Raw genomic sequence first — 72089 nt, 5'->3', positions numbered from 1 at the left:
AATAACAAGTGTTGGGTGAACAAATTACAGTTGGGCAATCGATAGGATTGAAATAGCATTAAGACAGAATATCAAGTCTATTAAGCCTTAACAACTGAGTTGTCAATTCAGCTACACCTGGAAAAGCACTAGTAACAAGGGTGATGTGAAAGTAGCAGTAATATGAGAGCAGTAGTAACAGTAACACAGCAGCAGTAATAGCAATATGATAGCAATGGCACCAGAAAATAGTTGACATGTAGAACGAGTATATGATGATAAAAGATGGACCGGGGTTCCCAGCTATCTACACTAGTGGCAACTCTCCAATAACAAGTGACAAGTGTTGGGTGAACAAATTACAGTTGGGCAATTGATAGGATTGATAAGGCATTAAGAAAGAACATCAATTCATTAATCATGTAGACATGTTTTTCATATATAGTCATACGTGCTCGCAATGAGAAACTTGTACAACATCTTTTGTCCTACCATTCGGTGGCAGCCGGGCCTCTAGGGAATCTACTGGAAATTAAGGTACTCCTTTTAATAGAGCACCGGAGCAAAGCATTAACACTCCGTGAAAACATGTGATCCTCATATCTAAGCCTTTCCCTCCGAGTTGTCCCAATTTCTGTCACTTTGGGGCCTTTGGTTCCGGACATAGACATGTGCATACAACTTGTAGATACAATCTAAGCAATAAGTATAGAGCTTAAATCTAAGATCATGCCACTCGGGCCCTAGTGACAAGCATTAAACACAACAAGATTGCAACAACAATAACTTCACAAACTTTGTAGATAGACAATCATAACATAACAATCCATCGGATCCCAACAAACACAACACCGATTACATCAGATGAATCTCAATCATGTAAGGCAGCTCATGAGATCATTGTATTTAAGTACATGGGGGAGAGTATACCAACTAGCTACAGCTAGAACCCGTAGTCCATGGGGGAACTACTCACGGAGCATGATGGAGGCGGTGGCGTTGATGGAGATGGCTTCCGGGGCACTTCCCCGTCCCGACGGAGTGCCGGAACAGAGACTTCGCCCCCGAATTGGAGTTTCGCGATGGCGGCGGCGCCCCTGGAGTCTTTTTGGAGTTTCGTCAATTGGTACTGCGTTTTTAGGTCGAAAGGGCTTAAATAGGCGAAGAGGCGGCGCAGGAGGGGCGACAGGGTGGCCTCCCACTAGGCCGGCGCGGCCTGGCCTGGGGCCGCGCGGCCCACATGTGTGGTGGCCCCCTGGCTCTCCTCCAACTCCCCTTCGGTGTTCTGGAGCCTCCCGGGAAAAATAAGAACTTTGGCGTTGATTTCGTCCAATTCCGAGAATATTGCCCGAACAGCCTTTCGGAACCAAAAACGACGAGAAAACGAAGCGGCACTGTGGCATCTTGTTAATAGGTTAGTTCCGGAAAATGCATGAAATCATCATAAAGTGCAAGCAAAACATGTAAGTATTGTCATAAAACAAGCATGGAACATCAGAAATTATAGGTACGTTGGAGACGTATCACTTATGAAAATGCTAAACTTTTTAAGGAGAAAGTTAAGAAGTGTCATGATAGAAGAATTATTAAAAGAGAATTTAATGTTGGAGATAAAGTCCTATTGTATCGGTCTCGTCTCAGATTTTTTGCAGGGAAATTACTCTCAAAATGGGAAGGACCATATGTTATTGAGGAGGTATATCGTTCAGGGGCAATAAAAATTAGCTCTTTGGAAGGTAACGCCACACAAGTAGTGAATGGACAAAGACTCGAGCATTATATTTCTGGAGATTCTTATAATGAAGATATTGATATTATTCAAGTGATAACTCCGGAAGCTTTCATCAAAGATCAAATTGAAAGTTCTGCAGAGTCCGACTTTGAATATGTAACAGTTTAAGTAATAAAAAGTCCGCGTTTAGCTTTCCGAACAATATTTCTGCTGTTTATGGAAAATATGAAAAATTACGGGATCGAAACGGAGTGGAGGAGACGCGCGAGGGCCCGTCACCATAGGCCGGCGCGGGCCCCACCCTGGCCGCGCCGCCCTATGGTGACAGCCCCTCGGCGTCCCGTTTCCACTCGTTTTCGGCACTGGAACCTTCCTTTTGTCGTAAAAATATTTGCTATATAATCCCCGGACCCACGGAGGTCCGTATATCGTTTTCTCGTCGTGTTTTGTTTCGAGCTGTTTTCTGCCAGATCTGATTTTGATCTAGAAGCACCATGGTCTCCAACAACAAAGACAAGGAACCTTGGGAGGAAGAGATGGATGAAGGGGTCAATAAGGGAGTGAAGAAGATAGCATCAGCAAAAAGAGAGCGGGAAGCTATGGAGAGTAAGCCAATCGTGGAAGCAATACGGGTTACCGATGAATTTTGTGATCAATATCGTGCTCTAAGAAGGGAAGTGGAGATACTTCAGGAGGAGAACCAGCGACTTCGCAGAATGCTGGAATATTATTCGATTTCCATCACAAGGCCTCCACCGCCACATTCGGATAACAATGAATCTCTTCGAGTTTTAGTGTAGAACTGCCAAACTGAGAAGCTGAAGCTGAAGGAGATCTTTAAGAAGCGCGAGAAGAATCCACCACCATCACCGCCGAAGGAGTAATTCATCATCGGTATTGGCATTCCCTTGGTTTATTCCAAGCTTGGGGGAGTGCCGCGGTATCACATCATCGCTATCTTTATCTTTTACTATCAAGTAGAGTCATATCATGAGTAGGGAAGTTATCATATAGAATAGTTTGCAGTGTGGAAGTATCTCTCTCTTAGTTGGTTATCTATGTATCCGTTGGTGTGAGTTATCGTTATGGAATATTAATGAGAAGTCTTATCATTTACTTTTTGCACACCTTATTTTAGTTTGCAATCTCTATTATATGATCACTCTTGACATTAGTATTGATATCACTTTGGGAGCATTAAGTAAATCTATTTGGTTTTGGCAAACTTAGCATTGGTCAATAGCAACAACACCTTGATGTTTAAATAGAAAAGGGAAATACATGTAGATATATTGCTTTATTATCTTTCTGCTAATGAGTTCAGTATTCTGAAGTTAAAATTGCTTGTGTTTAAATCTAGGGGAAATAGATTTTGGTAACATGAAATAAGTTTTGGTGACATGACATGACATGACAATAAATGAAGAAAGAGAATGAGATGTTAACTAGCTATGTTACTATAACATCACACATCCAAGACAAGATGATCATATAACATAATAAATGATACAGTGCATGAAATCACATATAAGTTATTAGTTACTATGAAGATAGTATTTTGGACTAGTAACATGACATATGTTACTAATTTAAGTTACTCCCCGCTATGACCAGCCTTAGGAAGAAATTATTAAATCTAAGTCTATTAAACATGCATGGTACAACCTTGTCCATATATGAGGACAACAAGATGCAAGAGACAGCGAGCATTTACCAGTCGCTAGACTGGCTTAGAAACTTTACCACCAGAAGGCAATAGGTCCGCGTGTTATCACCGGATTTTGGCCAAATCAGGAGATGGGCCGTAAGTGAAGATGGGCTTGAAAGATATACACACGGAGCGTCTTTGAAGCGGCCTTGCACGAAGAGTTTGGGCTTAATTGCCCGTGTATCTGTAATATAGTAGATCGTATGGTAGTTTAGATTAAAAGATAGAGTTTATCTCGTGCACGGTTAGGTGCACGCCGAATTAGAAAGTCCCTTGGACTATAAATATGTATCTAGGGTTATCGAGAAAAGGAGGACAATCACGTTCACAACAAACACAAACCGGGCGCATCGCCACCCCTTCTTTCGAGGGTCTCTCCAGGGTAAGCACCATGCTGCCTAGATCGCATCTTGCGATCTAGGCAGCATAACGTTTATTCGTTTACCTTGTGTTGCTCGTACTGAAGCGTTGTTGATGGCGAGTAGCACTAATTATCGTAGATGTTTTGGGGCTTGCATAGATGCTTTTCTTTCGCATATCTGCTTAGCTATACCGTCCCTCGATATCTAGCTGCCCTTACACCTATCCAGGTGTAAGGGCAGCATCTTGCTTGTTCGTTACTTAGTAGATCCGATCTGTTATAGTTGCTCCTTGATTCTTCAAGGATTAGTTTGATATCCGTATGGTTAGGCCTTGCAAACGGGTTGAACGATCCGGTAGCGCGTTAGGTATGGTTTGTTAGTCCTAAGAGGGATGTTCCGGGAATTAACTTAACGTTGGTTTTTAGGCCTCTTTTAGGGTTAACTTTCTATTATGTTGCGTGTCTATTAGGCTCAACTACGCGTAGGATGTTCCGATCATACGGTGAAAACCCTAAACTGTCGTAGATTGGTTTAGCTTTGTTTTGATCAAGCAGGATCCCCATGTCATTGAAAATCCAACGTGAACCATGGGGCGATCGGCTCTTTGAGCCGATCCACGAGGCAACCCGAGAGCCGATAGGGCTCGTATTTAATGTTTACATGTCTACCATGCGAGGAGCCTAATCGAAGCAATTCAACACCTTCCCGATCAGGTATAGGTCGGGTGGCACGCCCTTGCAACCGCCGGGACGTGTGCGGAGCATTTGCGGGACGACGTCGAGGGACCAGGGCCCACTGCCGCCTTGGAAGCCTCCCGGCTCTTCGTGTTGCTTAACCACTGCTCACCGGTGTGCTTTGGCAGGCAACACATTCTGGCACGCCCGGTGGGACATCGGGACAATCTTTCGCAGCAACCATGTCGTCATCTGCATCTCAGCCGGTGGAACCAGTCAAGTATGAAGATCTGCCTCCTGAGCACAAGAAGAGATATGATGAGCTCAAGGCCATCTTGGAAGCCGATCTCATCGGCGCTTTTGAGAAAACCCGTTCGCACGGGATCAAGTTCAAGGGGTTCCAACCCGAAGGCGCGCTAGATGGACTAGATCTATCTCTCCCTTCGGACGAACGTACCAGAGCCCTGCGACAGGAAGTCAACTATGCCGTTGCTCACTCTCTTCATCGGCATGCTGAGAGCTTGGTGAATACTCTGGAGCGTGTCGCGCTCAATGTGGTGCAAGAAGTCACGAAGCACAAGTACTCTCCGTCAGGTCCTACTCTAGGAACTCACCAAGGGGAGGTACCGCTCTATACAAGGCCACCACTGCAACACACGTTTGCAGCTCCACAGCAACAAGGTTCACCAGCATACGTCGTCTACAAGGTTGGAGGTGATCCAGGCGACTACCAATTCCTGTATGATCCACCCAGGAAATTCCACATGGATACGTGTGCACATACGTGTCGGACTGCAACAACTGGATGACCCAGGTTACAGCAGGAAGGACTGCCACGGCAGGAGGAGTTGCTGGAGCAGGAAGTAGTTCTGGAGCGAGATGTTGAGAAACGAGGCGTGGCTAACTAAATATGCCACCAATACAAGTCATGAACGATCAACTTCGCAGCTCCTACGGTGGATGAGATCACCGCAATCATGAGAGACCGGTTCGGCATCCTGCCGAAGAAGAGAATGATCGGCTATTCCAAGCCGTATCCCAACGACTACGACCTAATCCCGCTGCCACCTAAGTATCGGCTCCCTGACTTCACAAAATTTAGTGGATCAGAAGGAACCAGCTCAATCGAGCACGTGAGCCGATACTTGGCACAGTTGGGCATGGTCTCAGCTTCAGACGAGCTGCGTGTGAGGTTCTTCTCACAATCTCTCACGGGTCCGGCCTTTGGGTGGTACACCTCGTTGCTACCAGACTCGGTTCGGACGTGGAAGCAGTTGGAGGAGCAATTCCACGAACAATACCATACAGAAGCTACTGAAGCTGGCCTTGCCGATCTGACACAAGTTCGGCAGAGACGAGGAGAGACGGTATCTGAGTACATCCAGAGGTTCAGGACCGTCAGGAACCGATGTTATTCGGTTCGCCTATCTGAGAAGGAAGCATGCGAGCTGGCGATAGCAGGATTATCAGCGCCGCTCAGAGATGTGACCTTCCAAGCCGAGTACAATTCACTGGCGCACATGGTTCAGAAGTTGACAGCATACGAACAGTGCCATCCAGAATTGTACCAGGACAAGTACAAGCGCGTCGCCCTGATCGAGACAGACGAAGATGAAGATTCTGCAGGAGATCAGGAGGTCGCTGTAGCTGAGTGGACTCGGGGGCAAAACCCGTGTCCTGTAAGTGGGTGAAGCAACCAGGGCCTGTGAAGGGGTTTGACTTCGATTTGAGCAAAACGGAGCAAATTTTTGATTTGCTTCTTGAAGGAGAAACAGCTGAAGTTACCCGAAGGCCACAAAATCCCCACGCCACAAGAAGTGAACGGCAGGCCATACTGCAAATGGCATCACACGTTCACCCATGCCACCAACGACTGCAAAGTCTTGCGCGGACAGATTCAGATGGCAATAGAACAAGGCCGATTACTCTTCGGTCAGTTTGCCATGAGAGTTGACACGCAGCCGTTTCCAGAGGTCAACATGGTGGATCTCAGCCATTGCATAAGACGCGAGCCCGGTTTCTCGTTTGATATCAATATGGCTGGGTTTGCAGATCGCCATGGCGAGGATAAGCCGGAGAGCAGTCGCTCTCGCGGCAAAGATAAGAAGGAGGCCGATCCACGCGACCGGCCCCAGCATGATGACAGACGGTATTTAACTGAGAAGGAAGTGATAAGCGTGCGGTATCAACGACCACTCTCCGCACACCTCCTTAACAAATATGAACAGCAGTACGACCGACGTCGACGCTACAACGAAGATGATGATAGATATCGTCGGTCTGATGCAGACAACAGGAAGTACCGTCGATACGAAGGGTATGAGCATCACGCCAGAGGGAGGTCAAGAGAGCAAGAGGACATGGACAGGCATTGGAATTGTCCTTTCTTCAAACACTGCTGGGACTCAGGAATGAGCCGATTGCCTACAATCGAGAACGCGCCCGAATGTAATCAGAAGAGGAAGGGAACAAATGAAGTTTCAGTGTTCGATCGTCTAGGACCTCTCCCACCTCAAAACAAACGAGCTGAGTCATCCCAAGATGAAGACTTCGAGGAGTCAGAGGAGGAAGATAGATATCACCGACTGTCGTTGCCTAATCGATGATACCTCGGAGGAGGGATCCTCACGAGGGGGAGAAGAAGTAGGGGCCATAGGGCGGAGTGCACACGGGATGGTGGTACGCGAGTTACCCAGCTTCGGAACACCTGCTCGATGACAGGGGCCTACTGCTGCTTGTCTGGAATTATCTGGGCGCTTGCGCGTTGTTACAATGGTTGTGGTTGTGCCTCTAGGGCTCCCGGGATCCGGCTTATAAAGGCGCACGGATCTAGGGTTTACACGGAGAGTCCTAGCCGGAATACAAGTTGCCTAACTACGGTACAATATCTTGCCGTGTACGTCAAGGATCCGCCTTCCTTATGGCCGTATCGGATCCGGATACTTTATGGGCCTCCACGGATCCGGCCTCCTTCGTAGGTCGGTTAGGATCCGGCTCCAGGTTCCTGGGCTGGACTTCATCCTCTTGATCAACAGCAACTGGGCCGCCCGATGGGCCCCATGCCACCATCACCGTCTGTGGGCCACCCGGGCTTGCCGGATCTAGGCCACGTCGTTGATATACCCATAAAGTATACCCACAACACCGACCAAGGTGGTGTCCTGATGGACTCAGCCACTCCCAAAAGGTAGAGTGCAACGGCTAAGAAGCCTAGAAGAAGCCGAGGCACAGTACCTGTACACGTTGAGGAAAGCACGGCCCGATCTGGCCGTGAAAATTCAGCAAACACTGGAAACAGAAGCTCGCCCACCGAAGAGAGTGTGGCGGCCCAAGCAGACGTAAGCCGATGCAGGGACATCGGCTGATACAAACATGGTGTTCATCCTCCCGTCAGAGTTTTGTGCTCCAAAAGACGAGGAAGTATCAGTGGCACAGTTTGATTGCGGGCCACGGCCAGTTATCTTTGAGAAGCCACGAGAAAAGAGCTATAGGCATCTGAAGGCCCTATACCTGAAGGGTTATATCAATGGGCAGCCTATCAGCAAGATGCTGGTTGACACGGGAGCAGCAGTCAACATAATGCTGTACTCCATGTTACGACGTTTGGGACGTTCTACTGAAGATCTGATCAAGACCAACGTCACGCTAAGCGATTTCAATGGCCAACCGTCAGAAGCCAAGGGTGTTCTGAACGTGGACTTAACTGTCAGCCGAAAGACCATCCCTACGTCCTTCTTCATCGTCGAAAGCAAGAGCACTTACGTTGTTCTGCTAGGAAGGGATTGGATCCATGCTAACTGCTGCATTCCATCCACAATGCATCAGTGCATCATTCAATGGGATGGGGATGAAGTGGAGGTTGTTCATGCAGATGATTCGATTGATATCTCTTTGGCTGCCATGAACATCTGGGAAGCAAATGACCAAGAGCCGCTCTCTGGAATCAATCTAGACGGCCGTGAACGCATCGAAGCTACAAAAAATGGGGTGAGGCTGGTCTTATCCACTCGGCCTCACGAGTAGCAAGATCCGAGTCTATGGACGGACGTGGCAAGGCCGATCCCTGTGATCGGCCCCAAAAAATAAGAAACAAGGATCTCACTTCAAGCATGCCACGTCGTCGTAGCAGAGAACCAAGAAGTTGTAAACTCTCGTTACACATTGCAATGGAAAAAGAGGCCGATTCTAGCTATCGGCCACATAGAGTCTCAACATACCTTCTGCTGGTGTTCATCATTGATTTAGCAGGCGATGGGAAGATGGGGTTTACGACAGGTCGATGGACTAGAAGAGATCGAAATTGGTTCTGGGGATAAGCCATGGCCAATATTTATCAGCAAATAGTTGGATCGACAACTACAAGGGAAGCCGATTCCAGCAATCGGCTAAAATTATTCGCACCATACATATTCACGGTGCTATTTAGCATGATGAGTTGCGAAACAAGCTTGAATTGGCTGAAAAGCCGATATCTTCAATCACTTGAAGGATTCGGCTCGGGGGGCATACACACAGAGAAGGTACAAGGCCACGAAGTATGTACCCAGGGGAACCGATTCATGAGATCGATCGGCTAAAAAATCGAAAATACAAAAAAAAAATCAGCACAGCCGATGCTTGGACATCGAGAGTTACAAAGGTTAAGCTGCCACTTGATCGGGCCTCATTTGAAGAAAAATCTCTAAGGCACAGAGTACATCAGGTCAGACGCGATCCACTTCTATATCCTTGACCCGAAGGTAGGCTGTGGCGTCGTTGGGATGAGGAGCTGGATTTCTTCAAGGATGTTCTTTACCTCTTCAGAGTTCTTTTCGACCAATGCCTCAATGGGGGAAGAAAGCAGAGCTTTGAAGCATTGGAAGTTATCCCAGCCCTGACAAACAACAATGGCCGGTGACGATGTGATCGGCTGTGGCGCTTCTGCCTCGAGTTTGGCCAAGGTGTCGGCTTGGTCGGTGTCACCAGTAGAGTTGGTTGCGATCAGCGCGGTGGAAGACATCAGAACTTCATCACCATTCTCACTCTGCAAGGAAGACGGTGAGCCGATTGGGACAGTAAATCACAAGAATTGAGCCAGGAGAAGATTGGAAAGTCATTAACCGGTGGAGTCTTGGTTCAAGAAAAAGGGTTTACTGATCTTCCCGAGCCTTCTTGGTGCATCGGCTCCTTGCGCGCAAAGCCTCCCTGCCTTGTTCTGATGGGGGTTAGAAGGGCAGCAGGTTTAAGGGCCGACCTTTTCTTGGAAGCTGATGGTGGCACATTTGGCTGGTTTTACCTGGTGATGTTTCTAGAGGTGCCCAAGCTCGAACCTCGTCGGCTGGACTGCGTCTCCTCTCTGGTATTATCTTCGGTAAAGATCTACAAGAGCAGGATTAATGAGCTAACAGGCTACTGAAGCCTAGAAGGATGTTGCCCTTCAAATTTCCTGGTGGCTGCCTGTCTCCCTGCTGTTCTCGCCTTGACTGAGGCTCGGGGGGCAGGGGCCTTGGAGATCCGTGATCAGGTTTCATGATCCTGTTGGGGTAATCATGCCAACTGGGAGGAAGCTGAGACGGCTCATGGGTAAAACTGCCGAGTGCTGTCGTCATCGGCAAGGTTGTCAAACCTGAAGGGGACCAGATTTTCAAAATTTTAGGCTCCTGATAAGGGAAGTTCTGGACCATCCTGATGCCTCTTTAGAAAGACTGATGCGTTGCCATCGTCTCATTAAGGCGTCGACCACTTTTGACGGTCAGAAAGTGGCAAGGGGTGAAATCGGATGATTGGAGATTGAATTGAAAGAACATCTTCATCTTCATTGATTTGAAAGGTGATTTCTTACAAAGAGGAGCCGATTGCTCAACAAAAAGGGAACAAATTACTACTGCTAATTTTATGCTAGCAATTCCCTACTCTAAGGACTATCGCCGTCTTCGCCGTCGCTGGGGTAGCTACCATCATCGCTGCTGTCGACGACCCCATCGCTGCTACTGTAACCTTCGGTGGGGGATTCGTCCTCTTCGTCGCCGTTGTCATCATCTGACCAAGCCCAGCCACGGATGCGCTTTGGCGGCGGTTCGTCGGAGGAGGTGTTGTCCTCCTGTTCTTGCTCCGTGTCGGAGGAGACGTCTTCGTCTTCATCGTCTTCATCTACTTCTTTGGTGGAGGAGGTGAATTTGCCCCGGAAGGGGGGTCGTCGCTGTCGCTCTCCGCCTCCAGTTCTCCGTCGATCAAGAACTGAAGGTCATCTTCCCCATCGGTTAGGGGCATGTCGCCATCCGACCAGACGAGGTCTTCGGGTCGGCCCTCGGGCACGAAGTCGAAATCAAATTCTTGCTCGTCCCAATGCTCGGGAGCGCGGCGGTTGTACGCTTCCGTCTGGTTGACCTCCGGCTCTCCTTCACTCGAGGAGGAGGATTGGGAGGAGGAGGAGGAAGACATGGCTACAGAGGAAGAGGGTTTTTGGACGGACGGCTGGTGGGAGCAGGGGGATGAAGAAGGGAACTGTTCGATGTGGCTAAATAAAGAAAATATAGTGGAGATTTAATGCTCGGATAGTTTCCAAGGATGTGGTGCCAAAGTTGTCAAATCGTGCAGAGAAGTTGAGAAGGCAAGACGTCATGATGAAGAATACTGCGACGGTTCTGCTCTGCCAAGACATGACCCCTCGAAGGAAAAAAACAGAGTGGTTTTGAAATTATCATTACCAAAACCAGGGGGGCATGTGTTATCACCGGATTTTGGCCAAATCAGGAGATGGGCCGTAAGTGAAGATGGGCTTGAAAGATATACACACGGAGCGTCTTTGAAGCGGCCTTGCACGAAGAGTTTGGGCTTAATTGCCCGTGTATCTGTAATATAGTAGATCGTATGGTAGTTTAGATTAAAAGATAGAGTTTATCTCGTGCACGGTTAGGTGCACGCCCGAATTAGAAAGTCCCTTGGACTATAAATATGTATCTAGGGTTATCGAGAAAAGGAGGACAATCACGTTCACAACAAACACAAACCAGGCGCATCGCCACCCCTTCTTTCGAGGGTCTCTCCCGGGTAAGCACCATGCTGCCTAGATCGCATCTTGCGATCTAGGCAGCATAACGTTTATTCGTTTACCTTGTGTTGCTCGTACTGAAGCGTTGTTGATGGCGAGTAGCACTAATTATCGTAGATGTTTGGGGCTTGCATAGATGCTTTTCTTTCGCATATCTGCTTAGCTATGTCGTCCCTCGATATCTAGCTGCCCTACACCTATCCAGGTGTAAGGGCAGCATCTTGCTTGTTCGTTACTTAGTAGATCCGATCTGTTATAGTTGCTCCTTGATTCTTCAAGGATTAGTTTGATATCCGTATGGTTAGGCCTTGCAAACGGGTTGAACAATCCGGTAGCGCGTTAGGTATGGTTTGTTAGTCCTAAGAGGGATGTTCCAGGAATTAACTTAACGTTGGTTTTTAGGCCTCTTTTAGGGTTAACTTTCTATTATCTTGTGTGTCTATTAGGCTCAACTACGCGTAGGATGTTCCGATCATACGGTGAAAACCCTAAACTATCGTAGATTGGTTTAGCTTTGTTTTGATCAAGCAGGATCCCCATGTCATTAAAAATCCAACGTGAACCATGGGGCGATCGGCTCTTTGAGCCGATCCACGAGGCAACTTCGAGAGCCGATAGGGCTCGTATTTAATGTTTACATGTCTACCATGCAGGAGCCTAATCGAAGCAATTCAACACCTTCCTGATCAGGTATAGGTCAGGTGGCACGCCCTTGCAACCGCCAGGACGTGTGCCGGAGCATTTGCGGGACGATGTCGAGGGACCAGGGCCCACTGCCGCCTTGGAAGCCTCCCGGCTCTTCGTGTTGCTTAACCACTGCTCGCCGGTGTGCTTTGGCAGGCAACACCGCGTAGCAATCTTGGTAAATGAACGAGCCGTTCACATGGCAATGTTCCACAGGGTAGTCCATAAATTCGATCTCCAAACCTAAAACCTGCATCTTCAAGGTGTCGAGATGATACACTACCACCATCCCACAAAGTAAGAGGACGAGTGCATTCTTGTGCGGGTGGAATCCTATAATCCTACAGTAAGTAGGATATGTTGACTGCACGAGGTTGGTGCTACCTTTGACCACATCAACAAAGTTCTCTTTGTCAGAGTTCCACGAATAGTCGGAGTCGTATGATCCGGCTCCATCGTCATCCTTCACATTACCACAGCCATAGCCACCATCATCGTCCAATTCTATTGGTCCACCGCGGCTTCTGATAATCCCCCATGTCACATTTGCTGATTCTAGTACAGGAGACAACCAAACCATGTCGGCATGCGGCCTGAGGTTGGCGTTGTTGTGCGCAAGCGTCCATCCTAGTTGGCCATCTGTCGGTTCTGTGAGCATCCATACTTGGAGGTGTAAGCCATTGATTGTCACGTAGTGAACCCCTGTGTCATTGCTTGCCAAAATAGAATGTTCTGGATACCTGCTCTCTGCGTAGTCAATGCATGGTTTGCCAGGGAGTTGGACCATCTCGTAAGTCCTGTTGGAGGGGCGTAGAATGACTAGAACGTTTGCAACGGAATGGATGTAGAGCGACCCACACCAATAATGGGATGACCTAAACGCTCTCTCATCGGTATTAAGTGTCCAAATTATTCTCACTGGTCGGTAGCAATGGGACGATGTAACCACCATGTTGTAGAGGTGGTCTGGGGCACAAGGTCCTGGCGTGAACTCTCGGACACCCCACTGCCTAATGCGCGAGGAGTACACTTCCAAAGGAACCACCTTCTTCGGTGATGGAACACCGCCCCAGTACTCCTTGACCAGCTTATCTTCATGAAGGAGGTACACGTCGTAGTGCAGTGACACAGCCGGGTCGAAGGCAAGGGTCATAGCGCCGATGCACCGTTTCGTCGACGGGCACGGCAGGCGAGCATACCGCGCCCTCGCCGGGTTGAACACGTAGTAGTTTCCCTGGTCCTCGAGGAATAGAAGGCCGTTGCAGTGGTTGCCTATGGTGGCCATGTGCGGGTACACAGGTCGCCGGGAGCTAGGTTTGCAGTACCGCTCTTTCTGAGAGGACAGAGGGCCGAAGAATGAGCAGACGGGACGGCAGCCGGACTTGGTGACGAAGATGCCCGGGAAGTCCCGCCGGGGAAAGTAGTACGGGAGGAGGAGGTCATGGGTGTCGACGATGGCCCGCCAGTCGCGGCACACGCGCCGGCAGCTCGCGATGGGCGGCGCTGGGAGACGAGCCAAGATGTCGAGCAGAAGGTCGTACGGGAAAAAGATCGCCTTGTCGTTGCCGTCGCTCGCGTCCATCGCGATGGGTTCGGAACTATCGTTCAGCTCATGTTTGATTCAGCTAATCCGGCTCGATTTAGGTTTTCTTTCTTTTTCTCCACGGCCGGAATCCTTTTCACGTACGATTAGGCCCCGGCTGTTATGGTTTCCATGACAACAGGCATCAAGAGTTTTCGGGTTACACGAACTGAAAGACAACAACAATTATGTTTCCTACCTGGGCTGCCCTTGGAAGCCTTGCAAGAAACTGAAATAAGGATAAAATTTGAGAAACTGAAAATAAGAAGGAATTTTGGGAAAATTAATGGGACCAGTTGGAGAATGTACTCTTCATAGTTACGCTTTCATAACCGAGCATCAGGCTTCAAGATCTCTTCTTAAGCCGAGGCTGTGACGCTGAGGAATCACTAGGATTTTTACTATTTTTGCAGTGATCAACGATAAAAGACTAATGTATTTGCATTACGAAAAGTATGAAGATTTCCTAGTGTTTGGGCCTAAATGATTATGGAATTCTCACTAGTACACGATAGCCCTTCTGGGGTAATCCTGGCTGGGGCATTATGAAAAGTGCGGGCAAAAGATTCAACTAAGGGCACTTAAATTAAAATCTACCTAATACATGTAATTTGTGAATGTACCTCTAATTAATTGGTTTTAGAGGCACATCTCAGAAGTTCCATAAAAGCTAGTTATACATCAGGCTTACCAACACACAGGCACGCCATGGACATGGAGAAATGACACACGCACGTTCAGGGGAGATGTATCAAATTCATGTCGTACTCCTCTGTTTCGTAATGTTTGTCGTGGTTCAGGGGAGATGTATCAAATTCATGTCGTGCTCTCTTTAACCAAGCAATGCTCGCAAAGCAGGGTTGGCGTCTCCTTACGGATCCTACGTCCCTCTGTGCACGAGTTCTCAAGGGAAGATACTACCCTGACTCAGATTTTTGGCATGCTACAAGGCCTAGAACATCGTCGTACACTTGGCGAAGTATTTTACATGGGAGGGATCTCCTAGTCCAGGGTGTGCGCTGGGATATCGGAGATGGGAAGACGGTGAAAATCCTCGGTGATAATTGGGTGCCCGGTGTGGGTCCTGGATTGCTAAAACCGATGTCACCAATACCATCCTCGGCAACGACGACAGAAATGAATGGTGCTCAGAAACGATTACTGCCTTCTTTGATGAAGCAACAGCAGAGCGAATCCTTCAGATCCCTGTCTCGCGGCGGGGAGGGGATGATTTTGTATGTTGGCCCTTCACCAAGCATGGCATCTACACAGTTCGTTCCGCTTACTGTTTCACTCGATCGAACAAGTTTTACAATGCCCAGTGTCGGGCGGGAAAAGGAAATGCATTGGATGCAAAAACAACAGAGAAGCACTGGAAATCTGTTTGGAGCATCAAGGCACCGGGGAAGATGATCATTCACCTATGGCGCTTTGCCCATGACTGCCTGCCGAGTGGCTCTCAGCTGATGAAACGATGAGTCCCGGATACGGGGTCGTGCGTGTTCTGTGATCGGACTGAAGACATTGTGCACCCCATGCCAACTTGCCAGTTTGCACGTGTGGTTTGGAGAGAAGTAAAACAGTCCGTTAATCTTTGCTTGAACATGAAGAATTTTAGTTCCCATAGACAATGGCTCTTTGATTTCCTGGAGGGTGCATCTGAGTTGCAAGCAACTACCCTGGCAGTGGGGTTTTGGCATATATGGGAAGCCCGGAATGCTACTCGCAATACTGCTGACAAGCCGAATCCCACTCGGACTGTGGGGAAGATTTTGGCCTATGTTGATCTGATTCGATCGCATCTATACAAACAGAAAACGGATAAAAGGTGTGTGTCTGTACCTGTCCGCCTGAAGTGGACACCACCGCCGCCGGGCTCTATTTTGGTAAATTCAGACGCAGCGATCTTCAAGGAATCAGCAGGTATGGCTGCTGGTGTTGTTATCCGTGATCATCTAGGGACATGCATTGCCGCTTACCGCCAGTATATCACCAATCTCCCATTCCCGAAATATGGTGAAGCAATTTCTCTTCGCCGAGCTGTTTTGCTGGCTCGTGATAGAGACCTGGACAAAGCCATCTTCGCGTCGGACTGCCTATCACTAGTGCAACGTCTGGATTCTACAACTCGGGATCGTTCTTCTGTGGGGATCCTTGTTGATGACATCAAGCACCTGGTGAAGGATTTCAACACAGTTTCTTTCATTCACGTGAGAAGGGAACTGAATGAAGCAGTGCATGTGTTAGCTAAATCTTGTTTCAATTCTACTCTTAGTGAAGTTTTCCTTTCTGTTCCGGATTGCATCCGGCAAAAAATTTATATTGATGTTATTTGATCAATAAAGCGTTTTTTCTATCCAAAAAAAAAAACTGAAAGACAACAACCATTATGTTTCCTACCTGGGCTGCCTTTGGAAGCCTTGCAAGAAACTGAAATAAGGATAAAATTTGAGAAACTAAAAACAAGAAGGAACTTTGGGAAAATTAATGGGACCAGTTGGAGAATGTACTCTTCATAGTTACGCTTTCATAACCGATCATCAGGCTTCAAGATCTCTTCTGAAGCCGAGGCTGTGACGCTGAGGAATCACTAGGATTTTTACTATTTTTGCAGTGATCAACGATAAAAGACTAAATGTATTTGCATTACGAAAAGTATGAAGATTTCCTAGTATTTGGGCCTAAATGATTATGGAATTCTCACTAGTACACGATTAGCCCTTCTGGGGTAATCCTGGCTGGGGCATTATGAAAAGTGCGGGCAAAAGATTCAACTAAGGGCACTTAAATTAAAATCTACCTAATACATGTCATTTGTGAATGTACCTCTAATTAATTGGTTTTAGAGGCACATCTCAGAAGTTCCATAAAAGCTAGTTATACATCAGGCTTACCAACACACAGATCAGGCACGCCATGGACATGGAGAAAGGAAAGGACACACGCATGTTCAGGGGAGATGTATCAAATTCATGTCGTACTCCCTCTGTTTCGTAATGTTTGTCATGGTTCTAGTCAAAGTTGAACCAAAAGCATATAAGAATTATGGAACGGAGAAAGTATTAAACATGGTATAACCTTGCCTATACATGCGGACAATGTGCTCACTTCTCGCATATATAACCAACAAGCATTTATCATTGGCCATACATCATGGCTTAGAAACTTTTCCTTTAGCACCCAACATATCCGCGTAGCAACCCCGGTAAATGAATGAGCCGTTGACACAAGAATTTCCTAAAGGGCCATCCATGAACTCGCTCTCGTTTCCTAAAAACTGTGTCCCAAACGTTTCGAGATGATACACTACCACTGCCCAATGTAGCAGGAGGATGAGCGCGTTCTTGTGCGGGTGAAATCCAATAACCCTGCAGTCAACACACCTTGCCAACGTGCTACCATCGACCACATCAACAAAGTTATCCTCATCTGAATTCCACGAATAATCAGAGTCATATGATCCGGCTCCGCTATGCTCCACGCTACCATAGCCACCATCCTCAATAAGGCTGAACGGTCCACCACGGCTACCGATAAATCCCCATGCCACGTTTGGAGGTTTTAGAAACCGGATGGGCTTGAGGTTGGCGTTGTGTGCAAGTGTCCAACCTAGTTGACCATCAATCGATTCGGTTAGCATCCATACTTGGAGGTGTAACTCATTGATTGTCACGTAGTGAACCCCTCTGTCATAGCTTGCCAAGATGGAATGTTCTGGCAGTGGATACCTGCTCTCTGCGTTGCCAATGCATGGTTCCCCAGGGAGTTGGACGATGTCGTAAGTCCTATTTAAAGAGCGTAGGATCATGAGGACGTTTCGACAAGAATGCATGTAGAGCGACTCATGCCAATAATGTGATGACCAAAACGCTCTCTTGTAGGTACCCGTTAACCAAAATTTGGTCTCGACACGGTAGCAATGGGACGATCTAGCCACCATGTCGTAGAGGTGTCCTGGGGCACAACGTCCGGGCGTGAACTCTCGGATCTCCCACTCCCCGGTGCGCGACGAGTAGACTTCCAAAGGAACCACCCTCTCACTGCCTTTGTTCCTATGCATCACTAACAACCACTCATGGACCAGCACATCTTCATGAAGGAGGGACACCTCGTAGTGCAGTGACACGGCTGGGTCGAAGGCGAGGGACATGGCGCCAATGCAACACTTGGTCGACAACGGGCACGGCAGGCGATCAAACCGCGCGGTCGCTGGGTTGAAGACGTAGTAGTTTTTGCGGTCCTCGAGAAAGAGAAGGCCGTTGCAGGAGTTGCGGATGGTGGCCTCGTGCGGGTACACGGGTTGTCGGGAGCTAGGCTTGCAATAGCGCCGTCTGTGCGAAGAGCGCGGGCCGAAGAAGGAACAGACGGAACGGCATCCGGACTTGGTGACGAAGATGCCTGGAAAGTCTCGCTGGGGAAAGTAGAACCGGAGGAGGAGGGCGTGGGCGTCGGCGAGCGCCCGCCACGCGCGGCACACGCGCCGGCAGCCGGCGAGGGGACGCGCTGGGAGACGAGCAAGGATGTCGAGGAGAACGTCATCGGGGAAACAGATCGCGTTGACGTCGTTGCCATCTCTCACGTCCATCGCCATGGGTCGGCGGAGTCGCGGCACGATCGGCCCGTTTTATTTAGGCTAATCCTGCTCAATTTGGGTTTCCTTTCTTTTTCTCCACGGAATCTTTTCCACGTACCTGTTTTGCATATTTCAGCACCAAGCTTCCGATGGAGGGTTGCATATAACCAAATGATGAAATCAGACATTACCATTCTAAAACAAGCCCTAACCATGGAGACACGAGTGCTCCTCCCGAACCGAAGTGCAGGGTTATATTCAAGGTTTTTTTTACCTTAGGCCCGCCGAAACTCATATCCAACCTATACCGTCTGTATTCATACAGTATCTATACACCGCGTTAGAAAAAAAAAAGAAGTCATGTGATCATGTAACCATCCCAGTTGCCTAACTACCGTCACATGTTGTGTATGCGTGGTTTTGAAACATGCTAGTTGCGTACGCATCCGCTGGGATCCGACGACGGCGTCGCCGGACAACGAAATAGCTAGGCCGGCAGGGGTCCTGCTAATTAAGGGTGCTACGTGCGCTGGTCGTCTCCGCCATCGCCATGGATATCCAGTCCATCGATGGAGGGTACCCTCTGTTCCCAGCGAGGCTAGAGCTAGGATCTCAGCTCGATCCTATCGAGGTGTTGGAATGGTCAGGTTCTCCTGCTCGTGCAGGTACCCATGTCATTAGAGAGGATCAAGGGAAGAGGTGAGATGAGTGGAGATAGGCGTGTACGCGGGAAACCTCAGTGACAGAAAGGAAAAAGTACCGGTACATGTTTAGTGATTTATTCGGGATCATAGCATAATCATCTAGCTTAAGGCTTTGATCTGTATTAACTTAATAACTGTTGTTGCTTGCGGCTGTGAGGACAATGGTTGGATCATTAGGCTCTTGTCACCTCTGGCTTTAGAAGCAAGGGTATTTACGGATATGCTACCCACAAATCTTTTATCTATATTTTATTTATTACACATATGATCTTTATTTATATATGTATGCATAGCTGCAGGTGGAACCAGGGCCGGTCCTGAGATTTCAAGGGCCCGGGGCGGGCCTACAATTTCGGGCCCACAATACATTCACTAAAAATTGTCAATATTTATAGTTCCATGGTTAATTATAATGTAGTACCGTAGTTTTTAGATAGTGGCTTCAATAGTTCATAAACATCTATGTAACAGACGCAACTCGTATATATGGTTTTCGATCTAATGATAAATTTTACTCTCTTAGATCTTTTTTAATTGCCTCTAATTTAATATAACTGTGTACTAAATTGGAGTAAATTGAAAAGGAACAGAGGGAGTGGATGGCATGACTACTTGAGGCGCTCTAAAAGAAGTGCTACGGTAAACCAAGAAATTTGTGAAGGCACACCGATAGTGACAAATTGACGAGTTGTTATTTTCCCTTATTAGAAGCATTGCACGGAACCGCATCACAGCGGTATCTAGGTATATTGCAGTCTCATCTCGGCGACTAGGCACCTCGCCTCTCAGCGGCACAACGAGAGGGTCATCGATTTATCGTCTCACAATCTTTTTAGAAACAGTTGAGCATTCCAATAAACGGAGAATTAGTCTCATATCTGGTTATAGCCTTGCAATTCAACCTTTACTGGCTCCTAGCTATTAGAGAAATCAACGCTCCAGGGAAAAAAAGCGTCAATTTTTTTTAGCAGGAAAATGCGTGAGTGTTGCATTTCCTAGATGGTCTTCCGATCAAAAAAACAAAAAAAAAAGATGGTCTTCCGATCATGGTACCTATTGGCAAAAAGGCCCATGCTAACAAAAGTAAAGCCGGAGCTAACAAAAAGAGACAAGAAGCCCAATATCTAGTCCACCAGGAGAAGCTGAGATAACGTTTCGTGAGGACCTTCTTCAACCGCCGCAAAAGAGAAAAACTCCGCATCCTCTAATGGCTGCCTACGAGTTCCTCCGCCATTGCATGCATACCTGGGGGTTGGGGCCCCCTTGGTCCCGAGGGCCCAGGGCAGCCGCCCCTTCCGCCCCCCCCCCCCCCCAGGGTCGGCCCTGGGTGGAACCTTAACCCTGGTTTATTTCCATCACTAAACACAACCCCGTCAAAAGTAAACTAGATAGGTCCGGTAAACCGAAGATAAAATACACTAGTAAAGTCTTGTAGACGTTTCCTTCATACACCATTTAGCAGTGATTCCCAAGGTTCGATTAAACCTAGATCTTCTAGGAAAAAAAACTTACCATACTACAATCTGTAATCCAGATCAGGGGTATCAGCGCACGGCAAAGATTGCCCTCACGGCATACAAATGGACGCACGACAGAGAAATGGTCGCACGACAAAGGCTTTGCCGTGCAGTTTTGGCGAGGCGCACGGCAAAGACAGCGTTGCCGTCGTAGACATTGCCGTGCGGCCTCACACGGCAAAGGTTTTGTTGTGCGTATAGGCCCCTTTGCCGTGTAAGTTGTTGCACGGTAAAGCAAGGTTCTCCCGTAGTGCTTGTTTTTATCGCGACCAGAGTTTTGCCAAGGGGAGCACCGGAGCGGAAGTGTGGAGACATAATTCTAAGCCAGAAGTATATCATTTGATGTGTCATGTAGCTTGTTACCATTGGTAATATCTGCTTGTGAAAAAAGAAGATAACAATCACGAGCCTAAGACGCTAACTGCTAAGAACATGGAAACCGGCGGCTAAGACTTGAGACCAGGAACCAAACAAATATATAAGCCACGTACGTGAAGTCGTCCAAGAGAGACAAGCGATCAGGAGGAGATCAGGATGCCATCAAAAACCCATCCAGGGTCCCCCCCACCCCCGTCCCCTCACCGGTGATGCTGCCGGCCCGCGTTGTCTTCGGTGGCCCTGGGGCCCTAGAGGCGTGGTGGACCACGGCCCCTCGCCGGGGGAGGGTTCCCGTTTCTATGTTTATAGTGCTTTGCAGTATTCTTTTCGGGTTAGTAAGACGTCGGCTACATTCTGAAGTTAGAATAAAGTCCTCTTCTCCCTATCCTCGCTCCGACGGTTCGTCTAACACCGACGAATAGTGCGTGGAGTTGCATGTCCAGCGGATCTCTTGGGATCCGGTCAATTTTCGTGTTCGTTCATGTGCTTTCAGGTTAGTTTCTTCAGGTCTACGGTTATCATTATTGGCGATGGTTGCTGCTCCAGTGTGTTGATTCTTCGGGGCCTTAACCAATGACTTTCCGTCGGTCTACTACATTAAGCTCTACTAAAACAAGCTTTGTCCGGTTCCGGCGATGGAGGGGCGAGGACGGTGGCGCGCCTTCGATTTGCGCTAGTGTGTGTAGTCGTCTCTATATGGTCCAGTAAGATATTTTTAATTTTATTACTTTTGGGATTTTTTTAGTATTGTTGATGATTATTAATAGACCGGTGAAAATTTCGCAGAAAAAAAGATGAGACTGCATTTAATTTTGAAAGAAAACAACAGATTGTGGATTAAGTAACCTTGGAAAATGAGGAAAACAAGGTGAATTAATTGGTGCATTGGTGGACAAGATACATCCTGATTCATATCCATTAATAATGCAACTCAAAGCTTCAACTTTTGGTGGATTGCGAGTTTATATGAAAATAAAAATACTCTTGAAGATCGGGATTTTCTTGGGGTTGTTACTTTACAATAGCGCATTTATTAAAGATAATTTGATCAGAAGGGGTTGGACAAGAATGACCGGTTTTATACTCTATATATATACGATTTGCATTTTATACAGGATTGTTGTTTGATTGTTCTTAAGCAAAATTTGCGTGGAAAGTAGTACGGTGTGCTTTGGGTCTAGATAGACCTCCAGTAATGTGAATGGTATGATCGGAGCGATTGATTGCATTGTATCTGTAAAACCTAATTTTGGTAAGGTGTTGATCAGATAGAAGGGATACTTGGATGATCTACCAAGCCCTCGTGTTCTTGTTTATATAGAAGGATTGCACGTTGCGGTGCTAGCTGTACAGGAGTCCTAATACAATACGACTATCTAGTTTGTCTAACAGTCTCCAGTTAAACCCAAAAAGGTTGTGCTAAGTGGAGTTGTGGCAGTGTGCTGGACCATATGGAAAACAATAAATGAAACCTTCTTGAGGGAAAATTACCATTCTAACACTGATTTTGTGATTTGTAGACTGCTAGTCCCTTTAGTGGTTGAAACATATTAAAGATGGTGCGAGTTAAGAAGATCAAGATGTTGGCCACATATGCAGCATGAATTAGGATTATGGGGGAGCCAAGAGTAGAATCCCTTGCCAGGTCAGGTCCATGCTCCGATCTATGTCTGAAAATCTTCTTATTAGGGACAACTCTCGGCAAACATTCTATCCATGACATCCGTGAAAAAAGATGACGCTTATATAGGGCGTGTTTGGCAGAGTGAGAGTCTTTTTGCATGGGTTGAGACGTGAAACGGGTCGTTTGGTTGCCCATGGGCCGCCGCGTTGTTGCATCGCACGGTTTGTTAAACCAGTGTTTTGCCTGCATCTAGAGGAACGCCTGAATCGATAGTTTCTCCAAGCCAGGCCGTTCTTTTTCCTCCTGCGCTCGATCGATGCAACTTGTGCACGTACTCGGTTAAGCTCACTCTCCCTTACACTACTCCACATAATCTCTCTTCAAATCAACACAACCACACTCCAAATCGAAAGAAGTTGTACATGAAAAAAATGTGTGTCGATGATATGAATCAATTCCCACAATCGGTTTCGAGTTTCGCCAGTCGTAAATCGTCAATTTCTTGTATGAAGTTTTAAGCAAATTTTATCAAATTCGTCGCTCACGCTAAACCGTTTGAGATTTCCTTTCAGGAGTAGGTTCACATCACCATTCCACATGACTTTTATGTTGACATGTTTTGTTTCGTTGTACATACACTGATACATAAATGATTCACATGTATAATGTAATCTTTACGTATGTGTGAGTAAGGTTTGGAGTACTTTTGCTCAACTTCTCGCTTGTCGTTTTCATGGACGGCGACATGGTGATGATATGTGAGAAGTGAGAGGTGACAATCCATGGTGGTGGCGGCATGGTGATGTTCGTCTTCGTGGTCGACGACGTGGTGATGCTTATGACCGGCATGACCAACGTTGTTATCGTGGTATTCAACTTTGTGCTCAGCTACATGGTGATGCTTGTGACGGGCATGAACGACGGTGTCATGGTGGTGTTCGTCTTCGTGTTCGGTGATGTGGTGATGCATGTGACCGGCGGTGAAATGGTGGTGTTTGGCGACGTCGTCTGCGACATTGTAATTCTTCTGACGGGCGTGAATGGCAGTGTCATGATGTTGTTCGTCGACATGGTGATGCTTATGACGGGCGTGACCGGCGGTGTCATGGCGGTGATGGTTATGGTATGGATAGGCAGTAATCCATGGCGGTAACCGTGTAGGTATAGGCAGTGGCGGTGTCATGGTGGCGACGTTCTTGATGTGCTACACCAAAAGCTACGCCCTATCATATTCAGGCCAGTCTTGCGCACGCCGCCTTGGCCATCGTCGGCGAGAGTGGCATGGTGGTCTTCCTGCGCACCGGCATCGTGCCAAACTTCATGACATCGGCGTCAAGCTTTGTGATAGGTCAGGAGATGAGAGGTAAGGTCATCATGGGGATAAGTGGTGAGGCTTAAGCTGGACTCGTATGAAACCAAACAGACTGAGCCCTTCGTTTTTGTTGGGTCAAAAAATTCTGCATAGACTGCCAAACGAGTGGCGTTTTATGGCACATGGCCCGTTCTGAATGCGCAGGGGCTCCCATCTCGCTGGCGCAGTCATGCAAGAAATCAGCCCAGCCTACCAAACGGGCCCATAAATTTACTCAATATACAGTTGAAACACGTGACACAGTTGCAAATATGAAGTTGGAACACGTGAGATGCATTTTAAATGTGCAGTTGAAACATGTGATACGATTAACAAGTGTAGTTAAAACATAGAAGTATAGATGAAGAAGTGCAGTTGAGTAATAGATGGATCCTAGGTACATATGATCTCGACTTTCGATTTCAGGAATATCACATCATTTAAGTTTCAAAAAAATACAAACAAAATCATGCTTATATAGAATGGATAGAAGTATGTGCAAAAAACTTTGAAACGTAAACTTGACTATATCTATATGTTAGTTGTGTGAAAATCACAAAATGATCAAGGGTACAATTTAAGTTATGGAAATTGTCGCATTTCTGATTTTACCATTTTGTGTAGGTCACGTACAATCAGATTGCTTAATAAAATAAATGAACCAAAAAAATTAAACTGAATATGTGTGTGTGTGAGATTTGTTTTGCATTTTGAAAAACTTATAAAATATGCTTTTTGGTAAGCTTTAGAGACTGGGTTGCGATGTACTTTCATCCTAACATTTTACGCGAAAAAGTGATGCTCGATCGTATGACTATCAACCGCACCTTAAATTATCTCCTCGTTCATTGCCGCTACACCATCTGTCTTTGGGTTTTCGTTCAGGATTTTCTGGGGCTCCACGGGCTAAACTAACTGTTGGATTATTAGGCAATTTCCGTATGAGATTAATTACCGAAAGCAACATTACAGATGCACAAGCATACTTAACCACGCACATCAGACTAAGCACATGCATCAGATCTGAACATGGAACAAGTAGCAGTGCAAGGTAGGAGAGGAAAAGCACGTACATCGCGACCGGGAAGGTCGCACCAGCAGCAGCACCATCACCATGGGTATTGTTGATGTCGCCCATGGTGTAGTCGGATCTGTCGATGAAGCAGCCGATCCGTCGTAGAAGAGCACGAACAGTAGCGAGCAGTCGCGCCGAGACGCTCCCCAAAAACCTTATCGCCCGTCTCCCGGTGCAGGATCTCAACGGACGGAGTTTCGGAGGCCTGCTCTCCCGGACGGCTGTGCACGCAGTCGCCGGGATGGGGAAGACTAGAGAGTAGCGCAGCAAAAGGAACTTTGTGAGAGAGACGAACTGTAGCGTATGAGACTCCAGATCTGATCCGTCTCTTGGTATAGCCTGGGAGGAGAGCCGACCGCGTTGACACGCGTAGGAAGCCAGGGACACGCGGCGAGCATGCACATGCAGGTCGACACGTACCCAACTCAGTTGGTGCACCAAGCAAAAATTTAGGCTTCCTTGAGTGTGTCTCGAACTCGAACTCGAGTCACGAAACGCGACGTGCGTGCGTGACGAGACGAGACGAGACGAGGCGGGGCGGGCGGAGGAGGAGGAGTGCGCGAGGGCTCCTTCTATTCTCACTCACTTGGAATGACTAGAACAGCAGCCCTTATATACCACTCCAACTCACTCCCAACTAGCAATGTGGGACTAAACTTTGTCCCTCAAGGCTGTCCCAAGCTGCCAACGTGATGGGCCTTGAGATTTCAGGAATTGTAGACCATATGGGCTGCGTTACTGGGCTGCAGCCCATCTACATTCAACAATCCCCCACCAGATCTCATATGCACATCAGATGACACATTAGTTCCATTCACTGTTTAATATACCTGCACTTCGGTGGAGACTGTTAAGTTGAACTTCCACTTAGGCAAGGTGCTACGCTTGTCTACAACCGAACAATGGACTATGCCTTGAATTGTCAGTCTTTGTGCAGCAAGTTTCGCTCAATGCCGGCACGGTACTAGGCTACCATAGCCTTCCCCTCGGGTGGAGCTTATAAGTCATACTCCTCGGCCTTTCATGAGCTTACTAGAGATTCACCCAAATCTCCCACACTATGACCAGTAGTGTCACTCATATAGGTGTGTTCTTCAAAAGATCGCCCTGTAGGCCAGCGTCTTCGCTCATTAAGAGCCGCTCAGAACACATTAAGACATTGTCAACCTGCCTTACAGTAACTATGAGAGAATTGCATCTGCAACGGAGTGGGAGTATTAAATTTTCTCTCAACTCAGTTACTCCGGTTTGTTTTCCCAGGTCCTACTTCACGGAATTTCCGATCACATAGGCTGGGTTACCCCCTCGGCAACTCAAGTGGGTCTCAAACCCATCTCCATTGATGCAAGGTCTATCATATTTCTTGATAGTCCTTTTGTGAAAGGATCTGCCGGATTCTTAGCACTTTGGACATAATCCAATGCTATCACTCCGGAGTTCTTCGAGTTTTCTGACAGACTTCAATCTCCTCTTGATATGTTTGGAACTTTTCATGTTATCCTTAGAACTTTTCACTTTGACAATCACAGTTTGATTATCACAGTTCATGAGGATGGCCGGTATTGGTTTTTCAACCATAGGCAAGTCCATCAAGAGCTCACGAAGCCATTCCGCTTCGACGAGTAGGCTGTATCTAATGCCGTGAGTTCCGCTTCCATAGTTGACCTCGTTAAGATGGTCTGCTTGCAAGACTTCCAGGAAACAGCGCCACCACCAAGAGTGAAAACATATCCACTTGTGGCTTTCATTTTAGCATCAGAAATCCAATTGGAATCACTATACCCTTCCAATCCTCTTGGATACCCGGTATAATGAATTCCATAACTCATGGTTCCCTTTAGATAGCGCATCACTCTCTCAAGAGCATGCCAATGATCATCTCCCGGGTTGGCCACAAACCGGCTAAGTTTGCACACAGCAAACGAGATATCAAGCCTCGTAGCGCAAGCTAAATACATGAGTGAACCAATGATTTGAGAGTATCTCAATTGATTTTTAGTTGCCTTTTCATTCTTTCGAAGCAAGACACTAGGATCATAAGGTGTGAGAGAAGATTTGCAATCAGCATACCCAAATCTGCTCAACACCTTCTCAACATAATGAGATTGCACAAGTGTAATCCCATTATTCCCATCTCTCAATAACTTGATGTTCAATATAACATCAGCTTCTCCAAGATCTTTCATCTCGAAACATTGAGATAAGAAGGTTTTTACCTCCTCAATCACTTTGAGACTTGTCCCAAGAATTAGTATGTCATCCACATATAAGCATAGGACAACTCCCTCACCCCCACCATGGCGGTAGTACACACATTTGTCGGCTTCATTGACAACAAAGCCCACGAGATGTCAAAGTTCTTTCAAACTTCTCATGCCATTGTTTGGGTGCTTGTTTAAGGCCATACAAAGATTTCTTTAATTTACACACCTTTCTTTCTTGACCTTGTAGTACGAAACCATCGAGGCTGTTCCATGTAAATTTCCTCGTCCAACTCTCCATTTAGGAAAGCCGTCTTAACGTCCATTTGATGAACGAGAAGACCGTGTGAGGCAGCCAATGACAGTAGTACACGAATGGTGGTCAATCTCGCCACAGGTGAGTAGGTATCGAAGAAATCTTCACCTTCCTTTTGGGTATAGCCTTTGGCTACAAGCCGAGCTTTGTACTTCTCAATAGTACCATCAGCTCGAAGCTTCTTCTTAAATACCCATTTACATCCTACAGGTTTGCACCCATAAGGACGCTCAGTCAACTCCCACGTTCCATTAGCTAAGATGGAATCCATCTCGCTTTGAACCGCTTCCTTCCAGTAGTCTGCATCTGGAGATGCGAGAGCTTCTGAAATGGTAGTGGGAGTATCATCCACAAGATACACAATGAAGTCATTACCAAAAGACTTTGCAGTCCTTTGTCTCTTACTCCTTGTGGGAGCTTCATTGTCATCCTCATCGAATCTGAACTCTCATCATCGGATTCCTCATCAGACTCCATAGGAGTTTCATGTATTGGATCAGATTCCCAACTAGACATGCCATGCATATCTCTCATAGGAAATATATCCTCAAAGAATGTAGCATCTCTTGATTCAAAGATGGTGCCAACATTCATGTCGTCCACTCCAGATTTCACCACAAGAAATCTATAAGCAATGCTATGGGAAGCATAGCCAAGAAAGACACAGATCCACGGTTTTTGGTCCAAGCTTTCGCTTTTTGGTGATTGGCAAATTCACTTTAGCCAAACAACCCCAAGTTCGTAGGTAGGAGAGTGTTGGTCTTTTCTTTTCCCACTCCTCATAAGGGGTAATCTCTTTATTCTTGGTTGGAACACGGTTTAGGACATGACATGAAGTCAATATAGCCTCCCCCACCATTCCTTGGATAAACCCGAAACATCTAACATGGCGTTAACCAAATCTGTTAGAGTACGGTTTTTCCTTTCCGCAATCCCATTGGATTGTGGGGAATTGGGAGGTGTCCTCTCATGGATTATACCATGTTCCGCACAGAATAAATTGAACTCATTGGAAAAGTACTCTCCACCACGGTCGGACCGAACCCTTTTAATCTTTCTTTCAAGTTGGTTCTCAACTTCAGCCTTATAGATTTTAAAGAAATCAAGAGCCTCATCTTTAGTTTTCAGGAGATACACATAATAGTACCTAGTGGAATCATCAATCAAAGTCATGAAATATTTCTTTCCACCTCTTGTCAACTCACCATTCATCTCACATAGATCTGAATGTATGAGCTCTAGTGGTGCCAGGTTTCTTTCCTTCGCGAGGCTTGTGAGGCTTGCGAGGCTGCTTTGCTTGCACACAAGCATGGCACTTAGAGCCTTTGACAAAGGTGAATTTCGGAATTAAACTCATATCGGCAAGCCGCGTCATACAACCAAAATTAACATGACAAAGTCGTGAATGCCAAACATTAGTTTCATTAACACTAGTGCTTACATGGTTCACAACGTTATCACGAAGTCTTCTAGAGAGAAGCGCAACATTCCCTCACATTCATATCCCTTTCCAACAAAAGTTCCATACTTAGACAAGTACAACTTTATTGGACTCAAACACCAACTTAAACCCATCTTTCATAAGACGGGAGCCACTAACGAGATTCTTCTTGATAGAAGGGACATGCAAGCACGTTCTTCGGTTGCACGATCTTTCCCGAAGTAAACTTCGGATCTACCGTGCCAACACCACGAACGGTAGCATGTAACCCATTCCCCATCATTGCGAGGAACCTCGGGCCCGATAAGAGGTAAACATGGAGATGTCAGCACACACATGAACATTAGCACAAGTATCAAACCACCATTCGGTGGGCTGAAACACCGAAAGAACGATGAGGTAATATATTACCATACCACAGTAGTTCCTTCCTCTGTGTTGCCAATGACCATGCTGACGGAATTTGAGTTCGTCCGGCTTGACATTTCTTTCCTTTGCGTTGTGGACAACGATTAGCCCAATGGCCGGTCTCGCCACACACCCAGCAAGGATCTTTCTTCTCCGTTTTCCCCTTCTTCTTGAAGTTGGTAGTCCGGGAGACTCCCTTGTTCTTTCCCTTGGACTTGTGGGCATTTTTCGCACCATATTGGCGGCGAACGTCCCTCGGTTCCTCCAGGTGTGTTTGTCTTTTGCCCTCGCCTTCTCCTCAACATCCGGAGAGCCCATGATATTCTCAACGGAAAACTCATGCCTCCGATGTTTTAGAGAAGTGGCAAAGTTCCTCCATGAAGGGGAAGCTTAGCGACAATGCATCCCGCGACAAACTTGTCCGGTAGCACACACTTGAGGAGCTCAAGTTCCTTTGCCATGATCCGTATCTCATGAGCCTGTTCTACTACGGATCGGTTCTCAACCATTCCGTAGTCATTGAACTGCTCCATAGCATACGAGTTCACCTCCGGCATCGGCGGCACCAAACTTAGCGTCCGAGTGCATCCCATAGTTCCTTCCCATTTCGTAAGTGCGGATAAGCATCAACCAACTTGTCTCCAAGCACACTTAGGACGGCACCCACAAAGATTACGGTGGCATCCCCGAACGCTTTATCCTCTTCGGGAGTAAGCGGACCTGCGGGAATACCTTCCGCAACTCGGTGCACGCCCATAGCAGTGAGCCACAAGAGGGTCTTATTCTGCCATCTCTTGAAATGAGATCCCGTAAACGGGCTCGGTTTAAGCGCAACAGCAAAACCAGACGGTGAAAATTGCCTATACAAATAAGGTTTTTGGATTGTTGGATTATTAGGCAATTTCCGTATGAGATTAATTACCGAAAGCAACATTACAGATGCACAAGCATACTTAACCACGCACATCAGACTAAGCACATGCATCAGATCTGAACATGGAACAAGTAGCGAGTGCAAGGTAGGAGAGGAAAAGCACGTACATCGCGACCGGGAAGGTCGCACCGAGCGGCAGACACCATCACCATGGGTATTGTTGATGTCGCCCATGGTGTAGTCGGATCTGTCGATGAAGCAGCCGATCCGTCGTAGAAGAGCACGAACCGGTCGCGAGCGGTCGCGCCGAGACGCTCCCCAAAAACCTTATCGCCCGTCTCCCGGTGCGGGATCTCAACGGACGGAGTTTCGGAGGCTGCTCTCCCGGACGGGCTGTGCACACGATCGCCGGGATGGGGAAGACTAGAGAGTAGCGCAGCAAAAGGAACTTTGTGAGAGAGACGAACTGTAGCGTATGAGACTCCAGATCTGATCCGTCTCTTGGTATAGCCTGGGAGGAGAGCCGACCGCGTTGACACGCGTAGGAAGCCAGGGACACGCGGCGAGCATGCACATGCAGGTCGACACGTACCCAACTCAGTTGGTGCACCAAGCAAAAATTTAGGCTTCCTTGAGTGTGTCTCGAACTCGAACTCGAGTCACGAAACGCGACGTGCGTGACGAGGCGGGGCGGGCGGAGGAGGAGGAGTGCGCGAGGGCTCCTTCTATTCTCACTCACTTGGAATGACTAGAACAGCAGCCCTTATATACCACTCCAACTCACTCCCAACTAGCAATGTGGGACTAAACTTTGTCCCTCAAGGCTGTCCCAAGCTGCCAACGTGATGGGCCTTGAGATTTCAGGAATTGTAGACCATATGGGCTGTCGTTACTGGGCTGCAGCCCATCTACATTCAACACCAACAACAATATAATGGTCGGTGCTCTCTCTGAAGGAATGGTGGAAGGGGATGTTTGGTGGTCCAACCCCGAATTGCAAGGCGCTGGCGTCTATGGTCCTCCTCGTCTTGTGGGAAATTTGAAACGAGATAAACACGTGAGTCTTCCATCAGAAGCACACTCTGCCTTTCACCATTCTTGAGAAGGTCAAAAGAGAAGCAAAGCTATTGGTTACCACGGGTGCCAAGCGTTTGAGAAAAATTGTACCGGAAGAGTAGCCTCAAGTTGTGTTCTCTTCTTTTCGTAACTTGTTGTCGACGACTTTCTCTTAATTAATCTACTGGGCAAGGTTCTTTTTCGATAAAGACTGGGCAAGGTTCTTGCCCCCGTTTAAAAAAAACTGCACCATTTGCTAAATTTTCACGGATAAACATGCACTTGTTAGCATATTTCGTCTTAGTTTTATGGGATTCCATATTAGTATAGTACAAGTGTTTGGTTCCTGTCCTTGCCAAAATTTAATTTTCCCCTGCATGTGGCGCATCAATGCAACATGTAACCATGTCCTGATGCACAAACGTTATGCCTAACAAACGCTGTGGACCGGATGAGGACGACGTAGTGATCGAAGGAGGACATGGAAATTAATAGGAGCGGCGACAACTTATGCATCAGTGGTACAAAGGGGTTAAGGGAACATGGCTCCTTAGGGCATCTCCAACCGGCGCCCGCGCGTCCGGATGGGTCCAAACGGACAAAAACCCGGCCCAACGTGGGGACGCACCGCAAAAACGGACGGCCGCGGCGTCCGGAACGACGCAAATCCGGCTCAAATCTTGGCCGGGTTTGCGTGGCCGCGGATGGCACGCGGCGTCCTCGCGTGTCCGCCCAGTCCGCTCGGGCCGGCCCACCCGGCGGTGCCCCGGTCCCTATTAAATGTGGACGGGGAAGGAAGCCGTCTCCGGTCCCCACTTTCCACTCCGGCCGCACGCGCGAGCTCGAAGCTTCCGCGCCGCCATGGCCCCGAAGCGCGAGTTCGCGCCATCCGCGAACGACCACGAGGCCGGCAGCAGCCGGCAAGTCGCGCCGGCGCCGGCGCCGTTCGCCATGGGGCCGCCGGCGACGCCCAGACGCGAGCGGATCTACGTCACCGTAGCGGTGGCGCAGATGTTCTGGGACGCCGGCGTCCCAATGCCGTGGGGGGACGTGCACCTCCCCACGGCGGCACCTGAGCCCGGATCGGGTTCCGGTGCCGCCCATCCCGGGCTCCGGCCGCGCCCGCGTCGCGGAGATCCGGAGGCGCCGCGCGCAGCTGCCGGCGGACCTCCAGCAGGACCCCGCGTACGGCGACGCAAGTCCCAACTAGGACTTGTGGTTCGAGGTGGAGCACGAGTACTACTGGGGGTAGTACTGCCGGCGGCCACCATGCTGGCAAACCCTGACTAGGGTTTCTTTTTTTTTTTAGTTTAAAGCCCATATAGGGCTTTCTTTTGTGTAAAAATTGCCCAAAATAGGGCTAAGTTTAACTAACCAGTACTTTATATTTATTTTGTGCTGTTTTTATTTTTTATTTTTATTACATATGCGGTGCGTCCGCGCGTTGGGCGCCGCGTGCGACCCAAACGGACACGCGGACGCGGGGCGCTGTTCGGGTGTCCGTTCGGCCACCCAAACGGCCCAAAACGGACGGCCCAGCGTGTCCGTTTGGGTCGCCCGGTTGGAGATGCCCTTAGAGCATCCCCACTCGTTGGCGCTCCCCACGCCCAAATCCGGCAAAATTTTCGTCCGGATTGGAGGAAGATTTGGCGTGGGGAGGAGTAGTTTCCCAGTCGTGTGCTCCCCAAGCGGCGTTTCTCGGGGAAAAAGAGGATGGCTCGGGGAATCCGGACGAAAGAGGAGACACGTGGGCGTGGGCGGTTGGTTTAGCTTCATCCGGAGTCCCCGGGAGACCCCGGGAAACCGAGGATGGCATGGGGAGTCCGGACGAAAATAGGCTCAAATCCGGACCAAAACGAGGAACCGGGGACCTGACTGGGCCGTTTTTCGCCGTCCGGATGAAAAAAAGTGGCCGTGGGGGGCTCTGTGGGGAGACGAGTGGAGATGCTCTTAGTCCTTACATACAGTGTGGTCTCCAGACTAGTGAGTACTGGTAGCAGGCAGTGTCGCGAGAAGCTCTCCACGGAATCACCCTTTGATAACGCTGCGTTCCCATCCAATCTTAGTCCAAGTTCGTGCTGCTATCCAAATAACTAAGCTAGCTCCACGCAAAGCCTGATCATCGTTTAATAGGTCTTTGCAGCTGCATAGCAAACAAATATGTCACCGTCGATACGTTTTGTTCGGACGCACGAGACAGATAGATTTTATTTTTAGGGGTAGACAGATAGATAGACGATCAAAAAATCAGTAAGCAGCAAGCTGGGCCTTCGCTCTTGTTGTTGCATCCATCGGTTGGCTCTCTTCGACCTGTCATGTCCGAGATCGCCGACTCGGTCCTCCAGCGCGAGAGCGGCGGAGAGGCAGGCCACGACGGCGTGATCCGGCGGGGTAATCATCTACTAGTTAGCCGTGGACACGTGGTCCGATCGCTGGCTGGGACGCACGTGTAAATCGCGCTTAATTATACTGGCAAAGAGCACCGTGTTCGTGATACGTACTGACCTGTGCTACTAGTTGGCACAATCCACATCGTCGCATCGGGAACATTTGTTCAGTTGTTCTGTGTGGATTTGTCTTAGCTGGCCGCCAGGCGATCGACGCGCTGCCTGCGCAGCGGTGGAGTTGACTTCCCCTCTCCACAAGTCGTCGTCGAGGCAGCCGTCGGCGCGGACGGTTCCTACTACCTAAGCCAGCCACAGCGACTCACGCTCAAAGCTCATATAGAGGTCCTTGTTTTCTTCATGGTTTGCCCATTGTTGATACTAATTTTGCTTGTAGCATCTCCAGCTGTCCAACCCACTTCCAACTTCGAATTTATTTGTTTATATTTATTTGGATCGGGTCTTACATATCATAGTTGGCTGAATTGGTCTGCCTACCCGTTTGCATCGGGTAACCTAGCGATCCGACGCATTTTTTTTGCTACCTTCATCGACGTGGGATGGCGATTAACATCCCATCGACACTTCTATCAGCGATTACCATTTTCCGCGCGTGGCAGGAAATTACCGGGCGCGGCTGGCCCATTCCCACGCGCAGGAACGTGGGGCACGCTATGTTTCCCACCCTTGCTTATGCTATAAATGGATGGTGTCACCGGGTGGAAGGGAAAATAGTCTAGGCTGCATCTGGGAAGCTTTGCCGTTTAGTGACACGTATCTACCTCTTGTCGTGTGAGCGGTAAGAGTACTCGAGGCTAGTGCAGCGTGCGTGATGAGCGGCTGTGAAGGAGGGATTGGGCGGTTGGCGATGCGAGCGTGTGCGTCCATGCATGCATCAGCTTGTTTGGACCTGCTAGATGTGGAAGATGAATGGTACCACTGTGTGGGTGTTGCATCCTTCCACTCGGTGTGGCGAAGAGGAAGTAGAGGGTAGGCAGTGTGCCGGGCTAGCCGTGAAGATGGCAATTGGCAGCCATGGATTCGTGTGCTATGGAGAGCGTGGCAGCTGGCCGAATCATGGGTTTGGGTGCGTGAGAATACCGGTGAAAGCCGTACTCCGATTGTACTCCGAGTCGTCTGTGTCGGCGCTTATGAGCGTCGTTACTTTGTTGGAGGCGTCGACATGAAGCTCTCACGTCCCTCCCAAACATGCTCGGGAGGGGGCTAGGTTTGGTCTCCCAAATCAGACGAGACGGTGCTATGATATGGATGGCGCCATGTTCCCTATTCAGGGCATCGTTCATTGTGATGTATTTGCCAGAGGGACCCATGGTTTGTAGAGGTGTGCGCCGATGATGGCGTACATGAACATTCTCCACATCCGAGGGGCGTCAGATGAGCCATTGGGTATTTGCTCGCGGGTTCACAAAGGCATGTGTACTCTTCTTCCGTGCATGGCGTTCCTCTCCTACGTTATCGACGTTGGCGAAAATGCTCATAATGGATCATGTGGATGTGATGGTAAGTACTTCCTCCATTCTAAAATGTAAGGCGTCTAAGGATTAGTTAAAAGTCAACATTTTAAAAGTTTGACCAATTTATACATAAAAGTAAGATTTTTAAAGTACTGAATCAATATCAATAGATTCGCCGTAAAGTATATTTTCTTAATGTGTTCATTCGATGTTGTAGATGTAAAAAAAATTCCTAAATATTTGGTCAAAGTTAGTAAGATTTAACTTTTGATTATAATCCTTAAACGCCTTATATTTTTTTAGACCGGAGGGGAATATTTAGAACCGGAGGGCGTAGAATATGTTGCTTGCGGTTCTAGACAAACTTTGCTGATTTTCTCGTGTATGCGGTGCACCAATGCAAACCATTACTATGTCGATGCACAAACGCCAGGCCCTAGCAATAACAAATGTTGTGGACCGGACGATGTGTTGATTGAAGACAAGGAAAGGACAGGGCTGATACGCTTGCGAGCTAATTAATACGAGCGGCAGCAGATTATGCTATGCGACCGTGGTACAAGGGGAACATGGCTCGCCGCGTAGCGTGGTCGCCGGACTAGACCGGCGATAGCCTGGTAGGCATTGTCGCGAGAACCTGGAAACCCTTTGGGGCTTTGGGCGTTACACTGCGCCGCTACTGTCCTAGTGTCCTGGTTTGTTAGAGCAAGTACAATAGTCCTACTCAGCAGGCTATAAGCTAATCCAAATCAGCAAAAATCTTATGTGGAGGTGAGAGAAAGCATGAGAGAGAAGGAAGCGGGCGCTTGGTGAGTCGCCGGGCTACACACAGAAAACTAGGTGCTACCATCCACATGCGGCCAGCTACTGAGCCTACAGCAGGCGCATGCCTTTGTTTGGACGGCTAACCATCTCCAAGCATGCAAACATTAAATACTTTAATATTAATTGTAGCCAACACTGTAGCCAGTCTATTGTATGGATCATTTTTTTTTGTGATGACTTTAGCTGAGATGGCATGAGCATGTAGCCAACAGCAGGCTATATTGTTGTTCTTGCTCTTAACACTAGCCACTAGGGATCGATGACCTGATAGACTTGTTCCATCCAACTGGCTGACAGGTCTAGCTGCAAAGCCTTAATATTTTGCAGCTGAAATTTCCATTTAGTACTTGCTCCAATTCATTATAAATTTTGGGGTTTTCTGAGCTAAAGTATGATAATTGTTATGGATCGGAGAAAGTAGCAAGTTTTGGAGCCAACTTGTAGGACGACGTGGTCTTATACCTGTATAAATGGCGTGTGTGCAGGCCTGCGGCTGCAAGGCAAACCAAATTCTCATCGTCGGTTTTTGTTTGAACACACGATCGAGACAGATGATCAAAAATTCACTCGAAAAAACCATCGAGATGCCGACCAGTACTACTCCACTTGGCAGGATCAACGTTGCTTTCTATATACAAGTCCCGCTTGGGTTTTGTCCATGCTCCTCTCTCCCAGGGGTGGCGGCCAGATCTCATCTCCACCCGCGTGAGCTCTGGGCCCCTCTTCCTCCGCTTGCCGCTCCGGCGGCAGGAGGGGGAGGAGACCTCATTCCTCCTCCGTTTTGTAGTTAGGGCTTGTCTGCTGTGGTGCGTCGTCGGGGTGGTGGGAGTGGCGTCCGGGCAAATAAATCTGCCTCAACTCCACTCCCACACCGGCGGCGACCTTCACGGCGGCATCTCGGAGTTGTTGGCAGCGTGTGCTTGTCGATCTTTCAGGTCGGCAGCTTGGTCTTCTCGTAGTTCTTCAGATCTGGCGAGATCTGTTTCTCGACATGTCACTGGCGTTTGTCGTTGTCCACGACGGCGCTGGGGGCCGGGGCGAGGTGGTTCTTCTGGAGCGAAGATGTTGGTCCGGAGGTGATGGATATGCCGTTCTTCTGTGACTTCGTCGATGGGAGGCGGCGTATCTTGGTCCAAGACAGCACGGGGACGTCCCCCGATCGACGTGCCACAGCGACATGTGCCTTGCTGCTTGCAGCAGACCTGTTCATCGACTCACAAAACTTCGTTGGCGATGGTGCTTTTTTGGATCTTGCAACGGTGGAGGCTCGGCGTCTCTTCTTGCGTTCGTCTCGGCGGCATTGGAATTGGACGGCGGCCGCTGGCTATGGTGGTTGCAGAAAACCGTAGGGATCGTTTTGTATTTCTCGATCTTTTAGGATTTTATCTGCAAATTCAGGATAATCATTTTATCCCGTTTTGTCTTTTAGTTTCCACATGTGTTGCTTCATGTAACTTGGTTTTCGATTAATGAAATATGTGGTTATTCTCAAAAAAAATATCGTTGCTTTCTATATCGACTTGTAAGAGCATCTCCACTCGTCCCCCCGAACAGGCCCCCGGCGAGCATTTTTTACATCCGGACGGCGTAAATCGGCCCAGTAGCGCCCCCGGTTCCTCGTTTTCGTCCGGATTTGGCCCTTCATCCATCCGGCGAGCCCACGCCATCCCCGGTCCCCCGGGGCGCGCTCGGGGACTCCGGATGAAACTTTTTGGCGCGAAACGCCGTGTGGACCCGCGTAGTCGGCGACAGGAAAACCAAATCCTCCATTCCCTCCATTCCCTCCAATTTTGCTTGCATATCCCCATTCTCTCCCGCCGAATTTCTCCATTCCCCTCGTCTTCCAGTTCCAGTTGCCGGCGGCGTCTTCTCCTCCACCACCGCTCTCCTCCTCATCTTCTCGTCCACCACAATGCCGCCGAAGGGGACGACGAGGAAGCCGCGGGCGAAGAAGGAGCGGCCGCCGGGCATGACGAACGCAGAGTGGGCGGCGGACGAGAAACGGCGCGAGGTGGAAACAAGCTGCAGGGCGGAGAGGGTGAAAAAAGCCGCCGCTAAGAGGGCGGCGGCGGCCCAGGAGGAGCAAGCGAGGAAGATGAGCATGGCCTTCAGCGGCGGCGGCTCCATGTTCCCCGGCCAATGGCCGGCGCAAGGTACAAGCAGTTCCCCGTCGTCCTTCTCCCCTACGATGTACTCGCCGTCGCCGACTGCCATGTTCCAAGAGGGCGCCTACGTCCAACCGTCCGGAGTTCACGCCGTCGCCGCCCGAGCTTGACATCGGCGGCGCGCGGCGCGGTTCGAGGGCACCTCGCCGGTCATGCGACGAGGGCCGCTCCCGTTCGGTGCCCCGTTCGGTGCGACGGCGGCGCCGAACGACGAGGCGATCCACGAGATGATCACCTCCGGCTCCATGGCCGCCGCTGCGAGCCCGAGGTTCTTCATGGACGCCGCCGCCACGAGCCCGGGATTCTTCACGCAAGAGGAGGCGAGGGCGACGGCAGCTGTGGCAGCGCGCAAGGATCATGTGGAGGATGTTGCCGACGGAAGCCAAGCCGTCGAAGAACAAGAAGACGAAGAAGAAGGAGAGACAACTCAAGCCGCCGTCAACCTGTCGAAGGGGAAGAAGAAGAGGAAGAAGGACTCGCCGCCTGCCGAACCGCGTATCAAATGGACGCCGAAGGAAGAGGAGTGCCTCGCCGAAGCTTGGATGACCGTGTCCATGAACGGCATAATCGGTGCCAATCAGTCGTTCGACACGTATTGGCTTCGAGTGAAGCAGGCGTACGAGGAACGCAAACTCGTCGATCCCTACTTCAACAAGACGAACATGAACGTGTACCGGGGGAGAAGGCAATGGCCACCCATTGGGGGATCATGCGGACGGCGTGCGGCAAATGGCACGGCATACGGGAGGAGGTCGAGAAACGGCTGATCAGCGGCCATGACTTGGAGCAAAAGGTATGCTCCGTCGACCCCGCATCACCGAGGTACATCGTCGTTAGCTGACCCGTTTCGCCGTGCTCTTTTTCCCCAGCCTGCGCCGAGCTTTGGACATGTACACGGACGACACCGGCCTGCGGTTCAAGTTCCTCAACGTCTACGCCCGCCTCGAGAACTGCGAGAAGTGGAAGGAAACTCGCACGACCCTCTCGAAGAGCAAGACCGAGCAGTACAACCCCGACGCTCCGGCGGCTTGCGCGGCGGAAGGGCGCCCTGAACTCGGCCAGAAGAAGCTGAAAGAGCTCAAACGGACGGACAGTCCCGCCGACAGGATGCAGGCGTCGATCGACAAGTGCTTGGCCGACTTGAGGTCGCACGCCGACGGGAGGAACGACAAGTTCGACGGCAGGTGGCGGGAGATGCTCGCCAACCAAGGCGTCCGGATCGCCCTGCTGAAGACGACGGCGGCGGCGAAAAAGAGGAACACAGACTTGGCGTTCCTGATGGGCGGCGGCGACATGGAACTGATGGACGAGGAGACGAGGAATTGGTACCAGGGCCACCGCAGCGACATCCTCCGAGCCCCTACAGCCAGTCCTTCGTCGTCTCCACCGGCTCCTACCTCGTCTACCTCACCATCTACCTCGTCGACTGCGGCTGCTTCGACGTCCACTGCCGCTGCTTCCTCGTCGGCCGCCGCAGCCGCTTCGGCCACGGCGTGTGAGGAAACTGGTCCGTCGGACACCGCCGTGCCGGCCGGGACTGCCCACGAGCCTGTCTCCGTGTAATTTCCCTCCGATCGCCGATCTGTGGCTGATCCTTTTGCTCCTTTTGCCGATCAACTGGCCGTACTTGTAGCGCGGGACGGCGATTTGTTTGAATTTAAACTCTATCCGCCGAACTCCGGGTGGACGACTGGAAATACGGTACTCCCCACGACTTAATTTCGTCCAATCCGGCGGTTGTTTCGTCCGGATTTGGCCGTGGGGAGCGCCAACGAGTGGGGATGCTCTAACACTTGTTGTGGTTACTGGCATGCGACACGCACGCCACGCGCAGCCTGCAGTTGACTGAACCGCGGCAGAGCCAGCTTCCCCTGTCTGTCGCCACCGCTCCACACTCGTCCGGCGTCTATCGGACAGTTCCTAGTTCCTACCTCATTGCTCATATAGATGTCCGTGGTCTACGTGGTGGCGTCGCCTGCGTGGAGCAACGACTCTCGATCGGCTTGTTGAATTTGGCATTTTCACCTGTATTTCGCTTCCATTACACTTGAAGCCGCCGATGGGATCATCTCCAGAGTGTTGGCGACCCAAATCGATCGACTTGATTCGGAACAAATTCAACTGAAACACAACTTATGGTGGTATTTGTTTGCACACAAATTTCATCAGGACCCATGTTATAAATTTCAATACTACCTGTTTTATAAAGACATGTACATAGCAGCGTCTCACGAGCAACACTTCTGCGACAGCAGGATTATCTCAGAACACAGCCCCTCCCTTCCATTGCAGCATCATTATCTCACTACAAGTGCCTAAAATAGTAAGAAAATGGAGCAACATGCTCATCACAGACTGCCAAGTCAATACTAGCCCCCTTGCTTGGCAAACTATCTTCAGCCTCCTGTCACATAGATGCAGACTACATAGTACATACAGAGCCGGCTGCAGGCTGGCTTGTCACTGTAAATTAGTATCCTAAAACACGATCATATGTACAAGTAGGCATCCATCAAACCAACATTCAACTCTTCGCTCTTGATTGTAACAGCAACGAGAAAAACGAGCCCCAAACCAAATCTCCCCAACTCCGGCAAGTCAATGCTGCGAGACACAAGTTGCCTGAAACCAGAAGCAGCACATCAGCAGACATTGGGGGAAAAGTGCACTGCAACAACTGAAAGCTAAACTGCATGTACTATCCATCTATCATCACTTCACAGTTTTCACATACCTAAACCAGAACAGCCACGATCTCCTCCATTCGCTCGGGTGGTAGGTTTTTAGCCTTGAAACGCTTGTAGGCATACCGCCAATCAGCTGGATGCTTGCCACGGCAAGTCGCTCCAGCAACACCTATGCCAATGGCACGTATGGCTCTAGGCAACCCTTCACATGCTGAAACCATCTAATAACCAGTAACCCAGTATGCATTAGAAATGAGTGCACCAATATTATTATGGTTCAGATTGCAAGTATAGATGAAAAACTATTGTGTAGAAATGCATATTACCTGTTTTGCAATTTCGTAAATTTCATCATCAGCCTCTGTGATTTCCACTCCAGCATTGTACTTGAAGAGGCTCCAAGCATCTTCCTCCCCAAGGCACTTCATCTCCAGAGTGTTTGATATGGTGCATCCCATGTGACAACATACTACCTGGCTCCTCGAGGTAAGAACAACTTTTTGCCGGCGCCCAAGAGTCATTGGCAAACCGACAGCTGTCAAGTCTGGGTAATATCCATCTTGCACGTCATCTAACAGAACCAAAAAACTGTGGTGCTCCAGCCACTCACTGATAGCTCTAGCTCGGTAATGCTCATGTACCAACGACATCCTCTTCCAATCCATATTCGAGAAATACGCGAGATGATTCTGCATAACTCTCACGCTACTGCCACCATCCAGCAATATGACATAGTGGAATGAATCAGCATAGCTATCAGCGATGAGCGAAAGGAGTTGTGTCTTGCCAACACCCGATGTGCCCCATAAACCAAAGACAGACTCATCCGATCGCTGACTCTGTAGGAATTCAAGCACTTTATTCTTGTAAATGTCCATTCCCTGAAGGCCGTGGAAGCGTGGCACCCTTTGCCGAGCACGAATTGGGGTTTCTACTGCTCGCTCCTCAGAGATCTTTGCCTGGTTAACAGAACGAGCCACATAACGAGCACCGAACTCCCACATCAGAATGCTCATTTCGTACATGATGGCACTAACCTGATTCAGAACAACAAATTATCCAAAAAAATGTCAACACAACAATGACATGTATGCTAGAGAGTCACATCTTAGTAAACTAAGCAGTGGAGAAAGCATATTGATGTAGAAGACACTGGAAGTAAAGTTATTAACTACCTACATAATGATATAATACCCATAATATGGCATGGAATGCATCAATTGCAGTGGGAGGTTAGTGATGAGTGTAGTGTCAGGCCTCTGATCAAAGCGGCAGCATGGTCAATTTGTGGAGTGACTCCTATTTGCTCAGACATGGATCAACAGATTATCATACCTGTATCTTGGGCACCCATAGGCAGATCATCTTGGGCAGTAATAAGCAGACCATGAAAGTAAGCTTTAGTTGAACTGGAATCCTGTGTCCGAAATGAGGGAAATTGTCAGATCATGCAATAATAAAAAATTATACTCTTTGTTAGTACCCTACTGTACAAGACATAAACACGGACTGCATATGGTTGAATAGCTGATACATAAGATTATTATGACACCTTGGTCAGTATTACAATTAGCATAAAATTATAGACATAAACTTTAATTGAAGTGGTGGACAAAATGTATAAGCAAATGAAAGCAATGCAGCATGGCATAGTCGAAACCACAATGAAATGTGTGGCATAATGATGCAACAGTGGCGTTAAATTTTTTTCCAATGATTGTTAAATATAGATGCATCAAATATATTGTGTGCATCGTTGATGTGACATTTCTCAATCTCTAAGCACATGCCCTTCACCACAGAAACAAAACAAACAACCATGTTGCATAAGCAAATGCAACCTTAATGTTGTGAAATTGTCACCAGAACAACACTGGATGATGAAGCACGAAGATTTGGAAAGGAACGAGGGAAGTATTTGTTGGACAGATGCTCGCCAGATTAAGTTCGGTAAGAGCTAGCTTGCGCGGTTGAATCAAATTCCACTTATCACGTAAAAAGTGAAAGTACAGACAAATCTTGCAGTCTATGGATTTATCAGTTCATACCTTTCTGGTTGAGTTGGCCTTGTCCTTTTTGCTAACATGAGAATCAGCAAAAGATGTACCATCGCAGCACATAAATGACCAAGAGTATGCCCACTAACAATTTGAAGCGTCCACCTGTAAATTGGTTTGTCTGCAACATCTTCTAGTCTTGCAAGGATGTAAAATCCTGAGATTATTTTAAAAAAAAAGAACAAAAAAATCAGATTGTACAACTTAGGTAATATTAAATTGCACTTCCAGTAAAAACTACCATAAGTTCATGTCTTGAGAGAAAGGTAACTATAAAAAACCCACATTGAGGTGATCAGAAATAGCAACCTGCACAAATAATGAAAATGCATGCATTATAGTGAGCAAGAACAACACTAACCTGCTGCCCATAACCAGTAGCTTGTTGATGCAATGGACTTTGTTCCTGCCCAATCATCAAACCTTTCCATAACAAAAATGACCTCAAAAGATGTGAAAGCGATCATCATCTAGACAAACAAACAAATATGCCATCTTTCAGTATATTAGACATGAAGAAAACAGGAAAAAAAAAGAGGGTGGATTTATGGAGGTGGACGATTTGCACCCAGGTGCATGTCCACCCTATTTTGAAAAATTCCACAAAAAAAAAAGCTATTTCAAAGTTTCACAAAAAATTGAAATAATTTTTTTCATGTATATCCTATGTTGACATTCGTTTGTGCAGATTTCGGCATAAAAAACTGGCCATGTGTGACCTACACATAAATGTGAAAATGGAATTTCCTATTTCTGTGAATAGTGCACAGCCAATCATTATAGTGTCATTTGGATATTTTGTCATTTCTTGTAGGCCACATACAATCGAATTTTTCCATGAAAACTTACACAAGTAAATATCAACAAAATATGTACATGAAAAAATTTATTTCAATTTTTTTGAGATTTTCAAATAGCAAATTTTTCAAAATTGGTGAAACCGGGTGCATGTGCACCCAGGTTCATCCGGGTATTTCCAGTGGATTTATACCATTTATTATTTTCTAAGCAATTCTATGTACAAACATGGTGTCAAGGAAAGACTTACTAGCAATGTATCCCAAAATAGGGTGGCATTTTCCGGGTTGAGATGGTAACAGGATGAACCAAAACAAACAGCTATGATGCCAGCAAAGAAGAGTGTGAAGAGACTCCCCTGTGAGCTGCCAGCAGGATTAATATTAGAGTGCTTCAAATCTTAATTTGAGTTAAACAAGGAATCAAAATTGGCATGAGCATGAAGTCTGTACCATAGCCTAAAGTAGCTTTTGCGGTGGTTAAGGATGAGCCCAGCGAGACCGACAAAAAAGAAGAGGAATGTTGAGACCACATTCAGCGTACTAGGGATCCCTGCAAAATAAGGCATAAACGTTATTCATTGTTGTCAAGCGTTTAACTTCACCCGAGACTTTCCTTGCACAAAAAAACATGATTTGTATTTTGTATGCAGAGGGCACAGTTACTCGATCTTTAGCTACTATCATCAAAGCAATAAATAATGCTGATAATAAGAATCATGTATTTTGAATAAAGTACAATTTAGCCCAATCTACACTTCAATTGCTCCCAAATCACAGCCCCATTTAGCTACTCCACCGATCACATTAATCCCAGAGCAACAGAACAGGGGGTGACTCAGGCAAACAGATGATAGGAGAGGGAGCGCGAAGCAGAGGTTAGTTACCAAGGAAAAGTGTGCGTTGGTCGGCGAAGTCGTGGCAGTCATCGTCATGCGGGAAGGCGGACATGACAAGCATGAGCACAATGAATATGCCCGTACACGCCCCCCAATTCTTCCTCCACCCCACATCCATCACAGCCACCTGACAGTCATCCCCACAAACTTGTTGTTGGTTAAGATCAGGGCGCAAAAGTAGTTCAAGACAAGACAACGGCGACACCTGCTTCTTCCTTCTCTCTGCATTGCAGCTCTTATCAGAAATGTGTCGCCTTTCAATATTGGTGGGCACAGGCAGTGCTTGAAAATCAGTGCGCACAAACAAGTCCTCAGTTTCCAGACCATAATTTGTCACCTGAAAAGAATATGAATTTCACTGAGTTTCCATTATACTATTCTGCAACTTAGTTCTACAGAGAAAAACACTGCATCCGTTCATATCCAGCCATTTAGAGCAAAAAGTTGGGGATCAAAGGCGACAAAGAAAGTAAGCCGCATAGGAAGTGCGCCAGGTTCAAGTTCCATCATCATTATAAAAATCACATGTTGAATCATGTTTGTACTACTAAAACAGATGCTGCGTAACAAGGAGGTAAGAAAACCAGAGAAGTAATAGTGGGTAGGATGATAAGTTCGAAGCGTGCTCGACTTATCCCAAGCAAATCCACCATGATCAATGTATATGACCCCTTATACTAGCAAATGTCAGTTAAATATTTTATATCTGAACTAATGCAGAATAGCAAATCGCATTAATTGTCCATGCCAAAGTAGAACCAAGGCAGCCATTTTCACAGTTTACAGTCGTAGTTTACAGTCGTGTCAGTTGAATATTCTATATCTGAACTAGTAATGCGGAATAGCAAATCACATTACTTGTCCATGCCAAAGTAGAGCCAAGGCAGCCATTTTCACAGTTTAGAGTCGAAGGTTACTGCACCAACCACCATGAGGTTATGCCGCCATCACTTATGCTACATATTGTCAACCAATGTGCTGCCTATTTCAGGCCTACAAATTATACACAGACTAACTGTAACTGTACAGTGAGACAGTTGTTAACACTCAACTAGAAGAGAGAACCAATAGAAATTGCTACTCCAAAATCGCAGATTGAACAAGACTAACAACCATCTAAGAAGCGAGGCACTCCGCTCCGTCCAATTTACAGGAGCGCATGCATGGTAACAGAGAAGCAAGTAATCCAGGGTCAAAGAACAGGTACCGTGGAGGAATTCTGATGTCCAGTGCGCCTTGAGAGGAAGGGCCGAGATGGCGGTGGCAGAGCCGGCGGTGTCATGGGGTTGGCTCTCTCCCCCTCCCCGGTGTCTTGGCTGCCGGCGCCTTCCGCCGCCGCGCCATCAGAGCCGACGTCCTCCTCCATCATTCCCGCATGTGCGGAGTCGGGCGGCGCGGGCCGACGGTCGCGCGGAGGAGCGAGGGAGGGCAGGAAGCTAGGGACGGGGTGGTCCGGGGAGGACGGGGGCGGCAAGCCGGCGTCGGCGTCGGCGTCGGGGGAGAGCCGGCTGCCGCAGCGAGCCAGCGAGGGGAGGGGAAGGACGGCAAAAACCCTATCGCGGGCTATGAGCGTGATGAGGTTTCCGTCGTGGGCCGAGGCCCGTTAGCACGGCAGCAGCTGCAAGAGAGCACCAGTTTTGAGTTTTTGCTTGTTCTATAAAAAAAAGCTTTGAGTTTTTGTTTTCGTTTTTACCGGTTTTGGGAACATTTCTACAATGCTCTTCCCAGTTTTCTTCTGCTTTTCGCTGGTTCACACGGTCTGGCCGTTTATTCTTTTCTGGTTTTTCTTTTGTTTGCGTTTCTTATTTGATTGAAATTTATCTAGATTCGTATTTTGTTCAGGCTTGTATTTTGTTTAGATTCATATTTGAAATTTGTTCATATTCGAAATTTCTTCATATTCAAAATGGGTGGAAATCGTGGACACAGGGGGATAAACAAGAAATTTGTTCCTAGTCTTGCCTCAAAATATGACTTGCTCATGTATTGTTTGATGGTCAAGCTTTTCTGATCATGAGCATTGTTATTGTAACAAGAATGCTAGCAGTACTTAGAGTATGACTAAAGATGGTACTAAACAAACCCGAGTCATTGATATTCTATGAGACATATTCTTCATTATTAATAGCTTTATATTTGAATATTATCTTATGTGAAAATTCTTAAACCATGGGAATATTTACTGACCTCATACCGGAGGTTATACTTTGATCTTATCAATCATCATTTCATGTGGTGTAAAAATTAAGGTTCAGGTGTACCCAAAAGTATGTATGGGGGATTTATAGTTCAAGGATGGAATATACTCCACCTGACAAAGGAGAGATACCATCAGGGCCCTCCCGTATTGTGATGTCAAGTAATCATTTGCGCAAACACAATGTGATAATAATCGCATGACATAATAAATATATATATACCAAACGAGAAAAGAAGATTGATATTGGATCGAGGTTAACTGGTATTATGATCAGAGAGTCTGAAAGGTAGGTTAATTGGATGTGCTTCTTCTGCAATCGCCTCCCCACGGTGGTTCCGGACAATTGTGCAACAACTGCACCCATTCCGCTTTCGAAAAAGGATGTGTCAACATACAATTTATGCCACCTCGGTGGTGGTTTACTCCATTGAACCAACTTTGGCACCGTTGTTACTGACCCTAGACCGCAATTTAGCATCAACACTTGAATAGAGAAAGCTTAAGTTGCCGGAGGAGCAACTTCTTTACCCCTAAATGTACTAGGCTACTACTGATATAGTCTCTTGTAGACCAAGTTGACCTAATACCAGGGATTTTGTTTATTGATCTCTAATCATTTCTTCAAGGACAACAAAACTCGATCTCTCATCTCTTGAGGGAGGAGGCTTGGTTAATAATAGTTTCAAGACCCACACATCCTTCGCACGCTTGCATTTAAAGATTAAATGCTTGATGTCCTCAGAGCCTTGGTGGCACATCAGGCATTAAAGTGAAACTTTGATGTGCATATTAGCAAGCACACCCATTACATGCACAAGACCGTGCAATGATATCCAAACAAATATTTTAACTTTAGTTGCACTTTTAATTTCCACAGTATATCCCAATCTGGGTTTTGCCTCACCGGTCCTTGACCATCATGTCTTCTTATCCTTCACCTATATTGGTACTCACATTCAGAGTAATAAGCAGAGCATACAGAAAAATATATGGTTCTTTGTTTTATGCCATGCAACAAAGTCATCATCCAACCTTTTGACTAATAGGGATTTGCATAATCCTCCGAACATGCAATGGGTGAAATATTCCTGAGAGAATTTTCTCATCACATTGACTAGTTAAGGGATGAATTAGCTCATCCATTGTTCTAAGCAAACAATTTCCTCTAGGTGTTACAATCTTCCTTGACATATCTATAGGAATTCAATGGTCCTTCCAAATGTTGATACTTGTGCCATTCCCACTATCCAAATTATGTCAATGTTTGAAAGTTCTCAAGCCACTAACAATACTTTGCAAGTAAAAGATGAACCCGAGTTTGAACCTGCATTTACCAGAACACCACATGGATAATATTTTGCCCTCAATTTTTTTTGCAGTATCAGGCCGTGTCAAGAGCCTCCAAGATTGTTTGGCGTAACACTAAGATTAAAAGCATGTAGATCTCTAAAACTCATTCCTCCTTCTTTCTTGGGTACAAACATACGGTAGCATGCACTCAAGTGCATACACCTTTTCTCTCCCGTGTCACCCGACAAATGGCAACCAATGCATCAGTAATAGGTTTGCAAATATTCTTCGGTATCTTAAACACAACGATGGCAAAAACAGGAATAGATTGAATCACAACTTGAGAACGAACCTGAGGCTGGGTGGTTAGGAGGATGATTGTAACCCCAACCCTAGAGTTCAAATCTCAGGTTTGAAATTTGTGTGTCTCATAAAGGTGGAATATTCATTCAGTGGGAGGCGACGTTCCCGTCGACAGCGAGACGCCTGTGGTGACTTCGTAAATTTCAAGATCCAATCGTTGGCTCAGTCTTTCAGAGGCGCTCACAGGGGTAGAGTGTGCGTGTGTGCGTTCATAGGGGTGAGTGTATGTACGTGTATGTGAGCGTCTGCATTTGTACTGTGTTTCTCAAATAAAAAATTTGAATCACAATTTCTAATAAGATCTCCTTTGCACCCATAGGTAAAAATTTCTCCTTCCAACCGTTCAGTCTAGCAATAATTCTCTCTAATAAATATAGACGAAAATTTCAGTTTTATCCATCCCAACCATAGCTATTGAGCCTAGGTATTTACCAGGGATTGCTTCAGTCATGAGCAAATATCAGCTTTTTAATTATACTCGAAATTGGGACTGAAATTAGCCGAGGTCCTAGAAGAAGTTTTGCTGAAAAGCCCTGGACCGCGCAACGGGTCCGGCCCACCTTTGGAAGCGACCGTCTCCTTCTCTAAACCCCCAGTCCAACCTTGCTACTTTGACCTTCCTCCCCTTTCCTCCTCCCATCCCATTCTAGGGTTTAGGGTTTTGCCGCCCGCCCACCCGCCACCATGCGCCACCTCGCGCGCCTCCTCCAGCGCCGCCTCCTCCTCCCCGCCGCCACCATCTTCCCCACCCCGCCCTCCGCCGCCGCACCCTTCTCCACCTCCAAGCGCGCCCCCTACGCCAGCCGGGCCAAGCCGCGCCCGCCGCCGCCGGCCGACAGCCCCGCGGAGGACGACGCCTCCCAGCAGGCGGCCGCGGCGTGGCAGACGGAGAAGCTCCCCAGCGACCTGCCCCGCCCGCCCACCATCCCCTTCCAGCCGCGCGTCGCCAACGCCATCCGCCTCGTCGGCACCGTCGGCGCGCCCGTGCAGCTCCAGCGCCTCCCCGATGGACGCTTCTCCGCCGTCTCCGTGCTCGTGCAGGACCGCCGCACCGACTTCCCCAAGTTCTGGTGCGATCCCCGGTTTCCCTCACTACTCTCTGCACTTAGACGGTGATCGCTCGGTCCTGTCTGGTACGGGTCGTGGTTGGGTTCGGATTGCTGGTCTTGGTTTTAGTTGCGGTGAAATTATGCAAATTCTCAGTACGATTTTATAACCTTTGTATGTAGGCTGAGAGATGAAAGTGAGACATCCCTGTTCTGTTCCATTTTAAGCTAACCCCCCTAACTGATCCAGTAAAGTATCTGTTGGAAGATTTTCTGATCAACAAACACTGAACTTTTTTTATCACTAAATCGAAGTCCATAACTGATAGGGATCACCAACATGTCGAAAATGTGTGAGTGGCCAGCTTGAGTATAGCGTTGAATAGTTCCAGTAGTCCTGTCGTACTTGTGCATACGCGTAGTTGTGCATATGTCGAAAACTGATAGGGATCACTACATACTCAAAGGGTTGTCGTGCCCTATATCGTACTTGTGCGTATGCGTAGTTCCAGTGTATCGCTGCAATATCTCAGTATGGACTTGCGACTTTTTTTTACTTTCAGGATCCCTGTGATTTTTCAAGACGACTTGGCACAGATAGCTGCTTCTCACTTGCAAGAAAATGACCTCGTCTATGTGTCTGGCCAATTAACTGGAGATGTTCCGCCGTTCAAACATGCTGATGGCCAAGCAAATATCCAGGTATTCATCTCTTGTATGTACTGTACTATTATGTTTTGCCTTCCCCTGTTATTTGTAGAAGGTTCGCATAAACGAAGGGTAATCCTATTCTTCTGCATGCTGCAGTAACTCCTTACCTTGTAGGCGTGTACATACTTTCTTTATTAAATACAAGGGAATCATCATAATAACACTATTATCACTTGTGAAAATGAACAAGATGATGCCGTGTAGGGCAGCTAGTTGAGTATGCAATCTGAGATATGTAAGGTTCTGCGTTGGATGAATTGATATGCTTATGTTTGCTTCATGACATAACAGGCTTCCGTTGGTCTGCTATTCTCTTCCTTTGTGTTGTTGTTTTGAAGATTTTCAGCAATCATAATTAGTAGCAGAAGTTTGTTCGTTCTGTGGTACTAGTGCCACTTCTTCTTTTGATTCAAAATTTGGTTCCTCGTTCCTAGAAAAAAAATGGTTCCTCGTTTTTCTTGCATCACATTAGAGTTTAGTTTCCTAGAATTCTCGTCTTACATGATTTGATGAAGCTAACTAACTGGATTTGCTATCTGTTTTCCAGGTTTTAGCAAATTTGCTGTCATTCGTTGATAGTAAAGCTGTGGCAACGGATGCCATGTTGGATGAAGAGGAAGGGTTTAAGGAGATTGCTGAGGCTGAAAAGAAAGTTGAACCAACCAAAGTTATCCCTAAATCCCCAAGACGCCAAACATTTTCAGGTTCTAGTTTAGTTCTCAGCTATATCAAATTAACCCCCATCAATATGATTACCTTTTTTGCGCAATGCCAATGAGAAATTATCATCATTCCATTATAACAGAAGAGAAAATTGCACCTGGAATTTTTTTATTTGCTTGCTCATCTTTTAAATTTAATACTCCCCTCTGTATCGGTTTAATTTGACTAACTTAATGTGAGATATATGTTACAAAAAAAAAAATCACTGGAAACTTTAGATGTTATATTTTCTAATGATATAATTTTTGTGTTATATAATTTAGATTACATAGGTAAAATTGGTGGCCTAGGTGCACACATAGGTCTAATAAACCGATATGGAGGGAGTACATAGTTTTATTATAGTAGTAAATACCAATCTATACTGGAGTTTCATGGCTATCAGTAATATACTTTCTGATGACTTTACTGGTATCTCTGTCATTTCGTAACTGTCAGATATTTCAGATGTCTTCTTCCGGTGAAAACTTTTGAACCACACTTTTTTTTTTGATAATTCAATTATGACTTCACTGAATTTATCATGTATACCAAATTAATGAATGCGAGTAAAACAGGAATCCTCCGTAACTATGCACCTTTGCCTTGGTACCATACAATACTGTAGCAAGATATTTATATGCAAATGGATTAATAGATGAATTATTAAGACGTGCCTTTTTAGGCAGTCATGTATGTTGCTTGCACTTGACAAAGCATGTCGCTTACTTAATTACAGTAAACAGTTTTTTTTCTATGTTCTGTTTTATAATCTGATCCCAAATATATACGGCAATACCCTTGTTGTGTTGTTGCATGATGGCGTTATATTTTACTCAGAATTTAAAGCCAAGCAGGACAAGTTCAAAGAGCTCTGGAATGATGTTCTTGCCAGTCCACTTGATTGGATTGATAACCGGCCTGCGAAGGCGAATGGATCTGTGAGCATGTTGTTTATATGTTTATGTTTACTCTCTTGAAAGTAAGATACAAAACTTGTCTGCCCCTAATTCTAGCATGGATTTATTTTCATTTCGATTGTGCAGAAAAATCCAAAGTATCCTGATTTTAAGAACAAGATATCAGAAGATGCACTCTGGCTTGACTCAGCACCAACGCATGTGTTAGAAAAGTTGGATACTGTGACCTTTAATAGTGGCTACAATGCAGCTAAAACATACAAGCCTGCTAATTATAGCATGGGAAGAGGTTACATTTTAACCTGATAGTTCTCACTTTTTCTGTTCTTATTTTTTGATACTAATATTCAGTTTGAACAGCTTCTAATACAAGCTGGGGTAATAAATCGAAGACAAGCCAAGCTGCTTCTCCTGAGAAACTACAAAAAGAAGGTAAGTGTAAAATTTGTTTGTGTTTCCTGTATTTACATATTACATGCTACTAATAATCAAATTGCACGTGGAATACATTCCGTTATCTCACCTTAGCAGCACAAGTTTCTTAAATAAGATATTTGCCTGTTTCTCTTGCTCCTCTTCTAGTAATGTGATTATTTGTGCCTGAGCATCTCACTAACTATTCTTTTATAACCTCTTAATGTGATCTATCCTGTTAAGATTGTCTAAATACCCTGATGCCATTTCTTAGTTCCTTAACAGCACATATTGTGTATTTTTGTATTTAGATGTGTCTTATTGTCCATGTTTCTTAATACAAGTTTTGGTCAATTATTTTAGTGAAACTTACTTTATCTGCAAGTTGGATGTTTGCACTTCACAACCTGTGAATATTTCTTTGCTAATGATGCCCATGATTTTTCTTGCAGCGGACTTGTTGAAAGATCTGGTGGACAATCCTCAAAAATGGTGGGACAACCGTATAGACAAGGTCAGTCTCTGAACGTTTTGTCATAGTCTTTAATTTTCTTAGCTGGTCCTAAGTATTATTCTGTTTTTTTTTTTGAAATTCAGAGGTCACCTAAAGCCCCCGACTTCAAGCACAAAGATACCGGCGAGGCTATATGGTTAAACACCAGGACACCAAGTTGGGTTACAGATGCCCTTCCACCGGCGAAAGCCAGTATGGGTAGCAAGGGAGGTAGAAGGCCAGAGACCCTGCTTTCTTGACCTGGTTGAGTCAGCCTTAGAGATTAAGCCCTACGATGTGCAATGTGCGTTCTATTTTGCTAAATATTCAGGTTGTCTCAGAGTTAGCATTCTGCAAAATTAGTAGAAATCTCTCTGCTAACTCATGAGGTTCAGGTAGAGACTACTCAAGATAATATCTGGCTTAACCTCCACCATTGTTAGTAATAGCCATGTGGATTCGGCCTTCGTAATGCCATACCATGATGTAAATAGCATTTCCAAGTCAATTCGAATACATGGTAAGCTCCTTCAGACTTCAGAAGGCCTCAATCTCGTTCTCATCAACTAGTGCTTTCAATTTCCTGTTATTGGTTGTTTGTTATACTTGTCATGGGATATTTGGTCGAGGAAATACATTTTTGTTTCAGGATGCATGAAGTTATTTTATTAAACATTTCAATCTTACAGGCAGCCTCCCTCTTCTCTTATCATGTCTCTTCTGTAGTCTTAATAAGATGGGCCTGGTGTTGTAGTTGGCCCATGAAGCTGTTTGGGTCGTTTGGCCTTTAGCAATTTTAGCTGGTTATATCATTATCGCTCAAAATTTATCATTAGTTGTGTTTGCATGTTTTCCTACCGCCTTTTGGGTACATTTGTTTCTAGTTTCTATCGCTGTAGAAAACCATTTATTTTGAAGGACTGGTGTAGTTCTCAAGATAATGTTGTGCTAGTTTAGTGGTATTGTCGTTAGAAATATGCAGGATTAACAATTCTGCATCTAATGGCTTGTGCAGTGCAGCAGATCAACCTGAACTGAGCTTATGGCATTCCATTCCATGGACATTTAGTTTGAGGCCAGAAATCAACATGACCTGGTGTGATGGCAAACCAGCCACTGAAAGCCAAAAGGATATTCTGAGATGACAATTCCCAAGGCATGGCTTGCGTTCCAAGTGCAACCATCACTAATTATTAGTGTGCAAACATCTTATCTTTGGATATATACCACCGAACAATATTCTCAGGACAATCACAAACGGGAAGAGGAGAGCTCTCAGGCCCAAAAGCGAGAAGTAGATGCTACTACCGCACCCCTCCATAGATGATGAAAAGACCAGACCCAAAACGCAGCCCCCTTCGTTGCTTTCGAGGGTCATTTCGGAGGCCACGGGCCCCTACCACCCACAGACTTCTGCCCCCCTTTCCCTTAGTGCAGCCGTTGACCCAAAGCTAGCTTGTTAGCCTTTCTTCCTTCACTTCGTATCATTGCTCATCAAAGCCTCTCAATCAGTCCAAACCTCATCTCCAAATGCCCATGCCTTGCACCTCCTTTTCATCCCTTAAATGGCCTCCCTCCCACATAGGGTGCTTGTGATGGGGTTTGCTTTCTTGATCCTTTTGTTGGAGGATTCCGTGTCTAATCTACATCAACCTTTTTTCGTGTAGATAGGTGCACGTTGGCTTCTTAAAAGTAGTAGTGTAGCATTGGTGCTTCAGCTTTAATGAGTTTGCAACTTTGCATATGGTTGTCTTGGGTGAGGACGACCTCACATTCACAAACAAGAGTACACGTTATGTCGTGTTCCTAAACCCCTTGAGAAAATCGATCTTCTCCATATCTGGTGACCTTGTATTTTTAATTAGTGATCGTCTCTGTCACGAATGGGGTCTCTCCAACTGGATAAAATGAGAATACATATGGCGTATACTAGGGTGCATCTTTGTTAGATCTATGGACCCAACTTTGCAAGTGAAATGTGTTTAGTTCGAGAAAATGAAAAGAATGTCTTCATCCATATCTTTGTCAATGACTGAACCTTTGTTCACAACGCTCATCATACAATCCCAAGATGCGTCTGTATTTTATACAAAGACATGTAGAAATATTAGTGGAACAATCCGTGTTTTATACAAAGTGAACTGATTTATGGCTCTATCACATGATCTAGAAAGTTCGCAAAAAAAAAGGTATTCAGATGCATACGCATGAATAGACTTGTGCCCGGCCATTGTGTGGGGGGGGGGGTGCCTCTTTGCCGGGGGAGATCATGCGTATTTAATGACTCGTCGTCACACATGAGTGGTCTCGTGTGTGGTTCTTCGTACAAACTCTAGCAAATTGATACAAGCGAAAATGATTTTTGAAAATGTGCAAAATTGTGAGGATATGAATTGGGAGATTTTGTGTTCGTCTAGTCAAAAGGGATACAACTAAAAATATTAATGAATTAGTTTTTTTTGTGTGGAAAAGGTACGCAATTATGGAGCCGTTGAGGGGAATCACTCATGAGTTTTGGAAAAATAGGCTCGTAGGATTCATAATCAACCAATCCCATCGGAGGGGAAAGCCATTTGGACCTAAATGCTTAGGTTGCAATTAGCAATGAAAGGGGTTCCAGTGAAAGGGGTTGTAGGGGAAGGCAAGCATAGATGGGTCAACCAGGCCATCATTTTGCAAACAAAATTTTCAGGAGAAAGAGGGAGAAGACGTGATGCTGGTGTGACATGTTGGGCTTATCTTTGTGTTGCCCATTTGGGCCTTCCATTTGTATCTTCGCCACCCAACGGAAGTCCCCATCGTGTACCGTTGAATCGTTGGGTGGATGCAATTAACTCGAGCAAAGCAGAAAACGAACCGTTTCTACAAGCTACAAGATTCGTCAACCATCACCCAGTTGCCAAAACCAGTGAAAATTTTCATCATAATAAAAGTAAATAAAACTATGCTGAGAGAGAAGGAACCATAGAGTTGAGGAAACTGGAAGCCAGTTGGACAAGTAGAATCCTGTCTCCTAGCAGTGCCGTTGGGCAAGCAAACGTGTTTTGGTGGCAGCTAGAGACTATAATTCTGTCGACAGCTCTACTGCTGCAAATTTTGTCTGCACAATCAGAGTCCTGAAGGGTCCATTCAGCGTTAAAAATAGTTGGATTTTTGCTCCATGTCACAATCATGCTGGCGATTCTCCAGCTGCTCGTGGCTGGCTGGCCAAGCTAAGCTTGATAGCGCCTTGACACTCCTAGTCCAGGAAGGACACGAGTCTGTGTCACTCAATTTGCGCAGGAAGGATACAAGTCTCTGTCCTTGAAAAGGACGGAACCAACTTGTCACCTATCCATACAGATCTTGATTTGATCTGTCCGGATCCCGGCATCACGAAGGCGCAATTGTGGCCATCAAATTCACCATTTCTTATATGCTTCTGATTGCAACAGCCCAACCAACGACATATCTCTATGTGCAGCTCACATGTATTAGTTTTTTGTAAAGAATTTGTCACACGTTGATCTCGGGGTACCTCGTTTAGTAGATAATTATAAATCTACCGCATTGCGGCATGCGGTGATTTCACACAAATTATGGAACGGACTGATACCACTACGGGAAAAACTTTCTTTGCCGTGCAACTATTTGCACGGCAAAGGGCCTTATTTGCACAGCAAAGGCTTTGCCGTGCGTTGCCGCACGGCAAAGACCGCACGGTAAAGCAATCGACGGCAAAGGCTTCTTTGCCGTGCGCCTCGCCAATGTTGCACGGCAAAGGTCTTTGCCGTGCGACGCCGCACGGCAAAGGTTGCTTCTTCGCCGTGTGCTAAATATGGTTTATCTAAAAAAAGCTCCAAACTGATCGGTCCGGGATTCGAACCTAGGAGGCAGAGTAGAGAAAGCGTGCAACCTTGCTACTCGAGCTAAACGTTCGTTTGTTGATAACTATACCACGCCACACCTTTTGAGCTGAGAAGAAATCCAGTTTTTACATCTTTGCCGTGCGCTTACACTAGGCAAAGGCTTGCTTTGCCGTGTGTTTGTTAAAAACACTAGGCAAAGACTTGCTTTGCCGTGCGTTTGTTAAAAACACTAGGCAAAGGCGTGCACGGTGATGCCTTTTGTGCTTTGCCGTGTGCCAGCGTCTTTGCCGTGTAGCATATCTTTGCCGTGCGCTATGTTGGTCCTTTGCCGTGCTACTTTCTTTGCCGTGCGCTCTCTTCCGTCGTTGCCGTGAATCAAATCTTTACCGTGCGCTCGTGTCTGTGTTTGCCGTGGCTAAAATCTTTGCCGTGCGTTTTTCTACGTGCGCACGGCAAAGAAATCTTTGCCGTGCGGAAACACACGGCAAAGATGCAATGCACGGCAACTGCAATTTTTCCCGTAGTGTACAATTCAGTTGTTTGTATTTCAGATAGTCTGTGTTTGATCTTGCGGTACATCAACTTTATCCAGAGCCACTCTTTTTTTTTGAGATCGACACTCTACTTTCCTATATGCTCATTTTGGTCACCTCACCTTGCAAAACGAACTTGATAAAGTGTGGTCCAACATGAGACACACTTTTACTTTGTTAGCATGTGTTTTTCGCTAAGGCCCTGTAAACTTCAATCGTGCTGGATGACTCTCATGTTTAGTATTTGTGTGTAGCATATAATTGTGTCTATTTCTGCTGATGTGTATTACCCTGAGGTGGACTATGCATTAGAGACGGTCGCCGACCCAGCATGAACCGGCGTAGCCGATCCCGAATTGGCCCCGAGTTGTCGCATGCATGACCGTCAGCCTGAGAAAGCCGTTGCTTTCACCGTGATGAACATATGCCTCTGATTTTATGCTTGTTCGCGAGACAATGTAAGTAGCGTGAGATACTATTATTTTGATTTAGTTGCGTGATGAATTGCTCAAATTGGTTCATAATTCATACTTGTAGGGTGTTATGTGTTAGTGGGTTGGGCTGATCCTAAGTGGCATTTGCCATGCCAACGTGCACTATCTACATTGTGTTGGCATGCATCAGAATAGCACTAAATTCTCGAATTCGGGAGAAAATTCAAAAAGCTGAGTTGGTTAAGAATTTGTTTGAAAAGAAGAACAAGGTGGACAAGAAATACACCAGCTTATTGGGGGATGTGAGTAACTAAATGGATACCACTAGGACACATGTGTTGGAGCAAAACATGACAAAACTGAAGGAGAACTGCGAGGAGCATTCTGAAATTGAGTTACGCAAGATCGAGAAGGAGATGAACTTGTTGCTGGAGGAAAATAAGAAAATAGATGATGAATAGAAAGAACTGAAGGAGGAGGGAGACAACGTTGGAATACATGTTGTTTGATCTTCTGAAAACTAGTGACACAAACAAGGATTAGATGAAGAGTATCTGGTTAATTTGTGATGAGTGAGATAATTTCATTTGGATCTTGTTGAGCATGTTCGCTAAAAAAATAGTAGTTGTAATATCATTTAACTTGTTGGTATCAAGCGTTTTAGATAGAAATTTTTTATTGTGTTTGAGAAATTGAAAAACAAATTATATTTGAGCGGTTTATAGAGATTGCCGGTGTGGGTAGCTGGCCCCAAACCCGCGGAAGTTTTTGCCTGCGCCCCCGAAGCGCATGTCCAGCACCGATGCCGAACACTATTTTGTGGAGATGCTTAAGCTCATCGGGACAGTACGACGGATTCTACATTCAGTAACACAATGTCTACATCAGCATGGAAGTGTGACAAAGTTTCTGCATATGTTTTGGTTGTGGATATAGGACTCCACTAACATAGGAAACTGATGATGAATTGATTATTTCTTCATGTGCACGTCCTCTTCCAATCGTGTTGTACACTGCAAAGCTTCCAAACAGCATGTACCACAGCTGGTCCACACACACGCACTGGTGACTGGAGGAAGAGAAAAGAAAGGGTTGCAGAAGTGGCCTCGTAATATATTACATATGCAGTAAAGTGCACAGAGAAATAGTTAAATCCGGGACCAACCGACACGAGGCTATATACATTTCCAGAAACGGAAACTAGGTGGGGAAGGTGATTAGACACATCATACTCCTAACAGCAAAAGTTAAGCTCTTAAACAGTGACGATGATGATCACATCAGGTTAATTAATCAGCCATGGAGGGATAAGGAAAAGGGTGAGGGGCTAACCTGGAACCATAGGGAGAAGTTTAATCGTGATCCCTGTCTGTCTGTCACGCGGACAGCACTTGTGTGGCGCCAAAGCAATCATTTGCTGAGCTCACTGTGCGTGCAGCTGTGTGTACAGCAAATCTAGGAGCTAAGGATTCTCTGCAACATCCCATCGCTGGAATCCTGGGTTGTGTATGTCCAGCTGGACACCCCCACTTTAGCATGTAGAAAACAAGAATATGTTGTTCATATTATTGGGTTTGATTTCCGTGCAATGAGAAAGATACAATTAAAGTGCATTGGAAAGATAAGAGTACACTCTTTTGTAGACAAAGTTTAGGGCTAAGTGTCCAGTGACCGAATGAACCCTAAGGACAGAGGGAGTAGTATACACAGGTTAATTACTACTCCCTCCATTTGTCTAGCCAGGGTTCATTCGGTCACTGTTTTCCAATCTAAGGAATGAAATATGAAAACCACGATTACAAGTCTCGAGTTTTTTTATATTTTTCTTACAAGTACGTATGCACCCTATATACCTCTGGCTTTTTATAGAGAAATATGTTTATTTGAAAGTTACTGAAAAGAGTAAACCACAGATGTAGTGTTTGTTCACTTTTATGGTGACATACTGTCATTTTGTGAACTCACAAATGAAGCATCAACCAATAGAAATATTGGTGTATATACATCACACCCTATATTTACACTGAAGATACCGCTCTATGTGTTTATGTATACATCATGACGGTTGAAGAGAAGAGAGGTTAATTAGAAACAGTGGCGGAGCGTGATGACTAATCTAGGACGGGCCAATTTCTCAGCTCAAAGTGCTAGACTGGGCCGAACAAGCAACAATTGCCCAGATGGCGAATATTTCCTAAATTTTATTGGCAAAATTTCTCATTTTTTCTGCTATAAGACTGGGACAGGGCCCAGGATGGTCTCCAAGACCCTCCGCCAGTGGTTAGAAAGGCAACGGAATGAAAGCAATGCCACATTATAAAGTTTTTTTTTTTAAAGTCTGTATTCACAAGTACATTGTTGGATGTAAATGAGCTGCAACCCAAGAAAGCAGCCCATATAGTCTTCAATTTTTAAATCTAAAGGCTCATCACGGTCAGGGGCGTACCCACGTTCAACTACCAGGTGTCACAAGACACTGGGTAAAAGTTGATTTTCTCAATAAATTTTAGCAATTTGCAGTGTGTGACACCCCTAAATGTAGGTGAAAATAATGTGTTGCTCATTCGATACCAGGTCAACTATACCATCCGAAGTGAAGACTCCTTTATTAGCCTTTCTTCATCATCTTAAAAGTAGCATCATATGATACCAGGTTGATTTTACTCTAGGTCCACCCCTGATCACAGTGGCATCTTGAGCGCACAACTTCAGGGATAAAATTTAGTCTCACACTCCTAGCTGGGAAGGAGTTGGATTGGTTTATAAGGGCTGTTGTTTTAGACCTTGTAAGTGAGTCATAAGAGAAGTGCACTCCTACTCCCACTCCGTCGCGTTTTGAGTTCGAAACTAATTTTGTGGATGTCCAAATTTTTGCGTGGTACACCAACTAAGTTAGGTACGTGGTTCACCGTGTTTCTATCTTCCAATGCGTGGCAGTCTCGATTCCAAACTAAACCAAAAGACCATAGATATCGGAAATTCAATTCGGCTCCCGGGTGCGTGTGCTCCCTCTACCAACAAAACATATTTCAAAGTGTGGAAAAATTTAGACAAAAAATTCTACATGTACATCTCCATAATATATGTGTGTACATCAAGTTTCACGAAAAAATAACATTTTTTGTGGCCGATGTAAAAAAGAGAAAACTTATCCTGTGAAAAGCATTGTTTTTAGCACTGAATTTTATCTTTTTTACACACGTCACATGATAAGTTCAATTTTTATGAAACGACTTTGTGAGCACTTAGCACGTGAAAATGTACGTGCAAATTTTTTGTTTCAATTTTTTTGAAATTTAAAATATGTGTAAAATACATTTCAAAATATAGGAAGCATATGCTCCCATGTTCCAAAACACCACTCCCCATAGATATAACATATCGAGTTCTCCATACTCTTTGTATCTTCTATCTCTATCTCGCTCCCAACTTATTGTGCACATCTTGGTTGTGGAAGAGGAGAGAGAGGATATGCAAAGCAAGGCGATGCCAAAAGGTTGAACAGAAGCGGGCAGGAGCATGAGGCGCATGGAGGGGCCGGCACGCCGTATGCTCGCTGACAGGGGAAATCAATGAACACATACATTTCCACGTCACGGATTGGAAAGGCTTGGGATCGGTGCTGTTGGTGTTGGGCCGATGGGACTCGACATCGATCAGAACCTAGCTGCCCACACAAACACAAACGTCATCCATTATTTTTCCCAAGGAAAGCAGTGCAGCAAAAGCGAAGCGAAGCGAGGTGTACGTTTTCCTTGTACCTGCCAAACAGCAACTGTGGCGTGCCTCCTCCCGCTGTACACACCGTGACACCTGGCAGCCTACCGCAACACGGACATAGGCTCAACAGTGTGCACGAAACGTTGCTGCTGCCACGTCGCACTGCACGCCCACACACTGCTTGGAATAGGACACGGCGAGAGATATCCATACGTGTGCGTGCTCACTGTGTACAACATGGTGAATCGAGACATGCATGTCGATAACTACAACAACGACACGATCAATGGGGTCGTCCTGGCCAGAGGAGAAGTGTACCGTGTATCGCAGGGACGGAGGTCCCAGTAGGGCAAGGCCGGCAGCTATCCTATTTGGAATTTTGGTAAATTGGAATGCACGTGTTTTCTGCGGATGATTTGAATTGTCATATGTTTAAAACAAACTTCTTAAGAAAAAGCTACGTTTGTTTTATCCAACACATCGCAAAATCAATTTCAAACCGAAAGCATGATGAACTCGCGCTACACAACCCTTTCTTCTTCATCCTCGGAAGCTCGAAGCCATATTGATGGACATGCGTGGCTCCAACTCCCATACTTGCCGCAGCTCTTGCCACCGGAGCAGAACATTGAAGAACTTCAGCACCAGAACACTTAAGATCTGGCTTCCTACTTCCAGAAACCACAACTACACCTATCTACAGGAAGGTGCCAACCTCCCCTAACCCCCTCGGTCGGCAAGGCCACCGGAGAAGTGGGGGTAGGAGCCGCGAGCGCACACGCGACTTTCAACAAGGGGAAAGAGATATAGTGTGGTACCAAACCTATTTTGGAAATCTAAAAAATATCTAATGCAAACAATCTCCTAGGTTGGGTAGTAAAGGAGGATTTTATGGTATTTTTAGCAGTTTATGGGGTGTGGCCAAAACCAAATTCATGTATGGGGTGGATCATGAATGCTATTGGTTAAGGATGTATCATTGGTTAAGGATGGGATAACCTATTTACTGAACTGGAGACATCATGGCCGAGTTCCCATGTTGGAAGAGGTCAACGCATGCAATTACATCAAAAATCTACGCATGGATGAAATGGTCTGTATTGATTATTTTACAGCGTGGTCATCTTCTGTTCAATAAAGGAATTATATTAAAATGCAAAGATATCAATTACACCCAGCCTCTGCAAAATAGTTTAAATGACATTCTCCGCAGCAAAGGTCATCAAGACAGGGTTGTGCATCAAGAAGTCCACGATAACTTCTTGATGACTTGACGATGTACTACATCGAGAGTGGGATATTCAAAAAGTCTGGTCCATAAATTACAAAGATTTTCAGAAATAGGTAAAGCCTTGCCTTTGCCAGCAACTTCCATGTTAAAGCTTCATCATCGGTAAAGGTTTTATTATTTCTCTTAGTACTCTCTCCGTACTCGTTTATATGGGTTACGTGTGGTTTAAAACAATTACCATAAATTTAGTCAATAAAAATTTAAATTCTATGCCATAGAAATTATAACATCGAAAATGTCTTTTAAGCATGAATCTAATGGCATAATTTTTGTGACATATAATTTATATTTTATTGATAGATTTAATTAAACCATGAATCACCCTTATAAATGGGTATAGTGAGAGTACATGTGAAGACGACAACTACTTGTCAGTGGGCCATACTCCTCAGTGGCGAAGGACGGAAAATAAGAGGTAGGACGAACTCTAAAAAGATGATCGATGCAAAGAACAAAATAGTCTGGAGAGACATTGACGATATATATGATTCAAACTCAATCACCTATACAATAAAATAGAAGCATATTTAATTACAAGTAGAATCTACAAACATACCAGTAATGCTAGCTCAATGACAAAGTTTACCTTTTTAAAAAGATCTTTTGTAATTTTATGGATCAACACTTTTGAATATCTCTCGGTCAGTTCACAAGTCGGTTTTAATGATATTTGTCGCCCAGAAAACGCTTTTAATTGTTGTCTTCACCACAGTGAAAAGAAACGCTAACTCAATGAGATGATAGTGTCGGTGGAGAAACATGATGTGCGTTTCAAAAATCAAGAAATCTCTTAAGTCTTCAATTCTCCGCGTATGAATAATGAAAATCTCAAGGTTATATTTTATATAGTAAGAGATATGATAAATCTTTGTAGGGAATCAATATTTTCACATTGAACTTAGAAAATGAGTCTTGTTTTTGGTACGTAGTCTCTGTTTTTAGCCCGAAGTTGTTTTTGCGTAGTATTCACTAAAACAAGCATAACCTTGTCACACGGAATCCGTTTTCGAGGTATGACCGTACCACTCAAATTATTCAAAAGAAGCATGTGCATCTCAATATATTCACAAAAAATGAAGGTAGGAATGGTGCCATACCTTGCCCTTGCCGGGGAGCTTCGCCCCTGATACTATTGAAGGGAGATATGAAACAGACATGGTACATCCACTGGGCACGCTTGCCTCTGCAGCTTTCCTTTGGTATCACACGTGCGCGTGCTTGCAACATCGGACGCCGACATACACCCTCTCGCTGACGCCCGTGTCAGTGACTCTTTTCTTTTGAACAAGCAGCCCGTGTGTCAGTGTCTCAGTGACGCGCTCGATCCATGGAAGCGATGCATGTATATATACACATGCATGTGTAGTCCGACGTACCACGACCGACTAGTCCGATGGATAGATTGATCGAGTATCATGTCCGTTCGTACGTACGGAGTACTGGCTACTCTTCCATCCATCGTTTAACGTACGCTAGCTACTGTTGCTGCTTCACTTTTTCACGATGCACAGCTCTTTTCCGTTGCTTCCGTCGATCCTTGGAGATCTCGGTGCATTAATGTGTGCGTGCGTGCGACTGGCACGGTGTGTCATTCACGTCATGTGTTGGTGTACTGCCTGCCCATCGTGTACCTAGCGTCTTTGCTTGCTGGTTGTTGGGAGAGAGAGCATGCATGGTCGTCTTGTTGGTGACCTACCCAGCTAGCTACTCTCTATGTATGTGTTCGCTTCAATCACCATGCCTGCTTGGTCTCTCGGACTTGAGTGATCTGATAGCACCCATTTAGTCCCATGTCGACTACGGAGTACTACTGAGCCTTCATAATTTCGCCCTTCATAATTTCGTGCCCCTACCTGTCCACTCGTCTCACGCATGCATACATCCATGGCTCTCATCTATCAGCACCTGGCTATATTATATAATACAGAAAGTTTTTTTTAGAAGAAAAGGTAATTACCTGAATATACATGGTGAGGCTGTGCTCATCGATGAGATAGATATATATGTACGTATGTGTGTTGCATGTGGGGCAGAGGCATGTTTGCGGAGGCATCACTTGCGGCGGAACAGGGTGGTCGTAGGAGAACGTCACTGTGGAATTACATGCTCTATTTTTTTTTCTATGGTTAAAGTTAATAAAGTTTGACTTTGACTAAATCTAAAACGCGGAGTAAATAAAAACGGAGGGAATAATGAAGATCTGGTTGTGTCGGTCGTACGTACTAACAGCAAGGTGGATCTGATGCTGAGTACTTAGCCACATGCAGTGCCGCACGGGGAGCTATCTCGGCAGGGATGCCGTTTCATTCTTGGCTATCCAGGGCAGACACTGGAGCTCTCTCAGCTGCTGATCCAGAGCTGAGAGAGTAGCTATCGATCGACAGAAAGTCAGCATAAGTGACATGACAACGAGAGGCGCCGAGGAGCCCACCGGCGGTGGGTCGCGCGACGTGACCGGGCCGGGCAGAGAGCCAGTCGTACTTCCGGCCGGTCCTAGCTCGCAGGCGGGCGGCAGACACCTCGAATCGAACTCCAGGAGGAATGCATGCGTTGCTCGACACGACCATGCCTGCAGGTGGAGATCAGAGAGAGAGAGAGATAGTACATGCATGTGTGCATGCGTGGTGTGAGTGTGGCCAATCGGATGCCAAGGCAGCCACGAGGCCACGTAATTGACGGTGGCGAGTGGCGACTCAGAAAAGCTCAGCTCGCCGCCGCCTCCGCCTCCGCGCGCGGCGTCGACGACGAGACGGCACGGCTGGTATGGCGCAGCGCGTACGGCGGATCCGGCCGCGCGTGGCGAGAGATCTTCGCGCGCACTATGCAATGCAATGCCGTCTTGGCACGCCGACCGAAGCGCATTGACTTGCCCGTAGGTCTGGCCTGCTAGACGTGCTGTCCTGCCCTCCATTCCATAAAATAAGTTTTACATTTTTAGTCAACAGTCAACACGTTATAGGGTTAACCAATTTTATCCGTAAAATTAAATATCTACAATTCTATTTATGTTCGTCTGATATTGTAGATGTTCATTTTTTTATTTATAGGTTTTGTCTCTTAACTTACAGTCATCTTAGAAAAGTGTAATTGTAGTTGAAAGAAATGCGCAACTTAAACAAGATATACTTTTCTAGAAGAAATATCTCAAATTCTCAAGTAGATCTATATTTAATTTTTTATTTGATTTTTCAACATATTCTATGTCTTTCTAGATGCTGGTCATGTAAATGATGTATTTCTATAATATAAAATGTAGGCAGACTCGTCCAATACATGATGCAAACATAATTAATCACAAAACCACAAAATAGAAGAATGAGCCGATATGCTTGAAAACAATGTACTCACTGACCAGTTGACTGCTTTTTGCACTACACACTCATTTTTTATGCCCATGTCAACCAAACTAATGGGCATTTTTTTGTTTCTATACCTTCCCATGTCGTTGTGTCCTTATTTTTAGCATAGGTGTGCGATTGTATGGTATCATTTTTGTATCGGGATACTAAAGATACTAGGATACGTACTGAGATACAAGTAATATCGTGGGGTTACCACGGTAGATACTACCGGGTAGCTTATGACAGTCACGGGACGAGGATGACATAGGCAACTCCGGATTGAGATTAGCAAGGCATGGGATTTTACACAAGTTCGGCCCCTCTCATGAGGCAAGACCTACGATTTGTATTGATTGGAGTTTACACTGGGATTCCCAGACTTTGAGAGTACAAGGGCTCAAGCATTGGGCGTAGAGCGTAGATGCGAGCGATAAAAGCGTGTTCTCTAGGATTTCCAGCCGATGGTTTATATGAGCACCATCGGCTAGGGTTTATAGAGATTAAACCGAGTTGATTGGAACTCGACCTCTCCTATTATGCATAATGGACCACTAGGCTTCTTTCCTGGGCCTCCATGAGTCGAACCGCAACCTCCTGCCGTCCTACGAGCCTATGCGAGTTAGGCCGGCTTCGAGTTCCATACGACTAGATGCAACTCCTCTTCATGGCATAACCTGTTAGGCATATCCCATCATGATACAGATGGATTAACCATCTTAACATGGTAAAATCCTAAGTCCCCTTTGATTCGTAGGATAGGAAAAACATAGAAATAGGAATAGCAGAGGATTGGGGTGTCACGCATATACTTGAATCTTGTGGAAAACCAAAGTGTGTTTGATTGTAGAAAAGAAATTTTTCATGAGGTATGACCTAATATTTTTTTCTAGAAGATTTACACTACAAGAATAATACATAATTAGTTTTTATAGGATATGTTACTATGAATCAAACTACTTGTGTAGTAAATTTTTCTATAAGATCTAATTCTACACAAATCCTATCAATCAAATGAGCTTCAAGCAGTAGGATTCCTATGTTGGTCGATGTCTAGCTGGGGAGAGGTAGCGACAGGCTTTCTCGTGCGGTACATGTTGACAGGACGTGAAACTAGGTAAGAGGAAGAGATGTGTCGTGTGTGATAAATTGAGGTTGAGCATGCACACGGTCTGACTGGCATTGCTCTGGCTGAAGCGAGGCGTACTTGTGCGCATGCATGCATGTGACCATATGTTCCTCGCGCAAAAAAAGCCGAGCAGGGTGCCAGACACAGCAGCGCACGCACGCTTCCTGTTTCTACATTCGACAGTATATGTTTTTTCATCATCTCTCGCGATGCACGCATGATTGGTATACTCAACAAGCTCTATCCTTGGATCACAGAGCTCTGAGCTTTTGCTGAAAAGGTCTACATGTTTTCTGCCGTTGGAGTGCGTGGATGAATTCAATTACAATTATTGGCGCGACGAGACGTCGGAGATACGGTGCCAAAAGGGTCGTCCATGTCAGTAGGCCAGTATGTAACCATGCATGTACGTACGTACGTACGCGCACGCACGCACTCACGAACGCAGTACTGCGACAGTCGACTGATACAGAGACAGAGACACGCACGCGTACACAAAGGCAGACATGAAGGAAGTGACGTGTGGGATACGCGGTGGGAATTGGGAAGCGTGTGTGCCTTTTTGTTCATCCAGGCCGGCAGCGTACTGCCTCTGCCTGGCTTCATGGTCACCTCTTTGCTTCGATGTCATTGGCTGCGCCGCGCGTGTGCATGCGTGTGTAAGAGGAGAAGAGGCAGAGAGCAGCAGCGGCAGGAGGAGGAAGAAGAGACATGGAAGTGGAGGTGGTTCCGGCCACGGATTGGAGGGAACGCTGGAAGCATAGCAGGACCAGTCAAACGTCTTCTCCAAGGGCCGCGAATCATATGACGACCAGTGATGCGTCAATCACCGGCCTTTGCATAGTTTGCCCCCACTCGCGGATCCTTTCGGTTCACTGATATCTCAAGTCCCCCGAATGATCAAACCATTGGAGCTCCTTCTGTAGAAACAAAAAAAAATGCGACTTGGGGTAAGAATATCTTCAAGCAATTCAATAAAAGATATTTGGGCGTGTACAATGAGAGAACGGGTGCTAGCACTCGAACTCGGGATCTTGCGGGTAGGATAGGTATCAACACCATCCATCCATCCAGGCTGGGTTCACCCCTCTTGCAGAAACAACTGCTTGGTTTTTCGAAAATATAATCACACCGTTTGAAAAAATGTCCAAATGAGAGAGAGAAATATAATGCCCTTATCTTTTTGTTTTCAATCTCCACAATGCTCCTGTATGCTGCATTCTCCACAATTTTGTAAAATGATCAGACTTGGACACAAATAGTAGTGTTTCTTTGGTACTCATGAACCCTATAACTTGCCAAATCCAAAATTTGTATTTCTAGAGCTTGATTTTTTTTTGCAGGTGGTGTATGCTCGTACGTATGAGCGTGCCATTTTTATTCCCAAATTCAAAAGTATGCAGCTTAGATAAAAATGAAAAGTTTTAAACGAACGGTCTAAAGGAAATGTGGTGACCCTGCATACCACTGCATGTTGTAGTATGCCAGTCGTTGATATAACATTCACGAAGTACCATTCCGCAAATATTACATCCCTCAGAGTAGTACAACAGAACATAGCAGGTCCATAACTCATTCATTTATTATTACAAGCATAATATACATATCAACTCGGAGCTCCTCTTGGATCCTCAGAGGGATACTCCTGGGTTCGAGGCGAACCCATCTTAACTTACAATATAAAAGTCTTAATAGGTCGTACATTTATTCCCACGAGCAGTTAAGTACTAGAAGTTCGTACTGCTCGGATACTACTACTACTTATCGGTCTAAGCTTGTTCTCCTCCGGAACCCTCCCCGGTTCCGTAGACTATAAGGTAGTCTACACCTTCGACACCTCCGGAGAGGTCTGGTTCTTCATAGCCGATGATGTCGGCTCCTTCAGGGTTGTCGTTGTCCTCCACCAGATGGTTCAGACAATCTAAGCAGGGGATTTAAGAGTGGTATGAGTACGAGCGTACTCAACAAGTTCATTATAGAAAAAAGGTGTTTAATGCACTAGCTACGGTACTAGACCAGAAAGTATAATACCAATGCAAATTTTGATAAACATTTCTTCAAGAGGTTGCTTTTATTTCAAAGAACTATGTCCGTCAGCCTTCACCGGTTTACTAGAACTTCATGGAGTTCCTTTCCGGCAGCGTTCGCAGTTCCAAATCCCGGAACAAGGAGTGATAGGTCACGATTCATTACACTCTGCAGAGGTGTGTTGCTTTACCCATAAGAGATCTTAACCTTGGTGCCAACCGGGCAGCTTTCCCGTCCACACTTTCTTTAGTGTGAGGCCCGGTATAAGGTCATAGCCAAACGTATTCCTCCGCTACCTCGCACACCTACCCTTTGTTGCAAAACCCGACCCTGGGTCCTCGCCGGTCCTCTTACACCAATTAAGGATGGACCCCGACCACGACAACAGTTTGGGACTCGTTAACCAAACTCCTTCGCCGGTAGCTGCAACCCATCATAGACCACATTACCGTGGGGAATTAGAATGGGATCCCCACCCCACCGCTTGCCCAACCTGGGTCAAGTGTCTACGGTAAGCGCATCTGTTGATGTACGAGAGGTGGAAATACATTTGACTATTCCGTCCCACTCCAGATCTTATGGTTAACACGGTTGTTACGACACAAGAATCACTGGACGATATTTGTTGTTTAATCCTAGATGGATATAAACCCATTGCAATGGAACCTCCACCATGTCAACACAATCCATGGTTCCATTGCCAACCACTTAGTCATATTCATAGTTATGAAAATAGTGGTTTTGCTTTTTATGCAATAGTGGTAAACATAGTACTTTGCAAGTAATTTGATAAAAATACTCGAATGACATGAGCAAGTGATGAACTTGCCTGAACACTGCAAAGTGTTGCAGTTGGATGGTGTGGACTGACCCTTGTCCTCTGTTGCTGAAAAATAGCATCATTGTCTGATAAGGGCAATGGTTAAAGAAGCATTGATGCATGATTCCAGGTTTAGGGTTTGTTCCCCCCTTCCGATGTCGTTATTATTTCATGTGAGAGGTTGATACTAAGAATAACTTAGGGATACTCTATTTAGGGCAAAATACAACCTTGAAATGTTGTCAAGGTGTTTTTAAAGTCCAAAGGAATTTATAGACTTATTTTCATTATTGAAAATAAATTGTGTGATTTAAATGATTATTTAATTCATCAAATTTGAACTTATTCTTGTTTAACTTCAAAAATTCTATTTATTATTTTATTATGATAGAGTTTTTAATGCTGAGTGGTTTTCATATTTTTAATTTTTTTTTGAGTTATAATGATTTTATAAAATTTGGTCAAAGTTTGTGTGTTTTTAAAGGAATTTGGAAAAGACCAAATTAACCCTGGGCCCACCTGTCGGTGTAACCCAGTGGGTTAGGTCGACCGACCCACCTGGTCCGGCTCGACCAGCCTCACTTCTCTCTCTCTTTCGCTCGCGTCCGAAACCCTAACCCTAATTCCCCTCTCCGGCGATCCGCGTCGCCTCCGCCGTCGCCGCTCGATTCCGGCGAGCTCCGCCGGACTTGGCCCTCGCCGTGGGGCGCAATCGACTCGCCTCACGACGGCGTGTCGATCTGTCCGCGTCGATTTGCTGCGGCCGTCCTGCTGCGTTCATCCCCGACCCTCTCTGGTGCTAGGGTTATGGCCCTCGCCGGCGATTCGTGTTGGCGGTCGCCCCAGACGTGTTGGCGCCGCCGTGGCTTCGCCGCCGTGGTGCGGGTGGTGCTGTGGCATCGCCATGGCTTGGCTTGGCCTGGCGCCGCCGCGCTCTGGCGTGTGCCGCCATGGCCGCCATGGCTGCGTCGATCTGCTCGTCCCCGGTAAGTGCGCCTCCCTTCCTTTCCTGTGCATGTTCTTCTACCCCTTCTAGCTCTGGCCATGGCGTGTCTCTCTGTGCAGATATGCTTCCCATGCCGATGCTCTATTGCTGTGCTTTGTTAGCCTGCTCGTGAGCTGCTGTGCTCTGCTGCTGCGCCATTCTTGCTTGCTCATGAGCTGCTGTGCTATGCTGCTGTGCCATGCGTGTGCTACTGCTGTGTGCAACTCTTCTCTTTATCTTGCTGTTGTAACTCATGAGCGCTTGCTCATGAGCATACTGTGATGCTTATGCTTGCTTAAATTGTTCCTGTTGTTGTTATGTGTATTCTACCTCTCCTGTGAGTGCATTACCCTGCCCCTGGCTTGATGGCTGTGTATCATCCTTGCATTTAGCAAGAGCCGATGCTCTCGAGGTGCTATTCCTTGTGCTATAATTCCTGGAAATACCCATTGGGCATTGCTGTTGGCTGGGCAGCACCATCCAGTGATGGATTGATATGTGCTTTGCTTGTGTATTATGATCCAGTGGTTCATCAAATATTTGATGTGCTTCTGGATACAATCATAAATTATTTATGTGATTATCTGTGAAGCATCTGTTGATTAACTGTGGCTACTTCATTTATATGATGTATGAATTGCTGCCAGACTTGCCCCTGTCAAGCTTTTGCATGCTTAGGCAAGCCCTGATAATCCTGTGATCATCAACTGCTTGATGGTTGCTTGCTGAGCTTATCGCTCGTGGATCTGTCTGGTGCTTGTACTCGGTGATTGTGTATCACCATGCCTTGTGCTGGTGCAGGCCTTGCCTGACCAAGTGTCTGATGTTGCTTGCAGTGATCATCTAGATCATTTGCAAGTGTCTGTACCACTGGTTGGTTGTGTATTTCAATTATCTATCTAGTTTGACTTGATCACATGGATAATTGATGTGAACTGCTCTGCAGTTATGATCATTTCATTGAGTTTGGTAGGGCTAGATGGATGCCAACACTTGGTTGTGTACCCTAGCCCTCCTTTTGAACCCTAGTGGGTGATGATAACTGTGCATGGCTTATTTGGTTGGATTGGTTAAGTGGTTGAGGTGACCTTGACAGCAATTCTTTGCTGTTTAGGTAGCTCCCACCCATGTTGGCTAACTGTGACTCACTGGATACTTTCTGGGTGATCCTTTTGTTGGATTGCCAGTAGCTTTTGATGTTGAAATCAAATAGACAATGATTTGTCTAAACTCTGATGGTTAATGAACCATTTAGTGCTAGGTGAA

General features: G+C 46.3%; 2 protein-coding genes across 3 annotated transcripts; one reads left to right on the top strand and one right to left on the bottom strand.

The window, feature by feature from the left end:
- Positions 1-40266: 40266 nt before the first annotated feature.
- On the bottom strand, positions 40267-45937 carry LOC124661252. 2 transcript variants are annotated; one of them, XM_047199118.1, is made up of 11 exons: positions 45766-45937; positions 44764-44895; positions 44547-44685; positions 44113-44212; positions 43911-44025; positions 43224-43332; positions 42854-43019; positions 42141-42222; positions 41132-41842; positions 40853-41026; positions 40267-40740 (listed from the first exon to the last, which is right to left on the bottom strand). In XM_047199118.1, the coding sequence occupies exons 1-10, from the start codon at positions 45925-45927 to the stop codon at positions 40853-40855; spliced, it is 1890 nt and encodes a 629-aa protein (XP_047055074.1). In that variant the 5' UTR covers positions 45928-45937; the 3' UTR covers positions 40267-40740. The 2 variants fall into 2 exon arrangements, with proteins under 2 accessions (XP_047055074.1, XP_047055073.1); XM_047199117.1 differs by having other exon boundaries at positions 44547-44895.
- A 3158-nt stretch (positions 45938-49095) lies between these two features.
- Positions 49096-53248, top strand: LOC124666805 (protein OSB2, chloroplastic-like). The gene is made up of 8 exons (XM_047204133.1): positions 49096-49481; positions 50021-50159; positions 50716-50872; positions 51711-51811; positions 51917-52079; positions 52151-52222; positions 52657-52718; positions 52802-53248. The coding sequence occupies exons 1-8, from the start codon at positions 49096-49098 to the stop codon at positions 52955-52957; spliced, it is 1236 nt and encodes a 411-aa protein (XP_047060089.1). The 3' UTR covers positions 52958-53248.
- Positions 53249-72089: the final 18841 nt, after the last annotated feature.

The sequence above is a fragment of the Lolium rigidum genome, chromosome 6 (genome assembly GCF_022539505.1).
Source record: "Lolium rigidum isolate FL_2022 chromosome 6, APGP_CSIRO_Lrig_0.1, whole genome shotgun sequence".
In the NCBI taxonomy this organism is placed as follows: domain Eukaryota; kingdom Viridiplantae; phylum Streptophyta; class Magnoliopsida; order Poales; family Poaceae; genus Lolium; species Lolium rigidum.
This window is presented reverse-complemented; position numbering and strand designations above follow the sequence as displayed.

Excerpts from the sequence above, each read along its gene's own strand:
- LOC124661252 (XM_047199117.1), bottom strand. The coding sequence starts at position 45,927 with ATGATGGAGGAGGACGTCGGCTCTGATGGCGCGGCGGCGGAAGGCGCC. Across the intron at positions 44,896-45,765 it reads GACATCAGAATTCCTCCACG|GTGACAAATTATGGTCTGGA; the intron begins GTACCTGTTCTT and ends TATTCTTTTCAG. Across the intron at positions 44,026-44,112 it reads AAAAGCTACTTTAGGCTATG|CTCACAGGGGAGTCTCTTCA; the intron begins GTACAGACTTCA and ends TCCTGCTGGCAG.
- LOC124666805 (XM_047204133.1), top strand. The coding sequence starts at position 49,096 with ATGCGCCACCTCGCGCGCCTCCTCCAGCGCCGCCTCCTCCTCCCCGCC. Across the intron at positions 50,160-50,715 it reads ATGGCCAAGCAAATATCCAG|GTTTTAGCAAATTTGCTGTC; the intron begins GTATTCATCTCT and ends TCTGTTTTCCAG. Across the intron at positions 50,873-51,710 it reads AAGACGCCAAACATTTTCAG|AATTTAAAGCCAAGCAGGAC; the intron begins GTTCTAGTTTAG and ends TATTTTACTCAG.